The sequence below is a fragment of the Oncorhynchus keta genome, chromosome 6 (genome assembly GCF_023373465.1).
Source record: "Oncorhynchus keta strain PuntledgeMale-10-30-2019 chromosome 6, Oket_V2, whole genome shotgun sequence".
Lineage (NCBI taxonomy): Eukaryota > Metazoa > Chordata > Actinopteri > Salmoniformes > Salmonidae > Oncorhynchus > Oncorhynchus keta.
Window position 1 is genome coordinate 13111367 of NC_068426.1, and position 70634 is coordinate 13182000.

At 42.9% G+C, this 70634-nt stretch overlaps 4 protein-coding genes and 1 pseudogene across 12 annotated transcripts in view; 2 read left to right on the forward strand and 3 right to left on the reverse strand.

Moving 5' to 3' along the window:
- Positions 1-2793: 2793 nt before the first annotated feature.
- On the reverse strand, positions 2794-6100 carry LOC118385626 (four and a half LIM domains protein 1-like; annotated as a pseudogene).
- Positions 6101-11401: 5301 nt separating this feature from the next.
- Positions 11402-24376, reverse strand: LOC118384983 (sodium/hydrogen exchanger 6-like). Its single transcript, XM_035771729.2, has 16 exons — positions 24014-24376; positions 23572-23771; positions 23128-23205; positions 22940-23016; positions 22004-22116; positions 21008-21113; positions 17787-17928; positions 17430-17535; positions 16134-16222; positions 15877-15990; positions 15627-15738; positions 15354-15507; positions 15198-15228; positions 14190-14275; positions 13412-13517; positions 11402-13343 (listed from the first exon to the last, which is right to left on the reverse strand). Exons 1-16 carry the CDS (start codon positions 24282-24284, stop codon positions 12987-12989), a joined length of 2142 nt encoding a protein of 713 aa, XP_035627622.1. The 5' UTR covers positions 24285-24376; the 3' UTR covers positions 11402-12986.
- An 11908-nt stretch (positions 24377-36284) lies between these two features.
- Positions 36285-45101, forward strand: LOC118385627 (cytokine receptor common subunit gamma-like). Of its 6 annotated transcripts, none has more exons than XM_052520756.1 (10): positions 36285-36365; positions 40035-40128; positions 40368-40534; positions 40694-40830; positions 40949-41120; positions 41219-41318; positions 41477-41561; positions 41688-44476; positions 44592-44701; positions 44757-45101. In XM_052520756.1, exons 1-8 carry the CDS (start codon positions 36296-36298, stop codon positions 41907-41909), a joined length of 1047 nt encoding a protein of 348 aa, XP_052376716.1. In that variant the 5' UTR covers positions 36285-36295; the 3' UTR covers positions 41910-44476; positions 44592-44701; positions 44757-45101. The 6 variants fall into 6 exon arrangements, with proteins under 6 accessions (XP_052376716.1, XP_052376718.1, XP_052376715.1 ...); XM_052520758.1 differs by having other exon boundaries at positions 44592-44646; XM_052520755.1 differs by having other exon boundaries at positions 44592-45101.
- A 3396-nt stretch (positions 45102-48497) lies between these two features.
- Positions 48498-63953, forward strand: LOC118384985 (dipeptidyl peptidase 3-like). The gene is made up of 18 exons (XM_035771733.2): positions 48498-48621; positions 53951-54281; positions 54579-54668; positions 54769-54906; positions 55055-55129; positions 55385-55478; positions 55602-55732; positions 59086-59216; positions 59318-59376; positions 59486-59680; positions 60234-60346; positions 60570-60662; positions 60918-60980; positions 61894-62018; positions 62142-62262; positions 62490-62669; positions 62803-62965; positions 63152-63953. Exons 2-18 carry the CDS (start codon positions 54012-54014, stop codon positions 63292-63294), a joined length of 2184 nt encoding a protein of 727 aa, XP_035627626.1. The 5' UTR covers positions 48498-48621; positions 53951-54011; the 3' UTR covers positions 63295-63953.
- Positions 63954-64027: 74 nt separating this feature from the next.
- Positions 64028-70634, reverse strand: part of LOC118384984 (ras and Rab interactor 2-like) — a 7920-nt gene continuing 1313 nt past the window's right edge. For 3 of the 4 annotated variants that reach the window (XM_035771732.2, XM_035771731.2, XM_035771730.2), the window contains 9 exons: positions 69861-70055; positions 69514-69628; positions 69328-69400; positions 69146-69237; positions 67784-68836; positions 67348-67656; positions 67090-67221; positions 66828-66994; positions 64028-65275 (listed from right to left, as the gene is read on the reverse strand). In XM_035771732.2, the coding sequence (XP_035627625.1) occupies positions 64970-65275; positions 66828-66994; positions 67090-67221; positions 67348-67656; positions 67784-68836; positions 69146-69237; positions 69328-69400; positions 69514-69628; positions 69861-70055 (2442 nt within the window). In that variant the 3' untranslated portion in view covers positions 64028-64969. The remainder of the gene's footprint in view (positions 65276-66827; positions 66995-67089; positions 67222-67347; positions 67657-67783; positions 68837-69145; positions 69238-69327; positions 69401-69513; positions 69629-69860; positions 70056-70634) is intronic. The other variant, XM_052520761.1, reaches the window with a different exon arrangement.

Here is a 70634-nt window from a genome sequence, read left to right on the forward strand (position 1 = left end):
GGGCAAAATGTTCTTCTGTGTAAAGCCTATCATTGTACACGCTTTACATTTGGACAAACACTTTCCAAAGGACAGTTTTCTAAGCTACTATTAACCAGCACAATACAATATCTGAGAGAATATAGCAACTCTATTGCACTTTGTTATGTGTTCGCATATTGACTTTTGGTTATCATTGTTCCTACTGCCAAAGCCTTTAAGGTTGTTCCATATGATTTCAATCCCTTTCTGACTGCACCACTTTTCATTGGAAATAAACCTTCCATACATGTTCGCCCATGGTAGAAGTGGTCAGAAAGTGACAAAACATTCAGAGATGCTCAATGTTGACCCATTTTGCATAACCCACCCTACCATGGGACAACCATGTCTTCATCACTGGAAAATATCAATCATTTTAAAAAGCTTACAAACACTTGTCAAACTTAATTTATTTTACATTTTTTTCAAGAAATGTTCAAATAGTTTGACCACAATTCAAATGATATCAAACTCCATTTATATTTTTCAGTGATAAAGACATGGCTGTCTCATTGTAGGGTGGGAAATGCAAAATGGCTATGAGACATGGGACAACATATATGGAAGGATTTGTTCAAATCAAAAGGGAGGAAGTCAGAAAGGGATTGAAATCATATGAAATGACCCTTCATTGTCCAGTGTGTAACTCAACATGAGACTGGCCATATTTACAGTGATGAACATCTAGAATAATCTACAGCAGAATTAGACAACCATAAAATATTACAATTTATGACATGAATGAGAGATGACATTATGATTACAATGACATTGAGTTGGAAATGAATATACTAAACAGAGAACTGAGTTCGACATATATTTTATATCATATGAAGCATACACCCCCCAAAAAAATAGTGTAAGCCGCTGTCTTGGATTCAACTAACATTTTTGTTTAATCACAAATAAATGTACAAATACTGAAAAACTTGGTCAACATCATTAAAGTGAAGTTAAAGTATAATGTATAAATGGTCAATTGACTTACCAAATAATTAGGTGCCTGCAACAGGCAGATGATCCTTGTATATAGTCACTTAATGGATGGTGCTATTAACCATTGTATCTATTCCTAAATGCATGGGTGAGACCTGTAGTGTTCTGGTGTCAGTGAGACCTGTAGTGTTCTGGTGTCAGTGAGACCTGTAGTGTTCTGGTGTCAGTGAGACCTGTAGTGTTCTGGTGTCAGTGAGACCTGTAGTGTTCTGGTGTCAGTGAGACCTGTAGTGTTCTGGTGTCAGTGAGACCTGTAGTGTTCTGGTGTCAGTGAGACCTGTAGTGTTCTAGTGTCAGTGAGACCTGTAGTGTTCTGGTGTCAGTGAGACCTGTAGTGTTCTAGTGTCAGTGAGACCTGTAGTGTTCTGGTGTCAGTGAGACCTGTAGTGTTCTGGTGTCAGTGAGTGTTCTGGTGTCAGTGAGACCCTGTATTCTGGTGTTGAGACCTGGTGTCAGTGAGACCTGTAGTGTTCTGGTGTCAGTGAGACCTGTAGTGTTCTGGTGTCAGTGAGACCTGTAGTGTTCTGGTGTCAGTGAGACCTGTAGTATTCTGGTGTCAGTGAGACCTGTAGTGTTCTGGTGTCAGTGAGACCTGTAGTGTTCTGGTGTCAGTGAGACCTGTAGTGTTCTGGTGTCAGTGAGACCTGTAGTGTTCTGGTGTCAGTGAGACCTGTAGTGTTCTGGTGTCAGTGAGACCTGTAGTGTTCTGGTGTCAGTGAGACCTGTAGTGTTCTGGTGTCAGTGAGACCTGTAGTGTTCTGGTGTCAGTGAGACCTGTAGTATTCTGGTGTCAGTGAGACCTGTAGTGTTCTGGTGTCAGTGTAGTGTTCTGGTGTCAGTGAGACCTGTAGTGTTCTGGTGTCAGTGAGACCTGTAGTGTTCTGGTGTCAGTGTTCTGGTGTCAGACCTGTAGTGTTCTGGTGTCAGTGAGACCTGTAGTGTTCTGGTGTCAGTGAGACCTGTAGTGTTCTGGTGTCAGTGAGACCTGTAGTGTTCTGGTGTCAGTGAGACCTGTAGTGTTCTGGTGTCAGTGAGACCTGAATTCGTCTACACACACCTTGAAACCCCATATATGACTGTGGCTCCACCCCCTCACGTCTTACCTCTGTTTTCCATGGTGTGTCAGTGAATCCGCCTGTAGGCTGTATGTAAGATCTCTTCCCAGATTATTGCTCTTTCCAACCTTGAAATGAATGTATGTTTGTTACATTTTCAATCTCTTAGTTTTGATGTCATACACACTGTAAAGTGAAATGTCTGTTACTGGGTTGATTAGGCAGCTGTCCATGGTGCTGATAAGCATCTGAATCTCATGTTTTTTATTAAAATAAAATAGTATATACTGAGCCCAATATATGACAATGCAATTTAATTACAACTATCATGATGACAAAAGAAAAGCAGAGTCCTCCGCAATGTTTTGTGGAAATAATATATTATTTTATTCCTGATAACAAACCCACACAAATGCCATACCTGTCACGATAGCTATTATAAGTAATCGCTATGGGACATCGTCTTCCCCTTTAAGACCTTTGAATGAACAGTTACAGTTGTGATGTACCCCAGGGTTGAAATGTCTCCTATTGAATATGACCCCAATCTTAACAAAGATACTTGAATACCCCACTGAATCAACCGATTCTAACCCAGATATTTGTATCCTACACTATCGCTGTAAAATTAAATGTAAAAAAATTGCTTTCAGCGTTACAACCTGACACACTGGAATAGTAGGCCCATTGTGTCACGTTCGTCATAACTAGGAGACCAAGGTGCAGCGTGATAAGAATACAATCTTTATTTACACGAAGAACACTAAACAAACTAACAAAACAAGACACCGATAAACAGCTGCCTCTGATTGGGAACCAATCTAGGCAACCATAGACATATAAACCCCTAGACATACAAAAACCCCTAGACATCAAAAAAATTACACAAACCACCCTCGTCACACCCTGACCTAACCAAAATAATAAAGAAAACAAAGATAACTAAGGTCAGGACGTGACAGTACCTCCCCACCAAAGGTGCGGACTCCCGGCCGCAAACCTAAACCTTTATGGGAGGGTCTGGGTGGGCATCTAACCTCGTGGCTGCTCTGGTTCTGGACACCGCCCCCCCCCCCCATAGTCCCTGCTATAAGCCACGAGTGCTGACAGGCAACTACACATAGACAATAACCCACGAAATACCCAAGGAATATGGCTACCTAAATATGGTCCCCAATCAGAGTCAACGATAAACAGCTGCCTCTGATTGGGAACCAATCTAGGAAACCATAGACATATAAACACCTAGATATACAACAACCCCTAGACAATACAAAAACTACACAAACCACCCTCGTCACACCCTGACCTCACCAAAATGATAAAGAAAACAAAGATAACTAAGGTCAGGGCGTGACACACTGTTTCTGTTCCAAGTTCACCTCAGAGCTTCTTGGCACATTCTGAGCAGAAGAAGTCCCTTGAGTTGGCCACAATGCACTTGCTAGCCACGCTCAGGGAACACTTCTTGCAGTTGAAGCAGTACTCATGCCAGGAGCTGCCCTCGTAATTCACCACATTGGTGGCTTTGCCGAAACCTGAAGGACAGAGAATAAACAACAAACAATTACAAATGTGTACAATCGTTCAATAGTGGAATTTGTGTGTGTTTGTTTTGACCTGTAATGGGGTTCTGGCAGCCGTTGCCTTTCTTGGCTACAGTAGTCTTGTAGCAGTTCACACAGAAAGCCTTCTCCTCATGGGAGGTAAAGCAGGTCCCGGCCAGTGGCCTTTGACAGGAGCTGCAGAGAAAGCACTCCGAGTGCCATGGCTGCTCTTGGTAGTTCACTCCCCCTGTGGTGAGGGCCTAGATAGGGGGCAGGAGAGAGGCAAGTCAAATTTAGAGGGGAATCCTCATTGTGTTTTGCACAACCATTTGATATGCCTGGATTTTAACTTTTATTTACACTAAACAAAAATATAAACGCAACGTGTAAAGTGTTGGTCCCATGTTTCATGCACTGAAATAAAACATCCCAGAAATGTTCCACATCCACAAAAAGGCTGTTTCCTCCAGCATCTTCACAAGGTCCTTTTCTCTTTGTTCTTTGATTGATTTTCACTTTTCGCACCAAAGTATGTTCATCTCTTGGAGACAAAACACATCTCCTTCCTGAGCGTTATGACGGCTGCATGATCCCATGATGTTTATACTTGCCTACTATTGTTTGTACAGATGAACGTGGTACCTTCAGGCGTTTGGAAGTTGCTCCCAAGGATGAACCAGACTTGTGGAGGTCTACAATTTTTTTTCTGAGACCTTGGCTGATTTCTTTTGATTTTCTATGATCTCAAGCAAAGAGGCACTGCGTTTGAAGGTAGGCCTTGAAATACATCCACAGGTACACCTCCAATTGACTCAATGATGTCAATTAGCCTATCAGAAGCTTCTAAAGCCATGACATCATTTTCTGGGATTTTCCAAGCTGTTTAAAGGCACAGTCAAGTTAGTGTATGTAAACATCTGACCCACTGGAATTGTGATACAGTGAGTTAAAAGTAGAAATAATCTGTCAGTAAACAAAGGACCCCAAACTTTTGAATGGTAGTGTACATAAAATTATATTTGTGTTTGTAGATTAATGTACTTCTGCCAGATTACTTTTATGAAGTTTCTGCGCTGAAGACCATTGCGCTACGTTTTTTGCCCATTGAATAATATTCAAAAAGTCTAAAAAAGTTCAAAACTACAAGGCTACTTGCTGAGAAACAACGCATCACTTGCATACCGTAAACAGGATGTTATTTATAGGGCAGAACAACTGATTTCTAACCAACCACTTTGGTCCAATTAGCTTATTTAAAATGGACATCCATCAATTATATCAAAGGATTTTGATCCTGTTGAAAAAAGTCTAATCTTTACGTAACCTGATTACAGCTGACACAGATCCTGGCAAACTTCTTCTCGTGGCAGAGGTTACAGGAGATGTCGGTGCCTTTGGTCAGGAAGCTTTGAGAGTGGATGTTTTTTTTTTTACAGTGGAAACAGGTGAAGCAGTCCTCGTGCCACACGTCGCCTTTATACTCCACATTCTCGGAGCCTTTAGTGAAGAAAAATATTCACATTAGTCTCAAGGAAGGTTTAAAGGGGCAATCTGCAATTAGTACGTCCATTTTTGGACTTTTAAATTGATTATGTATATCCATTGATTCTTGAAGAATAGAACTTATAAATGCCTCATGCCTCAGTCATTCCCCATCAGAACCCAAAATATAAGCTTGTTTTACTTAATTGGTTGTAAACATTATAATTGTAAACAAACACTGTATACCCTCAAAACTTCAATTTTATGGATGGTCAATCCTTCCATCCTAAGTTATGTCTAATTTGAAAGTGGTTACATTTCTCCAGCTCCATCCATCAGCTATTTACCAACACAGTGGCAGGGTGCCTCTTTGTTATTGTTTGAACAGTAGATTGCCCCTTTAATGGAACTTAACTGTAATTTATTAAGAAAGTGTTTACTAATTACATCTAAGTTTCACTTGCTGAATTTCATGTTAACTCATATCAGTGACAGTGAGTCTTAGCCCATAGTGCCCCCTACCGGCTAGAATGGATTTGTAGCAGGTGTGACAACGAGGGGCATCCTCTCGGGAGCTACACTTCCCACATATGATGCCGTCCTCCTTAGCACTGAAAGACTCCTTGGCTAGCGACTTGTAGCAGCGAAAGCAGTCTGCGTGCCAATAGGAGCCCTTATGTTGCAGCTCCTAAAGGAAGGAAGGAAGGAAGGAAGGAAGGAAGGAAGGAAGGAAGGAAGGAAGGAAGGAAGGAAGGAGAGTAACTGTTTTCTTCCTCAGATGCTTGGTAGACAGTGTGCACTCATAAACACATCTCGACAGTCAGTCATGAAAACACACACCTTGGAGTCGATGCCAATAGGGTGGCGGTATGCAGTGCAGGTGTTGGCACAGAACCGGTCATGGCATCGGACACAGACAGGCTTCTCCTCCTGTTTAACGTACTTCTTCCCACTTAGGTCTTCCCGGCACTATTTGCAGTTCATACTGTCAGTCATGACAGCAGCAGCAGGTCAACAAACACCTGAAAAACACACAGGTGTATATATATATATTGAGCTGCTGCTCTGTTTATAACAAGTGGTATTTTTCAGGAACCATTGTCTGAATATAATGGTGTAGGTCGAAACGTTATGTCCTGCAGAGTACAACAATACAATTGAAAGCTATTGGATGTGGTGGTGTACTGTATGTGTTTAGAGAACACTTGCATTACTTGCATTACTTCTCATTGCCACAGAGGGGCAGTGTAATTCTAGGCTGCATCACATCCAGCTGTGATTGGGTGTCCCATATGGCAGCGCACAATTGGCCCAGTGTCATCCGGGTTTTGCCGGGGAAGGCCGTCATTATGAATATGAATTTGTTCTTAACTGATTTGCCTAGTTAAATAAAGGTTAAATCATATTTACAAAATCAAGTTCTAGCCCAAGCCACATACACTATATCCAGAGATGACCATGTTTTAGAACAGCTGCCATGTTAGCGCCTTCATTCTAAAAACATTTTGGTGATGTAACAATACTAGAGCGCTTCCGACAGTTCACTATGAAACGACCCACTGGAAACACGCAAAACAGAGCAGCGAATTTAAACAGACGTTTTTATTGATTAGCATTCGGGATCATGTGTATCCAAGTCGGTACTGTGTTGTGGTCTCAATAAATGGCATATTTGCTTTCACTGGACATCTTCATAGGTTTTGAAAACTATTAGAAATAAACAGCACAATGGGGAAGTGTCATCGATCCCTTAGCAACGGCTATGGAGGAGAAAGTGTCGCTCTCAGAACGTTCAGATAGAAACCGAATTGACCCAACTCTCTACATATACACTGTGTACAAAACAATAGGAACACTGTCCTAATATTGAGTTGCACCCCATTTGCCCTCAGAACAGTCTCAATTGGTCAGGCATGGACTCTACAAAGCGTCGAATTTCTGTTCCACAGGGATGCTGACCCATGTTGACTCCATTGCTTTCCACAGTTGTGTCAAATTGGCTGGATGTCCTTTGGGTGGTGGACCATTCTTGATACACAGGGGATGTAAAATGCAGAATAGTTTGTGACTGAGGGTTGAGAGGACATAAAAGAGTCAATCCCCATGCTCCCCGACACCATAGATCAGGTATGGGGTGGTACACACAAAGCCGTTAAAATGTGATTCACATTTAAAATATATGTTTACATGTATATGTAAAATATATATATATATTTTTTAATGTACCTTCACATTTTCAAACATTCCATTTATATTTTCTAACAGGGCTATACATTTGGGTGAGGTTTTTTTCTCGCCTGAGTAGCCTCGTTTCACTGCCAAAAATAAACTTAAACCATCTAGTGCTCAGCGAAATAACAACACAATGTCAAATACAGGTAGCCTAGTCAAATAGTTAACATTCAATCACATTAACAGTTACTCTCACGAGGGAATTGCACTAGCGGTCCGAACAGTCTGTGATTTGTGCAGTGGGGTGTATTCGTGAAGGAATGCCTGTTATAAGTGTGGCGAGATCTGGACTGTTGCCAGCTCTTTGACAGACCCAGTGAGCGGACTGTTTCCTCCCTTTGGACCTCCTCTGTGAAGTAGAAGAGGTACTGAGGATCCACTAGATTATTACCCATTACAATGTGTATGGTTATTCCATTGTTGCTGAGAGAAATCTACACTTTCAATATGACAAAATCCATATACTGTATACAAACACTTACAATAGGAGGACCCTTGGTGTCTGAAAAATGTACATTATTTCAAAGAGCTTGGTGTTGTAAGTGCAGTATAAAGCCATCAGAACCAAGGAATTGTCTGCCACTGCCTCAGACAAAAATAGCATGGCTCTTTTCACTGCACACACACACACACACACACACACACACACACACACACACACACACACACACACACACACACATTTGACTACTTCCTGAATGCACAAACCAAATTGGAGATCATTCATGTTACATGTTCTTTCTACCTTTGTTTCCCAACATATCCTTATCTCCTGTAGCAACCTGTGAAAGACTCAAACATTATGCACATGAGCAAACAAAACATTAGGGGCCGGGACCACAGAACGTTTCCAAAATCTCATTTATCTCCTCCAGAGTTTATTATATCTAATATATAATAATAATAATAATAATAATATAATATAATAATATCTAAGGCCACACCTCCTCTGTCTTTTCTATTCCCTTCATTTGTGTTTTTCTTCTAATCTACCATCGCAACCCCCCCCCCTCTCCCTCTCTCTCTCTCACTCGCTCTCTCGCACGCTCTCACTCACACGCTTTCTCTCTCGATCTCGATCTCTCTCACACGCTTTCTCGATCTCTCTCTCGATCTCTCTCACATGCTTTCTCTCTCTCGATCTCTCTCACACGCTTTCTCTCTCTCTTGATCTCTCTCTCCCTCTCTCTTACCCTCTGTTAGCCACATTTTCCCTTCCTCATATGTTGCTTTCATTTCCTAAAAGGGTAACGGGTATCTATGCTAAGCCACAACCAGAGAGAACATTGAAATTAATTGTATTTCATATTACTTGTATTTCATTGTTTTACCTCTGAGGTTTGGCCCTCAGATGTAAGTTGAGCTACTCACTGAACAATGGTCACCATTCATAGGACAGCCATCCTGCGCTCTGGGCTCAATGCTATTCTCTTAACCATGACTCTGATGATATCAGAGGAAAACAAACCTTGTTATCTGAATGTATCTGATCTCCATGAAAAGAAGAAGGGTTATTGGGAAATAGAGTGGCACAGTCTTGTTTCCCTGCCAGCATCTGCAGCCCAGTTGGGTGTATGTGGAGGGCTACAGCCAAGGTAAACAGAGCTGGAGCAGCCGTTATCTTTCTGGCCATGAAAAGGGGCTTGGTGCTTTACCTCACCCTAACCCAGTTATATTGAAACTTTTTCAGCAGGGGACCACATTCTTCTTTATCGCAAAAGTCTAATGAAAAAATACATCAACAAATAATATTAAATTCATGACATTTGGATTGTTCTTATTAAGAGAACCAATAAATATATTTACTTAACATAGTTGTGTTTTTTAAATGATCTTTCTCAAAAAAGTCTGTATTTTGTCCCATACAATAATCAGTGATTTATTTTTTTTATCTATCAGCAGCTGACTGACACAAACCAATACGGGCCTTTTAAAACGGGCTCTGTATGGCATCTGTGTCATAAGTTATGGTAACTTTCACAGAAACTTGTAAAAAGTTTCAAAGTACCCAAGAGGTCAAAACAGGCAATATGTCTTAGTGAGACTCAATTTATTAACTTTTTGAAACTTCAGCCAACGCCCCAGCCAACTCAACACATTAATGCATATAGGCTTACACTATTTAAGTCTATAATTGTTTCAAATGAAATATCATTTGGCATCTATTAAAGTAGGCATAGGCCTTTTCTGAACGTTGGTTTTATGTGAACTGAAGTCGGCAGAGTACAGTAGGTAGGCTATGGAAGGTTGAAGTCGGAAGTTTACATACACCTAGGTTGGACTCATTAAAATTCCTTTTTCAACCACTCCACAAATTTCTTGTTAACAAACTGTAGTTTTGGATAGTCGGTTAGGACATCTACTACAGTGGGGCAAAAAAGTATTTAGTCAGCCATCAATTGTGCAAGTTCTCCCACTTAAAAAGATGAGAGAGGCCTGTAATTTTCATCATAGGTACACTTCAACTATGACAGACAAAATGAGAAAACAAATCCAGAAAATCACATTGTATGATTTTTAATGAATTTATTTGCAAATTATGATGGAAAATAAGTATTTGGTCACCTACAAACAAGCAAGATTTCTGGCTCTCCCAGACCTGTAAATTCTTCTTTAAGAGGCTCCTCTGTCCTCCACTCGTTACCTGTATTAATGGCACCTGTTTGAACTTGTTATCAGTATAAAAGACACCTGTCCACAACTAAATGACTGACTAAATACTTTTTTGACCCACTGTATATCAATCCCAGAACAACAGCAAAGGACCATGTGAAGATGCTGGAGGAAACAGGTATAAAAGTATCTATATCCACAGTAAAACGAGTTCTATATCGACATAACCTGAAAGGCCGCTCAGCATGGAAGAAGCCACTGCTCCAAAACCGCCATAAAAAAGCTACGGTTGGCAACTGCACATGGGGACAAAGATCATACTTTTTGGAGAAATGTCCTCTGGTCTGATTAAAACAAAAATAGAACTGTTTGGCCATAAAGGGGGAGAGTTGCAAGCTAAAGAACACCACCCCAACCATGAAGCACGGGGTGGGAGCATCATGTTGTGGGGGTGCTTTGCTGCAGGAGGGACAGGTGCACTTCACAAAATAGATAATAGATGGCCTCATGAGGAAGAAAAAGTATGTGAATATATTGAAGCCACATCTCAAGATCAGTCAGGAAGTTAAAGCTTGGTCGCAAATGAGTCTTCTAAATGGACAATGACCCCAAGCATACTTCCAAATCTGTGGCAAAATGGCTTAAGGACAACAAAGTCAAGGTATTGGAGTGGCCATCACAAAGCCCTGACCTCAAACCTATAGAAAATGTGTGTGCAGAACTGAAAAAGTGTGTGTGAGCAAGGAGGCCTACAAACCTGACTCAGTTACACCAGCTCTGTCAGGAGGAATGGGCCAAAATTCACCCAATTTATTGTGGGAAGCTTGTGGAAGGCTACCGGAAACGTTTGACCCAAGTTAACCAATTTAAAGACAATGCTAACAAATACTAATTGAGTGTATGCAAACTTCTGACCCACTGGGAAAGTGATGAAAGAAATAAAAGCTGAAATAAATCCTTCTCTCTACTATTATTCTGACATTTCACATTCTTAAAATAAAGAGGTGATCCTAACTGACCAAAAACAGGGAATTTTTACTATGATTAAATGTCAGGAATTGTGAAAAACTGAGTTTAAATGTATTTGGCTAAGGTGCATGTAAACTTCCGATTTCAACTGTATTATATCGAATGACTTTACTGTACATTCGTGTTTACAATTTAGGATACTCGAAAAACATACCGCACCAATAGCTATACAAATTGTATCTAATGTCCTTGTATTAATTCATTCTGACACAAGATTCGGATCTGTCCATGCAACTTCAAAGTTCAAAGAAAGTTGTGGGACACGCGCACGCACTTCCTGATCTGCACAATCGCCACTTTTCTTCTGAACAGGATATAGCCTATTACAGTAAATGTAAAGGAAGTGTTTGTGAAAGACACGTTACACATATAACATACTTGTAAATAAATACAAAAGTTACATGGATTTGGTACTTGAAACAGGGAAAAAACAACATCCAAAATAATTTTGTAGCCTAATAGAATAATTTATTTTCATTCACATTAGATTCACATATTTAGTATTTAGGCTACTGTACATTGAGACTTTTCATAACTTTGTCTCTCCCCACATCCAAATTAACTGTATTTTGTAGAATTCACATTTCATTAACAAAAACAAACTATTCACAAAATATAGCTACATCAATATCATACATCCAAATACTATACTGTTGGAACAAGTAAAGGCTCACCTTTTCAGGTTGAATTTTCTGCTACTTTAACAACTGAGCTTTAAGTTACTATGCTAAATATCGGAGCTGAACTACAATCCCATTTACAGACTAGATTAGTTCCAGTTAGAGTTGACTATATGAACCATTGCCTCCATAACATGTGGTTACTCTAGCTACTGTCGGTGGTAGGGTTGCATTCTAGTCAGGTCTTTCAACATAAGCTCAAGTGGCTCAATCTAAATAAAGATCACAATGCAAACTAATTATATGTAATAAAGCGCAAAAATCTGTTCATAGTTGCTGCCCACCTGACTGAGAAAGAAAGGGTTCGGCAGGTATAATTCTTTGCAAACAAAAACTAATCCTGCATAGCAGGAGCTCAGAGAGTGACAGTTCCAGCTAGCTGTCTTAGAGCCCATACACACATTCAGCCTGGACTGGACTGAGTCCATAGCAAGCAGCTCTGTACAGTATTGTACCAAACCCTTCGCCACAGCTTTCTGCTCAGGTCTTTAGATTCAGTATCAAGGCATCTGCTTATAGTTAAGGGCCTTGTCGTTCACAGAGCAAGAGTGGAGGTGACAGGAATCTCCAGACATAGAAATCTGCTTATGAAAATGTCAATATTTCATTTAAAGTAATGACCATATCTTAATCATTTCCACCAGGCTTCATTTGCAAATGTATATCAATCAACTACAACTAATGAATATTACAATTTACGGAAAAAGGTTCATAGTACAATATTGCATTGTATTCCGTAGGGTCTTGGTATTACACTGAGCTGGGTTGCAAGTTAGAATAATCCAAATTATTTACTGTAAATTATTCATGAATATGTACAAATCTGCATAAATTGAAAAAAAATATATATAATTAGGCACTTGTTTAAAACAGTTCAGCATCCTGGAGCCCCCAATACAGATGCCTCTGACTTAAATAATGACCCTTACATCAGCCAGTAGCAGTCAGGTAGGAGAACTGAGTGAAACGTATTATTCACAACTTACTAGCAACTAAAGTACACCCTAAACTGCTCCCATGACATAAAAATCACCACTGAAATTCATATTTATGTTTCCATGTTTTGAAAAAGAAAGGAAGCATGGCTCTTGAAACCCCCGACGACTCCCTGTGGGGCAACAATGAAGACCTCGACATATAAATACAGAGGAAATAAATACAGAAATAAATATAGGATGTACTTTTTAAAATATACAAATACATGAATGGGCAGAGGAGAAAGAGGCAGGCATGGGTAAAGACCACCACATAACACAACCAATTTTGCTTTTCAAAGCAGGGGTTGTTCAAGACCAAGGGATGGCTAGACAGAAAAGGGGAGCCCTTGGCCTCTAGAGTCTGTTGCGTCTGGGATCGGAGAAGGGATCTGAAAAGGGATCAGAGAAGGGATCTGAGAAAGGTGGGGGGGAGGTGGGGGGAGGTGGCAGGGTCACAGTGGGTTCAGGGGGGTCGTCCATGGGCAGGACCAGACGTGTTCCCCTGATGACCAGTTCATGCTCCCCAAACGCCAGCTCCTGGTCCAGGGCCTCCTCAGAGGTTATGCCCATGGTGGAGGCAGACAGGTGTTTATGGTTGGTGGTGAGGGTGCCTGATGCGTCGGTGCTCACTGTGACATCACCATACATGGTTGCATTGCCGTCGTTCAGGACCAGTTCGTCAGAATCATCATTGTGCTGGTGCCCTTCATTCTAGAGAGAGAATGAATCATGAACCACTACGTACATACGTACGTGCGTGCATGCGTGCGTGTACTTACCTCATATGCCTGAGTGCTGGTGAGACAGCGAGCCAAGGGGCCACAGCAGGCAGGCAGGGTGGCAGTGAGGGGTGGGCCGCTGTGAGTCAACAGGGGTTTCAGGTAGCTGGAGAAGGCTGCAGTCAAGGGATCTAATCCTCAGGGGACTCTAAACGCTGTTACAAACTGGGTGGTTTGAGCCCTGAATGCTGATTGGCTGACAGACGTGGTATATCAGACCGTATATCACAGGTATAACAAAAAAATGTATTTTTACTGTTCTAATTACGTTGGTAACCAGTTTGTAATAGGAATAAGGCACCTCAGGGGTTTGTGATATTATGGCCAATATACCACGGCTAAGGGCTGTATTAAGGCACTCCGTGTTGCATCGTGCATTAGAACAGCCCTTAGCAGTGGTTTATTGGCCATATACCACACCCTCTCGGGCCTTATTGCTTATTTATAGTAGTCTGAACCCAATCACCATTAATGAAGGAATAACCTCTACAAAAGGCATTTAGTGCCTTGTCATATTTTCATTGAGGAATGTGTATCACATGAACTGACTTGCCTTCACTTTTCAAAGGAAATTCAAAGAGTGGCCTCTAGTGTAGAATTAAGCAATAAGGACCGAAGGGGTGTGGTATATGGCCAATATACCGCAGATAATCACCACTGAACAGTGTTTCCTCAATGGTTGGTTCAAGTTGAAGACTGGATTGTCATGGCTTCATCTAAATAACTCACAGCCATATTGTAAATGCTTTAGGTGTGACATGTAGCAGATAAAGGATACGTATTGTCGAAATTGTACCATATTCTGAAAGGCCAGGCGCTCTCGTGTTTGGTGTTCCTATGTTGCGTTCCATCCGAAACAGTCACCTGCTCAAAGACATAAAAGTGAGCATGTGACCATACCGGTACAACCACAATCTCCAATTGTGCTGTAAACAGACTTCTACTGTCCACACAACGCTACCCTGTAAGCAGACTTCTACTGTCCACACAACGCTACCCTGTAAGCAGACTTCTACTGTCCACACTACCCTGTAAACGCTACCCTGTAAGCAGAACTGCAGACCCTGTAAGCAGACTTCTACTGTCCACTACTGTCCACACAACGCTACCCTGTAAGCAGACTTCTACTGTCCACACAACGCTACCCTGTAAGCAGACTTCTACTGTCCATACAACGCTAAGCAGACCCTGTCCACACAAAGCAGACTTCTACTGTCCACACAACGCTACCCTGTAAGCAGACTTCTACGTCCACACAACGCCCCCTGTAAGCAGACTTCCTGTAAGCTACCCAGACTTCTACTGTCCACACAACGCTACCCTGTAAGCAGACCTGTAACGCTACCCAGACTTCTACTGTCCACACAACGCTACCCTGTAAGCAGACTTCTACTGTCCACACAACGCTACCCTGTAAGCAGAAGCAGACTTCTACTGTCCACACAACGCTACCCTGTAAGCAGACTGTTCTAAGCAGACTGTCCACACAACGCTACCCTGTAAGCAGACTTCTACTGTCCACACAACGCTACCCTGTAAGCAGACTTCTACTGTCCACACAACGCTACCCTGTAAGCAGACTTCTACTGTCCACACAACGCTACCCTGTAAGCAGACTTCTACTGTCCACACAACGCTACCCTGTAAGCAGACTTCTACTGTCCACACAACGCTACCCTGTAAGCAGACTTCTACTGTCCACACAACGCTACCCTGTAAGCAGACTTCTACTATCCTTTAGAAGCAGATCTCAGAATCATGGACAATCAGATCGTTGGTTACTTACTGAGCTGTCTTGGTCCGAGTCCACTCCCACACTAGCACAAACACAAGGATGAGAATGTGTAAGAAGAACATTCAGTAGAGGTATACATCCATCTATCTAATCGAGGCATAATGATCAAACTAGTGGTGAAAGTTGTGACATCTAGGTGAGACTCACCGTATACTCATGAAGGAGAGCATCGGGGTGGTGCCGCCTCCACACACCCACACAGTGAAGAAGACGATCAGGAGGGTGGTGGAGAACATCATCTGCCGGGCGTACGTGGCCGTGTCCCGGATGGAGAGGGCAAAGGTCATAGCCCCCCGCAGGCCTGATCAACAGATACCAGAGAAGACAGTGAAATGAGAGAAAACTACACCGCAAACATGATCTACAGACATCAATCATCCAAGTCCTTCTAGAACAGGACAACTACAGACAGACTCCTACCTGCAAACATCATAACATGTTGGAAGTTAGATCCAATTTTGTTTTTACGGCCCAAATTGAGCAAGAAAGAGAGGGGGTAGATGTTGGCTGCCCTGCCAAGGAATACTGCAATCTGGTAGGGGACAGAAGTTAAGGAAAGTGGCTTCTGGATGGGAAAAACTAAATGCAGTTATAATTAAAGATATTACATTGGCTGTATATATTTTTTGGTTTTGCCTCTCTCTCTCTCTGTGTGTGTTTTTTAGGATACAAATGCTCCAATGATGAACAAGGGGTTGAACACATGGGACTGGAAGGAGAACAGTGTCAGGCCCATATAGGAAAATATGAAATTCTCCGCCAGAAAGTTCAGGAGCTCAAATAGCTTTGGGACGAGAGACAAAAACAATATCAACCAAAATAAACAATTTAATAGCGTAAATGTAAATTCAAATGTTAGGCCAAGGCATAGTCTAATAAAAACCTACAACATGGTTTAAGGCAAATAGACCGGTATGGTTCCCGTACCTGTTTGGTCCTGTCCTGGGAGTCAGGAGAAAGGTTGTTGAACGTGTAGTGAGCCTGGGTCATCCCACAGAACAACACGGCCACCACACCTGCACGAGAAAGTTCACACAGATCAGCATGTGATGGGGACTCACCTATGTAAGCTTGAAACCGTGTGTGTGTGTGTACGTGTGTGTGTGTGTGTGTGTGTACGTGTGTGTGTGTGTGTGTACGTGTGTGTGTGTGTGTGTGTGTGTGTATGTGTGTGTGTGTGTGTGTGTACGTGTGTGTGTGTGTACGTGTACGTGTGTGTGTACGTGTGTGTACGTGTGTGTGTGTGTACGTGTGTGTGTGTACGTGTGTGTGTGTGTATGTGTGTGTGTGTGTGTGCGTGTGTGTGTACGTGTGTACGTGTGTGCGTGCACGTGTGTGTGTGTGTGTGTACGTGTGTGCGTGCGTGTGTACGTGTGTGTACGTGTGTGTGTGTACGTGTACGTGTGTGTGTGTGTACGTACGTGTGTGTGTACGTGTACGTGTGTGTGTGTGTATGTGTACGTGTACGTGTGTGTGTGTGTGTATGTGTGTGTGTGTACGTGTGTGCGTGCACGTGTGTGTACGTGCACGTGTGTGTGTGTGTACGTGTGTGCGTGCGTGTGTGTGTACGTGTGTGTGTATGTGTGTGTGTGTACGTGTGCGTGTGTGTGTACGTGTGTGTGTGTGTGTGTGTACGTGTGTGTGTACGTGTGTGTGTACGTGTGTGTATGTGTACGTGTGTACGTGTGTGTATGTGCACGTGTGTACGTGTGTGTATGTGTACGTGTGTACGTGTGTGCGTGCACGTGTGTACGTGTGCGTACGTGTGTACGTGTGTGCGTGCACGTGTGTGTGTGTGTACGTGTGTGCGTGTGTGTGTACGTGTGTGTACGTGTGTGTGTACGTGTGTGTGTACGTGTGTGTGTACGTGTGTGTGTGTGTACGTGTGCGTGTGTGTGTACGTGTGTGTGTGTGTGTGTGTGTACGTGTGTGTGTACGTGTGTGTGTACGTGTGTGTGTGTGTGTGTGTATGTGTGTGTGTGTGTGTGTGTGTGTGTGTACGTGTGTGTGTGTGTGTGTACGTGTGTGTGTACGTGTGTGTGTACGTGTGTGTGTGTGTGTGTACGTGTGTGTGTGCGTGTGTGTACGTGTGTGTGTGTGTGTGTGTGTGTGTGTGTGTGTGTGTGTGTGTGTGTGTGTGTGTGTGTGTGTGTGTGTGTGTGTGTGTGTGTGTGTGTGTGTGTGTGTGTGTGTGTGTGTGTGTGTAAACACTGCATTAGTTACCAGTCATTTCGCAGGCCTCGGCCAGCAGGAAAGTGCTCCAGGACATGAGGAAGAAGAGGGCCGTCTCCAGCAGGGGGAAATCACGCAGCTTAGTGAACTTGGTGACGTGACGAGCGACAGGTCAAGGAACAGATCGAGAACTTCAATCCATCACAGAAACATTGCAACATTCAAGGATGAGATAATACAATAACACAGCAAATGCGTTACTCCTGGAGAATAGAAGCTGTAATGCCTTTAAAAAACAGCAAATTGCCTTAGATAAAGCAGATTAGCAGACTTTCAATTATTTTAGTCTATAAAATTCACAGGCTTTTCTTTTGAATGAATGCCATCCTCTGGCACACGAAAGGATATCAGTGCAGTCATGACTCCGGTGGCCACACCAAGGGCAAGGGATCCACTGAAGACCCCAAGGAACACGCCAAAAGACTTGATCATGGCTGTTGCGTCGAACGTGTGGCTGTTGTCCCCGGCTGGCCGATAGGCACCTATGGAGCTGTAACCAGTGCAGACACATGGAGCCAAAGACAGGTGTAAGCGTTAGGAGGCTCTACTACTAACAACGCACATGTTCACAATGCAAAAGGGAAAATGAAAGAGAAAATGTGAAGACATCAGTAAGATACAGTATCTCTGCAACATCTGTACATGGGTCATTCCACAAAATAAGTCCCTTTTGTGTCCCTTTTATATTTTAAGTAGAAATTGTGCACCAATATTGAAGTCTGCATTTTATATTAAATGAAGTGCCCTTTAATATATGGAATTTCCAATAAATCTGAATAAAGACTTGCTAAAGTGCCAAAATTCTGCATTTGGACATGTCTCTCTGTGCCTCCTCTGACTAGGAAGATTTTAGCCCACTTAACCCAAATATTTCTCCAAGTTTCCACCATCATCGTAAAGCCCTAGTTATTTTGTTGCTTTGACAAAGTCATTTGATTAAATTATTTATTTAATGTGATAAGCTGGTCTCTCTTCCTGTCCATGTAGAAGCGCAAAACAAGCGCAAGACACAAGCAGTGGAATCACTGTTCCTTCATGGGGAAAAACAGTGGTAGGCACAAAAAGGGGTTTAGGTTGAAGTAACCTTGGATAATCCCAGGGCAAGGTACAGGCACGAGTGGTGAAACTGACAGAGCGTGCGGCTCACTCACCCACTTTGTGGATGTAATGACTAAGGAAATGTCCTCGCTTTACAGAGGCTCCCAAGGGTGACTGTAAAAGTACCTAAAGTACAACAGAAAGTTCCCAGGGTGGGACTAGCTGTTTGGGTACTGGGCGTAGGCGACGTGCACCCTTCATACAGCAGGCAGAGATGGCAGCCAAATACACCTGTATAGTGGAAAGAGCTTTTCCCTTGTCCTGTAGAAGCAGAGAGCCTCTGGAACAGAGCAAAGAAAGGGAATGATCCCCCCCAAAAAAGTAGCTGAATTCCTACGCTCGGCAGTGAATCCTCACGGGTTCGCCTATGAACAGTTTAGCAGGAAAGCAGTAGTCCAGTCGATGCTAAGGACAGTATGAATAAGTATTACGACCTCATAAGGAAGAACTGAAGTGAGATGAGGGAGCGACAGCGCCTTAAAGGTGCAGGGTCCCCCCTATTGGCTGTCGCTCCAGTCTGTCTATGACAGACGTTGTGTGATAGAAGTTCCTTAAAGATCACGCCCAATGAAGGCGTTACCCATACTGAGTGACTCAGCGATTATTTGAAATAGAACTCTCGTTTTGATGTGGTGAAACATTGAAATAATAGTCAAATCATAGTGTAAAAGCAGGTGAGCTGGTTATAATCTTTTTGGCCATTTTCAAGTGTTTTGTCGTGAAAAACTGAGTGAGTCGAGCATAACACGTCAACAGTGTTACCCATAGATACCGTAGTCAGTGTTACCCATAGATACCGTAGTCAGTGTTACCCATAGATACCGTAGTCAGTGTTACCCATAGATACCGTAGTCAGTGTTACCCATAGATACCGTAGTCAGTGTTACCCATAGATACCGTAGTCAGTGTTACCCATAGATACCGTAGTCAGTGTTACCCATAGATACCGTAGTCAGTGTTACCCATAGATACTGTAGTCAGTGTTACCCATAGATACCGTAGTCAGTGTTACCCATAGATACCGTAGTCAGTGTTACCCATAGATACCGTAGTCAGTGTTACCCATAGATACCGTAGTCAGTGTTACCCATAGATACCGTAGTCAGTGTTACCCATAGATACCGTAGTCAGTGTTACCCATAGATACCGTAGTCAGTGTTACCCATAGATACCGTAGTCAGTGTTACCCATAGATACCGTAGTCAGTGTTACCCATAGATACCGTAGTCAGTGTTACCCATAGATACCGTAGTCAGGTAAGATTTTTTTTTAGCAATGTAATTTTTTTTGTAAAGCTTACATTCCATTGCCTCTCCTGTAGCACACAACAAGCTTCCATTCCACTGTAACAAGGGGATTTATGGACAATGGAAGATGAAATCATCAACCCTGTTACTTTATTTGGCACTTACTAAAATGTTTATTTTCTCTCAACCAAGTCACACTACCCAAAAGGGACTCATTTCGTGGAACGACCCACAACTTTTGTATTTACAGCACAAAAGTCTGGGGAGGTGCTTACCATGTCTACATAGCTAGCAGCTATGCCTACAACACAGTTATAAGAGCCTCTCCTTCCAAAACTGAGGGGGAAATTATCATTTGTCAAACAAATCCCAACCTATAGGAACCCAACTCCACTCCACACAGGTCTCTTGATCTTTGAATGGTGTGAGAACAGATTGATTAAAAGGTCTGACTTGGCATGGGCTAATTAAATTGCTAATCTAGATGCTAATTAAGAAAGATGCTGATTGTAAACCCTACAGTGACTGCAGTTGGGTTCCACACACTCTTAATGACCACAACAGCGAATAACCTGCACAGCAAACAAGAGCAATATAGAGAAACTTAACAGAGAATTACACACTGAAAAAAGGTAATCAACCAACAAGTAGGCTATACCCGTTCTACCTGAACAGCAAATCACCAGCACATACTCCCTTTCAAGAGGAATGATGTTTTCCACAACGTCCACTTTTAAACCTGGTATTTACTATCAATAAGTACACAAGGTACCAAAAACAATGGCATCTGCGGTGCTGAGCAGGTCTTCAGTAGGGGTCACAACATAAGAACAGTCCGTTGTTGTAACCACTTAGGCCTTACTCAAGGACCTGTTTTCATTAGCTGGTCATTTGCTGAGCCTACAGTAACCTAAAGTAGCAGGGGGGGGTGGTATAGTAAAGCTGGGTGAGGCAGACTATAACCATAGCCCACCTAGGGGGGATCCCCTGTTCCTCTACCAATGCTGTGGTCTCTCCATGGCCATCCCGGGCCTGCCTGCTCTGCTTTTCGTAATGCAGAAGAACTCTGTATACAGGTGGCCAGTAAAATGTGAGGGGGTGCGGTTAGTGTCTGCACAAAGTCAACACATCTCCAAACACCAATGAAAGTGACAGGATTGGACAACATAGACAAGAAGATGAGGAGAGGTGCTCAATGTGATGTTGAAAAGGACGGAGACTTACGAAGATAGAACTATGGCCACAGCGTCGTTGAGTACACTCTCTCCAAACATCAGGGCGTACAGGTCCACATCCACCTTCAGCTCGTTGAATATGGCAAGTACTGTCACTGTGGGAGCAACAGCAGGAACGTCACATACATACTCATACTCCATATGATTGCAATGTAGGCTAATCCGAACACTTAAAAATCGCTAACACAAATGCTAAAGTAGTTAATAAGACTGTTCAATGGAGTTCACAGCTAAAGCATATTGTAGCACTGTGTACAGAATAGGCCCCTCAAACTCAACTGTAGACCTCGAAGCCAGTTCCACTGCTTTTTTCCCCATTGTTCCCCTCTAAAGGATTCAGCATGCTTCGGCTAGGCGAACATGTGCTCGCATACCCCTTTAAAAAGACATTCGCTTGAAAAATTTGAAAAAGTGGCATTAGTACTGTTTGTCCTTCTTGAGATGCCGTAGCCAGTATACACTTCCACAAGAGTCAGAATTCATCTAAAATAACTCAAGAAAGCTGCCATTCATTTTGGCGTTTGTGCCGAGGAGATCGTAGTCGCGCAATTTTACATATAACTGAGATGTCTGGTGCAGTAATTCTCAAGTGAAAAAATGTGCATGAAAATGAGTCTCTCATTGAATGACAACAAACACTTGAATAATTCCTACTGTTGACCAATCACAAACGAAGGGGCATAGACTTCGGCTACAAACTTCGGCTTGCCTCAAGAAAAAATGTTGTGCGCACGAACAGCTGGAAAAACCCTTGCCGAAGACCAAAAACTTCACAAAATGTCATCACAATATACGCACAAACTGTTCCGAACTGATTTGGATGGGAAGCATGCGGATGTCTTTAAAACCAGGCTTTAGACCTGGGACACCAGGTGGGCATCATTATTTATTCGGTAGAACAGAAAACCATCAGGCTCCGGACCTCGTAGGGTAAGAGTTGAATAGCCCTGGTATAGGCTATGCTAGTCAGGGTGAGGATGATTACCTGGGTCTGTGGCTGAGACAATGGCACCAAAAAAGAGGCAGTCAGTAAAGAAAAAGTCCCCTCCCAACTGCCCAACCGCCTTCATTAATGTCACACAGCCATACATAACCAGCCTGTAAGAGAAAAGAGAGTGATTAATCACCTAAACAGAACAAAACAAGACCACAATTAGGGGGAATTTCACCTAATGTAATCCATAGAAAGGTCCTTTGTAGAAAGGATTGTCGACATATATTTGAAATGTGTATCTAAAAGCATAATTAAGAAATTAATTATTTATCAAAGTTTACCAGGCCTCCTTTAAGACTCCATAATGTTTCACCCAAGACCGTTATTAGTTCATCATTTCAACAGGTTTGAATCTTTTAGTTGATGGAAAATCACCCACAAATGTGTGTCTACTTCCGTCTGCAACAACAGAGGTTCCCAAAATGCACGAGAGGGTACTTCAGGGGTATTCTGGTCAGAGCAAAATTCAGTTAGTGGTAAAGTAACCAAAAAAGGTTGGGAACCACTGTACTGGAACACAAAGCTGAAACCACTCCAAAATAACCTGTTTCCCCTATATTCATTTAGCAGTGGCAACAGAGTTAGAAAGGAAGCCTGTATTGTTGTAGTGACTGGGTGTATTGATACACCATCCAAAGTGTAATTAATTACTTCACCAGGCTCATAGGAATATTCAATGTCTGCTTTTTTCTTTTTTACCCATCTACCAATCGGTGCCCTTCTTTGCGAGGCATTGAAAACATCCCTGGTCTTTGTGGTTGAATCCGTGTTTGAAATTCACTGCTTAACTGAGGGACCTTACAGATAATTGGATGTGTGGGGTACAGAGATGAGGTAGTCATTCAAAAACCATGTTAAACACTATTATTGCACACAGAGTGAGCACATGCTCACACCATTTTGATCAATTTAAAGAAATGGGCTCACCCAATGACAAAAGATGATATGACTGTCCCCATGAAAGCATAGGCAAGGATGGACCCCAGATTCCTGAAGAAGTGTCGCTGAAACACAATGGAGGTATAGGGGAGACAACAAAATAGTATTCCAGTGAAGTACACAGAAGACTTTTCTATGGTGCCGGCACACAGTCTTCAAGCCATGAATTATCTTACCCGCTTCAAGCTGTAGCCAGCATGGAAGATGATTGGAGGCAGCAAAATGTTGAAAAATACTTCAGGGTCAAAGGTCACCTTGCAGAAAATAATGAAAAGTTAGAAAACTAATCAACCCATACTGTAACAATCTAAACACAATCTATACCGAATCGCTCCTCTGCAGGCAGCTCAAAGCTTATCAGACAACATCCAGCCCGTGTTAATGATTGTAGACTCTGTCACACAACTATTAAATAGCTCCCTTTCCTACTCCTCATTCATTACACCACTGATCTGGAAAAATGGAAATGGGAAAAAGCCATATGTTTTCAGCCATCAGTGGTCATGATTGGGAGACAGTGAAAGGAGACCACTTCAGAGTAGACTACCATCCAGGTCTAGGACCATCCAGTCTGCTGGTAATGTGTGTGTAAATTGACAGTGAGTGAAAGAGTACTGTACCTTCCTGAGCATCTCATCATCCTGCACGTCATGCCCCTTGACGGTGCTGACTTCACCCTTCAGTGTGTACTCATAAAAGCGCCCGCTGACGTTGACCAGAAGAGTTGCTGGGCTGGCATTCACACTGCAGTTCATAGTCACATTGTTCATATTTCGTGGCACATGAACCCCAAAACGAAGGATCACCCCCACCAGCAGACCTGAGGAGTGGACAGCGATAGAGTCCAGTCAGACATACAGATGAAAAGGGGTGTCAAATACATCTTATCAAGATATAGCAAGTACAAGTTAATATGGGCATAATGCATGTAAGCCAAGGCATGCTATTGCCATCTTGCAACGATGTGGCATGAACTGTAGGATGTAGCTCACTCAGTGTTGTCATTCTGCATTATACAGCTAACGTTAGCTAGCTAGCTACAGAGTTCACGAAGGTCCTCACCATAGATCATTGCCAGTCCTGTTTCGTGTAGAAACCTGAAGCGACGGTGTTTAAACAGCCAAATGGTTAAAATAGTGAGAGTTAAGAGCATTATGAAAATAAGAAGGTTGGCACTGTCTTGTCTATGGCTTTCCTCAGCCCTCCTCTCAGTAGCAACATTGTCCATAGCAGTATTCTCGCCTTGACTACCCACTAAAAGAAATGTAAACAGAGAAGGTAAAACAAACAATGTCTTCGACGCCTTTAGAGCAGAATTTGGTTTTAGTCCCATGATTAGACAGTGATGACTATCAGACACCAGATAGCTGAGTTGGTAGCGAGCTGGCTGGACTAGTAGTCGGACAGCAGAAAACAAAATATGACGTCACTGTCGTATGTTAATGATGAAACCTTCAAAATAAATGCCCACATTTCAAAATATTGAAATGTTTTTATTCAATGACCATTTTTATGGTGCCTATAAGCATATGCAAAAAGGAATTCATGAAAATAATTTAAAATATATACAGTATCTTCCCAGCTCTGCAGATTCTGCTGTGAGGAGGCAGAGTCATTAGATAATGTATTTTGGTATTGTCCATATGTAGCTCGTTTTTGGTCACAGGTCCAGGAATGGCTGAACAATTGCAACATTTGCCCAGAACTAACGCTGCAGACAGCAATACTCGGTGATTTGAAAAGCCATTGTCAATCAATCAATAATATAATAATTATTTTAGCAAAAATGTTTATTTTTAATTTACAATCTGTAGAAGCTACGAGACTAGAAAGGTTCAAGTCGTTTTTGTGAAGCATCACTGCACAGTTGAAAAATATATGGCAAATAGAAATTCAAAATGGATGATGTTGTGAGATAGATGGGAGAGGTTGAATGAAGCTGAAGGGTCTAATAGCAAGATAAAACATGTAGAACATACAGTGTCTGTAAAATGTATACATGTTCAGAACTTTTGTGAAATAGCACAGTTACAAATAGAAATCAAACTGGATGGACATCAGAAATAGAGGAAGGACTAAAAACAAACAAAATATAACTATTGTAAAATAGACTGTGTCTGTAAAATGTGTATTAAGATGTATAATTGAAGGTAAAAGCCGAAGTGTTTATTAGTTTACTCCAATTGGGGGATCGGTGGTAGGGTTTGCGGGAAATGATTATAAAGGTATATTCTTTAAAAAGGTATGTATGTCTATATAGGTATGTGTATGTATATATGTGTATAGGTATGCATGTGTTTATGGATATATATATTTACCCCAAAAATATATGGGGGATTGGAAATGATGCAGACAATTACATTGATGGAACATACTGTATATTCTTTCCGCAATATTTAGCTGATCCACCCCTTTAAAAAAAAATATATACATATATATACAGTACCAGTCAAATGTTTGGACACACCTACTCATTCAAGGGTTTTTATTTATTTTTACTATTTCCTACATTGTAGAATAATAGTGAAGAAATACATCAAAACTATGAAATAACACAAGTGGAATCATGTAGTAACTGAACAAGTGTTAAACAAATCAAAATATATTTTATAATTTAAATTCTTCAAAGTAGCCACCCTTTGCCTTGATGGCAGGGGCTCCTGAGTAGCGCAGCGATCTACGGCACACCATCTCGGTGCTTGAGGTCTCACTACAGACACCCTGGTTTGAATCCAGGCTGTATCACAACTGACCGTGATTGGGAGTCCCATAGGGCGGCATGCAGTTGGCCCAGCGTCATATGGGTTTGCCGGTGTAGGCCGTCATTGTAAATAAGAATTTGTTCTTAACTGACTTACCTAGTTAAATAAAGGTTACACATGGCAGCTTTGCACACTCTTTTCCAACAGTCTTGAAGGAGTTCCCACATATGCTGAGCACTTGTTGGCTGATTTGTGTTGAGATCAGGTGATTGTGGAGGCCAGGTCATCTGACGCAGCACTCCATCACGCTCCTTCTTGGTCAAATAGCCCTTACACAGCCTGGAGGTGTGTTGGGTCATTGTCCTGTTGAAAAACAAATGATAGTCCCATTAACCGCAAACCAGATGGGATAGCGTATCGCTGCAGAATGCTGTAAGTGTGCCTTGGATTCTAAATAAATCACAGACAGTGTCACCAGCAAAGCACCCCGGACCATCACACTTCCTCCTCCATGCTTCACACATGCGGAGATCATCCATTTACCTACTCTGTGTCTCACAAAGACACGGCGGGTGGAACCAAAAATCTCAAATTTAGACTCATCAGACCAAAGGACAGATTACCACCCGTCTAATGTCCATTGCTCGTGTTTCTTGTCCCAAGCAAGTCTCTTCTTCTTTTTGGTGTCCTTTAGTAGTGGTTTCTTTGCAGCAGTTCAACTATGATGGCCTGATTCACACAGTCTCTTCTGAACAGTTGATGTTGAGGTGTGTCTGTTTCTTGAACAATGTGAAGCATTTATTTGGGCTTCAATTTCTGAGGCTGGTAACTCTGGGTCTTCCTTTCCTGTGGCAGTCCTTATGAGAGCCAGTTTCATCATAGCGCTTGATAGGTTTTGCGACCGCACTTGAAGAAACTTTCAAAGTTCTTGAAATTTTCTCGGTTTGGCTGACCTTCATGTCTTAATGTAATGATGGACTGTCGTTTCTCTTTGCTTGTTTGAGCTGTTCTTTCCATAATATGGACGTGGTCTTTGACCAAATAGGGTTATCTTCTGTATACCACACCTACCTTGTCACAACACAACTGATTGGCTCAAATGCATTAAAAAGGAAAGAAATTCCACAAAACGTTTAACAAGGCACAGCTGTTAATTGAAATACATTCCAGGTGACTACCTCATGAAGCTGGTTGAGAGAATGCCAAGAGTGTGCAAAGCTGTCATCAAGGCAAAGCGTGGCTACTTTAAAGAATCTCAAATATAAAATAGATTTTGATATGTTTAACACTTTTTTGGTTACTACATGATTCCATATGTGTTATTTCATAGTGTATGTCTTCACAATTATTCTACAATGTAGAAAATAGTAAAACATTAAGAAAAACATTGGAATGAGTAGGTGTGTCCAAACCTTTGACTAGTACCGTATATATCTGTAGAATCTATTTATGGTATTATTTCATGGGGGACTGAGGTCGAAATACTGAGCAGCAGGATATTATGTTGGCAGCACAATCTAGGATTTGTATTCTTCACAGTAAATGTGCCCCTACAAAGACGCTAAGCTTGGGAATATCGATTGTTTAACACTCTAGTGCAGTAAAACTGTTTTTCACAGCATTGCAACCACCTAATTTGACGTATATACAGTGGGCAAAAAAGTATTTAGTCAGCCACCAATTGTGCAAGTTCTCCCACTTAAAAAAAGGAGAGAGGCATGTAATTTTCATCATGGGTACACTTAAACTATGACAGACAAAATGAGAAAAAAAATTCAGAAAATCACATTGTAGGATTTTTAATGAATTTATTTGAAAATTATGGTGGAAAATAAGTATTTGGTCACCTACAAACAAGCAAACAAGTTTGTCTCAATACTTTGTTATATACCCTTTGTTGGAAATGACAGAGGTCAAATGTTTTCTATAAGTCTTCACAAGGTTTTCACACACTGTTTGCTGGTATTTTGGCCCCTTCCTCCATGCAGATCTCCTCTAAAGCAGTGATGTTTTGGGGCTGTTGCTGGGCAACACAGACTTTCAACTCCCTCCAAAGATTTTCTATGGGGTTGAGATCTGGAGACTGGCTAGGCCACTCCGGGACCTTGAAATGCTTCTTACGAAGCCACTCCTTCATTGCCCGGGCGGTGTGTTTGGAATCATTGTCATGCTGAAAGACCCAGCCACGTTTCATCTTCAATGCCCTTGCTGATGGAAGGAGGTTTTCACTCAAAATCTCACGATACATGGCCCCATTCATTCTTTCCTTTACACGGATCAGTCGTCCTGGTCCCTTTGCAGAAAAACAGCCCCAAAGCATGATGTTTCCACCCCCATGCTTCACAGTAGGTATGGTGTTCTTTGGATGCAACTCAGCATTCTTTGTCCTCCAAACACAACGAGTTGAGTTTTTACCAAAACGTTCTATTTTGGTTTCATCTGACCATATGACATTCTCCCAATCTTCTTCTGGATCAGCCAAATGCTCTCTAGCAGACTTCAGACGGTCCTGGACATGTACTGGCTTAAGCAGGGGGACACGTCTGGCACTGCAGGATTTGAGTCCCTGGCAGCGTAGTGTGTTACTGATGGTAGGCTTTGTTACTCTGGTCCCAGCTCTCTGCAGGTCATTCACTAGGTCCCCCTGTGTGGTTCTGGGATTTTTGCTCACCGTTCTTGTGATCATTTTGACCCCACGGGTCTTGAGATCTTGCGTGGAGCCCCAGATCGAGGGAGATTATCAGTGGTCTTATATGTCTTCCATTTCCTAATAATTGCTCCCACAGTTGATTTCTTCAAACCAAGCTGCTTACCTATTGCAGATTCAGTCTTCCCAGCCTGGTGCAGGTCTACAATTTTGTTTCTGGTGTCCTTTGACAGCTCTTTAGTCTGGGCCATAGTGGAGTTTGGAGTGTGACTGTTTGAGATTGTGGACAGGTGTCTTTTATACTGATAACAAGTTCAAACAGGTGCCATTAATACAGGTGACGAGTGGAGGACAGAGGAGCCTCTTAAAGAATAAGTTACAGGTCTGTGAGAGCCAGAAATCTTTCTTCTTTGTATTGAATTATTGGGGTAGAAATTGCTGCTGGATATTAAGACAGTCTAAATACAGACCCTACTGAGTAATCCCAACCCCACTTTTAACCTTGGCACAAAATATTGTTTTCTCTATTAGCCAATATGTGATTTATAGGCCTCCAGTGTATTCCATTTGGACCAATAGAATGGGTGGAATATAAAGTGCTGCTGGGTATTATACACGTCACATAAAGTGGTTGCAATGCTGTGAAAAACAGTTGTACTGCACTAGAGTGCTAGAACAAATCGAGATTCCCCAAATGTAGCATGTCTTTGCAGGGTGACTCTTATTTTGAAGAATAGAAATTCTCAATCGTGCTGCCAGCATAATATCCTTCTACTAAAAGACCAGTAATCTTGTCCCCAGGCTTAGTACCTCTGCCTTCTCGGCTATTGCGCATTTAGGCGGAAGTGTAATGCCGTAGAGCTTGTTCGACATTGGAGCTGACAGTGCAAGCCACAGCCGGACTGATCTTCAAATCAAACCTTGCATCATAAATAACTAGTATTATTTTTTAAATCAGTCACTATTTACCCACAATGCATCATGTATTTGATGCTCTTGAACGTTCGTATTATACAAGAGTGTTTCGAACATGGCCACAGTGGTTTCACTGCCCTTTTCTCAGTAATTTGGATAAAATCGAGAAGTCTGTTCTCCGTGACCAGATAAGTGGTCGAAGAGAGTGTCAATTTGTTAGTAGGTAAACCGGAGAGTCCTCCCCTCCTCAATAGTCACCTTTCATCGAGGATAGTCATGTTTATCCTTCTGCCTGAGTCCTTCGCAGAATAGTTTTTTATATTTAAAAATATATTTGCCACACCCCCTTTGAAGTGGTTATTGTTTTCTCGACGGGGAAATGCAAGCAAACATTTAAAATGATATACTAATTATCATTGTATCTATAAAATGTCTTGCACAAGCTAAATGTCTTTTGTCACTTTACAAATGTATTTTGTGATTCCACTAAACTTTATTTGCCTGATAATGCGGGAGAGGAGAGAGGAGCCTCATTTCATAAAAGCGCATTTTCGTCCACATTCCTTCTCCTCACAATTTATTCTTGAAACCTTTGACATTTTTTCAAAAGGAGGCGAGAGAGGATGCAGGAGTTGAGCAAAGTTAATTGAGAGAAGGCCACTGTCTTTGGTAACGCTAGTTGGCTATTCGCTTGCAAGTCTGTGTCTTTCTGCCAGTAAAACAAACTTGATAACAGAATCTTTGAATTCTTCTAAATAAAAGTTCCATGATGTGCCCATCTAATTATTGAACGCAAAAATGTGTTTTGCTCGTCATAAATACAATTTAAAAAAATAATAAATTACTTAAAGGACTATGAAAATAGCCTAGCATGTTTCACGATCTCTCTCTCTCTCCCAAGGGCGTTTTATTGGCATGGGAAACATGTGTTAGGTAGATAATAAACAAAAGTGAAATAAACTATAAAAATTGCACTCACAGAAGTTCCAAAAGAATAAATACATTTCAAATGTCATATTATGTATATATCCAGTATACAGTGTTGTAACGATGGTTAAAGTACAAAAGGGAAATTAAATCAACATAAATATGGGTTGTAGTTACAATGGTATTTGTTCTTCACTGGTTGCCCCTTTCTTGTAGCAACAGGTCACAAATCTTGCTGCTGTGATGGCACACTGGTATTTCACCCAGTAGATATGGGAGTTTGGTTTTGAATTATTTGTGGATATGTGTAATCCCTTGGGAAATATGTGTCTCTAATATGGTCATACATTTGGCCGGAGGTTAGGAAGTGCAGCTCAATTTCCACCTCATTTTGTGGGCAGTGTGCACATACAGTGGGGCAAAAAAGTATTTAGTCAGCCACCAATTGTGCAACCACACGGGGGGACCTAGTGAATGACCTGCAGAGAGCTGGGACCAAAGTAACAAAGCCTACCATCAGCAAGGGCATTGAAGATGAAACGTGGCTGGGTGTTTCAGCATGACAATGATCCCAAACACACCGCCCGGGCAATGAAGGAGTGGGTTCGTAAGAAGCATTTCAAGGTCCTGGAGTGGCCTAGCCAGTCTCCAGATCTCAACCCCATAGAAAATCTTTGGAGGGAGTTGTCGCCCAGCAACAGCCCCAAAACATCACTGCTCTAGAGGAGATCTGCATGGAGGAATGGGCCAAAATACCAGCAACAGTGTGTGAAATCCTTGTGAAGACTTACAGAAAACGTTTGACCTCTGTCATTGCCAACAAAGGGTATATAACAAATTATTGAGATAAACTTTTGTTACTGACCAAATACTTATTTTCCACCATAATTTACAAATAAATTCATTAAAAATCCTACAATGTGATTTTTCTGGATTTTTTTTCTCATTTTGTCTGTCATTGTTGGAGTGTACCTATGATGAAAATTACAGGCCTCTCATCTTTTTAAGTGGGAGAACTTGCACAATTGGTGGCTGACTAAATACTTTTTTGCCCCACTGTAGCCTGTCTTCTTGAGAGCCAGGTCTGCCTACGGCGGCCTTTCTCAATAGCTCACTGAGTCTGTACATAGTCAAAGCTTTCCTTAAATTTGGGTCAGTCACAGTGGTCAGGTATTCTGCCACTGTGTACTCTCTGTATAGGGCTAAATAGCATTCTAGTTTGCTCTGTTTTTTTGTGAATTCTTTCCAATGTGTCAAGGAATTCTCTTTTTGTTTTCTCCTGATTTGGTTGGGTCTAATTGCGGGGCTCTGTGGGGTCTCTTTGTGAACAGAGCCCCAGGACCAGCTTGCTTAGGGGACTCTTCTCCAGGTTCATCTCTCTGTAGGTGGTGGGTTTGTTATGGAGGGTTTGGGAGACGCTTACTTTTAGGTGGTTGTAGAATTTAACGTCTCTTTCTGGATTTTGATAATTAGTGGGTATCAGCCTAATTCTGCTCACTGAGTCTGTACATAGTCAAAGCTTTCCTTAATTTTGGGTCAGTCACAGTGGTCAGGTATTCTGCCGCTGTGTACTCTCTGTGTAGGGCCAAATAGCATTCTAGTTTGCTCTGTTTTTTTGTTAATTCTTTCCAATGTGTTAAGTAATTATCTTTTTGCTTTCTCATGATTTGGTTGGGTCTAATTGTGCTGTTGTCCTGGGGCTCTGTAGGGTGTGTTTGTGTTTGTGAACAGAGCCCCAGGACCAGCTTGCTTAGGGGACTCTTCTCCAGGTTCATCTCTCTGTAGGTGATGACTTTGTTATGGAAGGTTTGGGAATTGCTTCCTTTTAGGTGGTTGTAGAATTTAACAGCTCTTTTCTGGATTTTGATAATTAGTGGGTATCGGCCTAATTCTGCTCTGCATGCATTATTTGGTGTTCTACGTTGTACACAGAGGATATTTTTTGCAGAATTCTGCATGCAGAGTTTCAATTTGGTGTTTGTCCCATTTTGTGAATTTTTGGTTGGTGAGTGGACTCCAGACCTCACAACCATAAAGGGCAATGGGTTTTATAACTGATTCAAGTATTTTTAACCAGATCCTAATTGGTATGTCGAATTTTATGTTCCTTTTGATGGCATAGAAGGCCCTTCTTGTCTTGTCTCTAAGATCGTTTACAGCTTTGTGGAAGTTAAATGCGGCACTGATGTTTAGGCCAAGGTATGTATAGTTTTTTGTGTGCTCTAGGGCAACAGTGTCTAGATGGAATTTGCATTTATGTTCCTAACGACTGGCCCTTTTTTGGAACACCATTATTTTGGTCTTACTGATATTTAGTGTCAGGGCCCAGGTCTGGCAGAATCTGTGCAGAATATCTAGGTTCTGCTGTAGGCCCTCCTTGGTTGGTGACAGAAGCACTAGATCATCAGCAAACAGTAGACATTTGACTTCAGATTCTATCAGGGTGAGGCTGGGTGCTGCAGACTGTGCCCTCGCCAATTCGTTGATAGAGTTGAAGTCGGAAGTTTACATACACCTCAGCCAACTACATTTAAACTCAGTTTTTCACAATTCCTGACATTTAATCCTAATAAAAATTCCCTGTCTTTAGGATCACCGCTATATTTTAAGAATGTGAAATGTCAGAATAATAGTAGAGTGATTTATTTCAGCTTTTATTTCTTTCATCACATTCCCAGTGGGTCAGAAGTTTACATACACTCAATTAATATTTGGTAGCATTGCCTTTAAATTGTTTAACTTGGGTCAAACATTTTGGGTAGCCTTCCACATTCTTCCGCAATAAGTTGGGTGAATATTGTCCCATTCCTCCTGACAAAGCTGGTGTAACTGAGTCAGTTTTGTAGGCCTCCTTGTGTAATGGATGTGAAACGATGCTTCGAGGGTGACTGTTGTCGTTGTGCGCAGAAGGTCCCTGGTTCGCGCCCGGGTATGGGCGAGGGGACGGTTTAAAAGTATACTGTTACATTGATGCTGTTGACCCGGATTACTGGTTGCTGCGGAAAAAGGAGGAAGGTCAAAAGGGGGGTGAGTGTAACGGATGTGAAACGGCTAGCTTAGTTAGCGGTGTGCGCTAAATAGCGTTTCAATCGGTTACGTCACTTGCTCTGAGACCTTGAAGTAGTATTTCCCCTTGCTCTGCAAGGGCCGTGGCTTTTGTGGAGCGATGGATAACGATGCTTCGAGGGTGACTGTTGTCGTTGTGCGCAGAAGGTCCCTGGTTCGCGCCCGGGTATGGGCGAGGGGACGGTTTAAAAGTATACTGTTACACTTGCACACACACGCCTTTTCAGTTCTGCCCACAAATTTTCTATAGGATTGAGGTCAGGGCTGTGTGATGGCCACTCCAATACATTTACTTTGTTGTCCTTAAGCCATTTTGCCACAACTTTGGAAGTACGCTTGGGGTCATTGTCCATTTGGAAGACCCATTTGCGACCAAGCTTTAACTTCCTGACTGATGTCTTGAGATGTTTCTTCAATATATCCACATCATTTTCCTTCCTGATGATACCATCTATTTTGTGAAGTGCACCAGTCTCTCCTTCCGCAAAGCACCCCCACAACATGATGCTGCCACCCCCGTTGGTTCGGGTGGTGTTCTTCTGCTTGCAAGCATCCCCCTTTTTCCTCCAAACATAACGATGGTCATTATGGCCAAACAGTTATATTTTTGTTTCGTCAGACCAGAGGACATTTCTCCAAAAAGTACAATCTTTGACTCTATGTGCAGTTGCAATCCGTAGTCTGGCTATTTTTATGCCGGTTTTGGAGCAGTGGCTTCTTCCTTGCTGAGCGGCCTTTCAGGTTATGTCGATATAGGACTCATTTTACTGTGGATATAGATACTTTTGTACCTGCTTCCTCCAGCATCTTCACAAGGTCCTTTGCTGTTGTTCTGGGATTGATTTGCACTTTTCGCACCAAAGTACGTTAATCTCTAGGAGACAGAACGCGTCTCCTTCCTGAGTGGTATGATGGCTGCGTGGTCCCATGGCGTTTATACTTGCGTACTATTGTTTGTACAGATGAATGTGGTACCTTCAGGCGTTTGGAAATTGCTCCCAAGGATGAACCAGACTTGTGGAGGTCTACAAAAAAAAATCCTGAGGTCTTGGCTGATTTCTTTTGATCTTCCCATGATGTCAAGCAAAGAGGCACTGAGTTTGAAGGTAGGCCTTGAAATACATCCACAGGTACACCTCCAATTGACTCAATGATGTCAATTAGCCTGTCAGAAGCTTCTAAAGCCATGACATCATTTTCTGGAATTTTCCAAGCTGTTTAAAGGCACAGTCAACTTAGTGTATGTAAACTTCTGACCCACTGGAATTGTGATACAGTGAGTTATATGTAAAATAATCTGTCTCTAAACAATTGTTGGAAAAATTACTTGTGTCATGCACAAAGTAGATGTCCTAACCGACTTGCCAAAACTATAGTTTGTTAACAAGAAATTTGTGGAGTTGTTGAAAAATGAGTTTTAATGACTCCAAATCCCTTGGTGTAGGCCTACTCTCATTGTGAGTTGTTGGTTTCATGCTCTCAGTTGACAACTATTTGTTGTTATTGTATTTGTAATTTTTTTGTCATGTTTTTGGTTCAACTTGATATTTATTTAGTTTATGTAACGGCGTTCGTTCGTCGAAAGAGAGTCGGGCCGAAATGCAGCGTGGTGGTTACTCATGTCTTTAATGAAACAAATGACGATACATGAAATAACTTAATAAATACAAAAACAACAAACGGAACGTGAAAACCTAATACAGCCTGTCTGGTGAACACTACACAGAGACAGGAACAATCACCCACGAAATACACAGTGAAACCCTGGCTACCTAAATATGGTTCCCAATCAGAGACAACGAGAATCACCCGACTCTGATTGAGAACCGCCTCAGGCAGCCAACCTAAGCTACACCCCTACTCAGCCGCAATTCCAATGCCTACAAAACCCCAATACGAAACACAACATATAAACCCATGTCACACCCTGGCCTGACCAAATATATAACGAAACACAAAATACTATGACCAAGGCGTGACAGTTTATTAATGACTCCAACCTATGTGTATGTAAACTTCTGACCTCAACTGTATACATGTTGAAGGGGGTGGGGCTTAAGCCCCCCCAACTCCACTTTCCATCAATTTGTGGAGCAGATCCTCATGCCAAATTGAGTGAAAAGGCTTTTTTTTAAATCAACAAAGCAGGAGAAGACTTTGCCTTTGTTTTGGTTTGTTTGTTTGTCAATTAGGGTGTGCAGGGTGAATGTGGTCTGTCATACGATACTTTGGAAAAAGCCCATTTGACATTTGCTCAGTACATTGTTTTCACTGCGGAAATGTTCAAGTCTGCTGTTAATGATAATGCAGAGGATTTTCCCAAGGTTGCTGTTGACGCATATCCCATTGTAGTTATTGTGGTCAAATTTGTCTCCACTTTTGCAGATTGGAGTGATCAGTCCTTGGTTTCAAATATTGGGGAAGATGCCAGAGCTAAGGATGATATTAAATAGTTTAAGTATAGTCAATTGAAATGTGTTATCTGTATATTTGATCATTTCATTGAGGATACCTTCAACTCCTTTGTTATAGAGCCAAAAAGATTGGAGAAGTGATTTAACCATACATCTCCATTTTGGATAGATAACTCTTTGTGTTGTTGCTTGTTTAGGTTTTTGCATTCTTCATCAAACCATTTGTAATTGTTGTTAATTTTCTTTGGTTTTCTGGGGTTTTTTTTGATCGGGAAGCTAAAAGTGAAATACTCTCTCTCTTTCTTTCTCTCTCTCAATATCCACAATGGATGTCATACATTGCTTTATGGATTAATGTATACCCTATCCAGAATGCAAGGTGTTCCACTCATTCTTTAAAACTGTCAGAAACAATTATGGGTAACCCTTTAAAGCACTTTAATTGAAGGATCAGATTATACATGTTTATATATCACTTTGTAGATAGTTAATATATGTGTTATAACATTGTTTGCTTGTTATTTAGCTGCTTTGATTGTCAGACTTTTCCTGTATTTTTTATAGAGTAGATGATGTGGCCACTGCCACAGGAAATGTAGCACACATGTAGGCCTACCGTAGCTGTATAAAAGAGAGGAAGTAAAGGGGAGTGAAGAGGAAGACACATTTTGACATGAAGATGGTTGGAAGCTGGCTGTTTCTCCTCGTCTCTCTCCAAGGATATGAGGCTCCCTCCACCCCCAGTAAGATTGTCCTGTTGGATGCTACACCTGTGATATTAAATATTTATGAATAATGTTAGTTTATTAAACATGTTTAAGACCTGGTGCAATGAAAACACATCTGGCCAATGTGCCCTCAACTTTCGATACTGTTTTTGACCTAGTCATAGGAGGATTTATTATAATTTATTGTGTTAATCAGGGAATGAGTTGTCGTTTGTCCCTTGATTTGGTGTAGGCCTACTCTCATTGTGAGTTGGTGGTTTCATGCTCTCAGTTGACAATGATTTGTTGTTATTGTATTTGTAATTTTCTGTCATGTTTTTGGTTCAACTTTATATTTATTTAGTTTATTACTATTTACCTACTATTATCTTCTGAATTACATAGTAAAATGGCAACATATATAAGTTATATTAATTATAGGCCTACTCTTTTATAGGCCAATGCCATTTCATACCAGGTACTCTATTAATTAATGTGATCAAACTATTACATAACCTACATATGGAAACATAGGTTTTTTTCCAATGATGGCCTCTTCTTGGAAAGACAAAATACTAAGAAACGGGAACTAAAGACTGTTTCATGTGCCATTTCTATTGCTGCTTGTGACACCAAAAGTCCCCTGCTAGTCTGAGATTGACGTCAACTACTTTGTGGTTTCCCTAACCCCAACCCTAACCCTAACCCTAACCCTAACCCTAACCCAGGGTTGACATGGCCATCCATCTTGTCTCATACATTCACATACTGATAAAATTATTAATTTAACTCAATGTGATAGTGGAAAAGTACTCTGCAATCTTAGAAAAAGGTTGTTTGGCTGTCCACATAGGAGAACCCTTTTTGGTTCCAGGTAGAACACATTTGGGTTCCATGTTGAACCCTATGTGTAAAGGGTTCTACCTGGAACCAAAAGGGGTCTCCTATGGGGACAGCCAAAAAAAACCTTTAGGTTCTAGATAGCATCTTGTTTTTCTAAGAGTGTAGTCGTGGTCCTTCTGTAGCTCAGTTGGTAGAGCATGGCGCTTGTAACGCCAGGGTAGTGGGTTCGATTCCCGGGACCACCCATACGTAGAATGTATGCACACATGACTGTAAGTCGCTTTGGATAAAAGCGTCTGCTAAATGGCATATATTATTATTATATTATACATGAATGTATAGACCCCTTAATATGTTATCTGATTTGTCTCTTAAAAATCTGGTAACATCAAATGTAATTATGCAACTCATCTTGATATACCACAGCTCCCCTTTATAGGATCCAATAGGTTTTCAATAGGCAGGTTTCCATTGACCCAGGTTTATTTGACTAAAGCAATGTAATGAAAATGGCAGATATCATCGGAGAAACTATCGAAAGATGAACATTTTAATCTGTTCAACAGGGGTGGATTTTGAGACATAGGATATACCTGAGACATGAAACAGATATGTGGGAGGGCACATAGGCTTTCACCAGTTTAATAATGCACAATTTAACTAAATGGGACATGGAAACACTTCAACCACTTCAATTTCATTAGAAACGACCTATGTTTCCATCCAATTTGCAACAGATCTTCATGTGAATATTCTAAAAATCTGCATGAAAAAAGATGTGCATTTTCCCACCAGAGATGTGTTTCCAACTGAATTTTTGCAGATTAAAGTCTGTGCGTGTGACCTAATGCATATAAAAATGAAGTTTGCCTTTAAATGCACATGTACCGAATGAAAAATACAAGTTAAATGGGTTTCCATCAGATTGTCAACTCTACTGATGGTTTTGTCACAAAAACGGTTGCATTACATAGCAAATGTGTCCACTCTGGTCTTGGCACATGCGGTTTAGCCAACTGCTGGTAGATACATGAGATCATTATGGATAAGAACAATATTTATATTTGTCAAACGGCAGCCAAGCATCGATCATCATGTCACCAGAATAATACCCTATATATTTATAGGAAAGGAGTATCAAGCTCATCACCTTGCACATTCACCACCTTGTGAAGTTTATCATAATTTAATTCATCTGTATCCTTATAAATTGCATGCTTTCCCATGCTTTCCCATGCTTTCCCGAGCCGTAGTGGGAGGATCACAGAACATATAATCTTGTGACTCCCAATTTTACTTGGATATGATGGTTATTATGTCAATATTTGCGCATAAACGCGTCTCCACAGCCGTTTCTCACATAATTCATTTTCCAGACGCACAAAGATTCTACCATGTGTATCTGACAAATTGTCTGTCTGCATTTTAAAATTGTACTGGTATTTCATGTTTCCATCAGCTCCTTCGTGGCTTTTTATGCGTCAGGTAATTAATCCGCATGAAATGGTTAGATGGAAACGTGGTTACTGAAGCGTGATTTTTGCAAGAGAAAAACAAAACTTTTAGTTTGTGACCTTTTTACGCCCAGCTGTTTTTATGAGAAGGGTGCAACTGTGGCATGTAATTCGAGGCGTTCATGCATGTGAGCATTCCTGCAGGTGCAGGTGCAGGAACCCTTCTTTATTCATCTGTTGGTCCATTTTTAAGTTAGGACAGGCGGGAGGTGGGGGCGCTCCAGTACAGTAGGTGGCGTCAATGCACAGTAATGTTGGATGCCAGCCGCCGATAAACCCCACAGAAGGGGCAAGGGCGACAACTGTGGCTCGCTAGCCGTACAACGGTCGACAGTGTCCTTCACCCCTGCCTGTCGGGCACTGTTTTCCCACAGTTCTGTTAACAACGCTGAGGGTAGGTGGCCGCGAAGGATGTTCTCTACCCGTGTCGCTCCAGCTAGCTAGCAAGGAGGACTCCAGTAGGCAGGGGCGAAAAAAACTCAGATAATAATTATTTGGGGGCTTACTGCTATTAGCCCACACAAACACATTGAATAACAGATTCCCTACATGGAACAACAGTCCCTTAACAACAACAAAATCTAAAGGAAATGTGTTCTGAAGTGTCTGTCCTATATCTGAGAGATACACATGTATTTAACCTCTTATTTTTGGCACTAAACAGTCTCCATATGTATACTTCGATAAATGTTTTTGACTGGTACCGGGGGACCTTCAGACAAGTCTTGTGAGACCTGTGGGCATCCTGGAAACATTACACAGAGGGGTCATACACATTACACAAACATTTACACAGAGGGGTCATACACATTACACAAACATTTACACAGAGGGGTCATATTAATAGAAGTTGGCATATCGGCTGGACCAACTTCAGGCGAGTCCCAAGACGCTTGTGGGAGTCATCCTTCCATAGAGTCATCATAATAGTTGGTAAGCCAAACCGTTCAGACCCTACAGACGATTTTATGATAAGATCGATTTTTCACCTCAGATGGGATGTCTCCAGGTCTGACAAACACCACTCTAGCTCTGTCACCTTTCACCTCAGATGGGATGTCTCCAGGTCTGACAAACACCACTCTAGCTCTGTCACCTTTCACCTCAGATGGGATGTCTCCAGGTCTGACAAACACCACTCTAGCTCTGTCACCTTTCACCTCAGATGCGGAAGTGTTACATAGGCGCGGTGGATTTGAATGCATCCAATGAAAAGAAAACAGATATCTCTAGCTTAAAGTGAGATATATTTATATTGAGGATGTTTGTATTACGCTAATTAGATGTCCACGCGGGTGTAGAAATCGACCTTAGGACGTTTTAATGTATATTTCTGATGCTTTTGCAGATGTGAACTGCCTGATCATTAACCTGGATTATGTCAACTGCACCTGGAGTGAACAGGGGAGTCCAGAGGTCAACTACACCTTCTTCCACAAAAGGTTAGTGCAATGGCAGTACCCTGTCTTACTTTCAACATATGTGTTGGGCGATGGGTGTTGAGCTCTTTGGTACAAAATGCTTGCCGTGCATCAATGTGATGGATGCTACACATTGTTTGTGGTTGAAGTGAGTGAGTTTCCTCCTTGAAAGGGATTTCGAGACCTAGAGAGATGTGATAGTGACTGTCAAATCTTTGTTACTAATTCTCATCCATCATTTTCACATGGTATGTGTTTAGGTTCATCAAAGGTAAGATGGAGGAGTGCACAACATATCTCCAGGAGGAGAGTTATGCTGTGGGATGTAGACTGTCCTATGACAAGTCTGACAGGTTTAGAACACTGACAACCAAACTGGTCCATCAGAACAACAGTTATGTGCAGGACCATAACCTGAAAAGCATGGGTACGTTATTTTTCTCAATCAAATCAGAACCTTACATACAGAACAGCATGTAACATGAAGAGCAATAGTCATCTTTAGGCTTTTTAACTGGTGTTTTTCCAATTTCAATCTTCATTTGATGTGTCGTTAACATTTGACCCTCCTTAACGCTTTTTCTAGTGAAGCTTTACCCTCCTGTCAACCTGTCAGTTGAGATGAACAAAGACCCAGAGCTGAATCTGTACTGGAACAACAGCAAGAACACCTTATGCATTGAGAGTGAAGTTCGCTACAGAATAAACGGTGACAAGTGGAAGGTGGGCATGGATCAGGACTCAGGAGTTGGACCACTGTTTGGACACAAGCCTACTGGTCATTTTTCAACAAAATGCTGGACAAATCTTTGAAAAAAACTCTCTTTGTTCCTTTCTTCAGACATCTACTCCAAGCAAGGAACAGAAGTATGCTGTGGCTTTCCCGTTAAAGAGCAGTCGGTATGAGTTTCAAGTGAGAGCACGAGTCAACGACATGTGTGGCGAGTCCAAGTTCTGGAGTGAATGGAGTCAGCCTATTCAATGGGATTCCAGGAAGGGAAATAACATCACAGGTAAATACATACAACATCTCTGCTTTGCTTTATGGTTATAAAGTAGTGCTCAGACTTCTGTCAGGACTTTGTCATGTCAACCTTTCTCTTTGGCCTAGAAATATCTGGCAGCTCAATGTCTGTGTGGAAGCCAGTATTGTCATTAGTGGGTACCATGACACTCTTCATATTGGCCTGCATGCTGGTCTACAGGGAAAGGTGGGTTTGCCAACAGAAGTTAACGCCACACTTAGGCCCCAAATAAAGACTAAAATCAAGGGGTATAGTTTACATGAGAAAAAAATCAAAGTCTCCTCCATTCTTCCTCTGAAAAAAAGTGATACTCTGATTCTGAACTGACCCTGATCTCTTTGTAGAGAACGACTGAGATTCATCCTCATTCCCATTGTGCCTAATCCAGGAAAGAACCTGAAGGACCTTCTTGACAAGGACACTGTAGAGGTACTATTTATCACTGATTGCTCTTTACCATTCACTGCACTTCATTATAATCTTTGTATCTTACAGGTGGTACTGTTATCTACAGTGTAAATCAAATCTCTTATTACATAACCTCTACCTTTGAAGGACTGGCTTCACATCTCCGAAGGTGTTTGCTTCCAGTCTAACTTCACTGAGCTTGCCTGTCCTGTTCGTGAGTACAGTCTGGTTCCCCAAACTGGCAGCGTCAGTGAAACTGAGAGCAACTTCTCCATCCTAACAGACCAGTCAGATCTCCTGTCCACGTGCTCCTCCTCAGCTTCCACTTTTCCTGTCACAAGTGAAAATGAACAAGCTGGTATTGAATGATAGTTCCAAAGGTCTAATAATGCTTCATAATTTGTTTTACAATACAAAACATCCACATATAAACTACAACATACAGACACACACAAATATCCACAACATCACCCCTGCCCAGACAACACCTGTTCACACCCCCACCTCCAGCATCACTCTCTGCCACATGGCCTCAAACTGCACCATTTTGTTTCTCTCCATCACCCAGGCACTTTCAACATTCAGTTAAAGAATTGGACCTTTCCATTGTGTAAACGATGGAGGATTAGTTCATTTCCAGTTTAAGCACAGGTTTTTTGAAGATGATTGACAAGAAAAGTATTGTCCAGCCCATCTGGTATCTCATTGCACTCTCATACGCCATGTCTGGAAATATGCAGAGGGATTAAAAGTACATTTACATTGTCACACTTCTGACAGCCAACATTCTAACTCTGCACATAATTTTTGTGCTGCAGATTATATACATTAGTTTATACTGGATTAAGCATACATTTATCTTAACAGTAATTTCATTAGTTTGTTCCAACATTCCCTCCATCTTGTGCCAATGTCAGTTATTTTTAAGTCTTGGTTCCAATAGTTTCTATTTTTTGTTGTTGCTCTATAGCGCATGTCAAACTCATTCAACGGAGGGCTGAGTGTCTGCGGGTTTTTGCTCCTCCCTTGGTCACTGATTAGTAAGGAACTCCCCTCCCCTGGTTGTCTAGGTCTTAATTGAAAAAAAACTAGCCATCACAAGGCCCTCAGTGGAATGAGTTTGACACCCCTGCTCTACAGCCTATACATTATTATCTACATTATTTTAGCTGCTTTAGTGATGGGCACAGGGTGAAAATGACAATCTCTTGTAATGTTTAAATTATAGGCTATTGTATCTTGTGGAATTGAGTGGAACAGCTGACTCTTTGAATATTATCATGCTTGTAATAGTATCTTTTTGCATTTTTGTTAACAAGCAAGTGGCTACTGCTTTAGGCCAGGGTTTCCCAACCTCGGGTCTGCATGTTTTGTTTTTTGGCCCTAGCACTACACAGCTGATTCAAACAGCCAACTCATCATCAAGATTTGATTATTTAAACCAGCTGTATAGTTCAAGGACAAAAAACAACACATGCAGCCAGGGGGGGGCTGGGACCGAGTTTGGAAACCCTGCAGTAGGCAACCCTGTTCCTGGAATGCCACAGGTACTACAGGATTTTGTTCCACTACACCATCATTAAGTTTGCCGACGACACAACGATGAGACAGCCTATTGGGAGGGGGTCAGAGACCTGGCAGTGTGGTGCTACGACAACAACCTCTCCCTCAACGTCAGGAAAATAAAGGAGCTGAGCATGCACCCATTTACACCGACAGGGCTGTAGTGGAGGGGATCGACAGCTTCAAGTTCCTCTGTGTCCACATCACTAAGGACCTTTCATGGTCCCAATACACCAACACAGTCGTTAAGAGGACATGTCTTCCCTCTCAGGAGGCTCTAAAAAGGTTTGGCATGGGCCTCAGATCCTCAAAGTTATACAACTGCACCAACGAGAGCATCTTGACTGGCTGCATCACCACTTGGTATAGCTACTGCTTGGCATCTGACCGTAAGACACTACAGAGCGTATTGCATACGGCCAGTACATCACTGGTGCAGAGCTCCCTGCCATCCAGGACCTCTATACCAGGCGGTGTCAGAGGAAGGCCCAGCCACCCAAGTCATAGACTATTCTCTCTGCTACCTCACGGCAAGTGGTACCGGAGTGCCAAGTCTGGGACAAAAATGTTCCTGCACAGCTTCTACCCCCAAGCCATAAGACCTCTGTTTATTATATATCATGATTACCTAGTCACTTTTACCCCTAACCTACATGTATATATTACCTCAATTACTTCAACTACCTCGTACCAACTAACTCTGCATTGTTGGGAAAGGGCTCGTAAGTCTGCATTTCACGGTAAGGTCTACTATACCTGTTGTAATTCAGCACATTGTGACAAATAACATGCGATTTGATTTAGACCCTCTTGAATATCAACAGGGACAACTCCGGTATAATTTTTTTGTTCTCAAAGTTGCCAGAATGTCATGTGCATCACACTTAGATCAGTACACTCGTAACAACCTAAGGCATTACAAAACTTCTATTATATAAAATAAACCTCACATATCAAAATAGCAGTGCATGGAGGTGAGGAGCTGTCATTCTGAAGTTTAGGGGCGATGAGTCCGATAAGGTTGACGGCTGTGATAAAAGAGTTGATGGGGAAGTTGTCAATGCTAAAGTGTTAAGAGATGGGAGCTTGTTGGTGTTCATGTTGGCGCAGAGGGAAAAAGCTCAGAGTTAAGCAAATAGGGAAGTGTAAAGTGGTGTGGAGCAGCTGGACTGATCAAGCAGTGGATTAAAGGGATGATAACAGGAGAGGTGTGGAGCAGCTGGACTGATCAAGCAGTGGATTAAAGGGGTGATAACAGGAGAGGTGTGGAGCAGCTGGACTGATCAAGCAGTGGATTAAAGGGGTGATAACAGGAGAGGTGTGGAGCAGCTGGACTGATCAAGCAGTGGATTAAAGGGGTGATAACAGGAGAGGTGTGGAGCATCTGGACTGATCAAGCAGTGTATTAAAGGGGTGATAACAGGAGAGGTGTGGAGCAGCTGGACTGATCAAGCAGAGCAGTGGATTAAAGGGGTGATAACAGGAGAGGTGTGGAGCAGCTGGACTGATCAAGCAGTGGATTAAAGGGGTGATAACAGGAGAGGTGTGGAGCAGCTGGACTGATCAAGCAGTGGATTAAAGGGGTGATAACAGGAGAGGTGTGGAGCAGCTGGACTGATCAAGCAGTGTATTAAAGGGGTGATAACAGGAGAGGTGTGGAGCAGCTGGACTGATCAAGCAGTGGATTAAAGGGGTGATAACAGGAGAGGTGTGGAGCAGCTGGACTGATCAAGCAGTGGATTAAAGGGGTGATAACAGGAGAGGTGTGGAGCAGCTGGACTGATCAAGCAGTGGATTAAAGGGGTGATAACAGGAGAGGTGTGGAGCAGCTGGACTGATCAAGCAGGGAAGCAGTGGATTAAATGGGTGATAACAGGAGGGCATGTCGGTGTTGTCACTGAAGAGGAGAGCAACAACTTGAGAGGAGGAGTTCTAGTGAATGTTCAAAGATTTCCAGCAACTAGGGATGGGGATAGGGGTGGAGTTAGGGGTGGAGTTAGGGTAGATAACCTGTCTATTCTGTTACACTTCAAGGATAGGGTACTGCCAAATAAAGAAACCCTTAGGATATATGAGACATTATGTGAGGGTGTGTGTCCCGAAGCCTTTAAGATGTTATAACTGACAGAGGGCATGTTGCAACAGCCTGTAAAGAGAACATGAGGTGTGCCAGGTATGGAGGGGAGCATGAGTATGGGAAGTGTGGGGATGGGGGGGTGTAACAGATGAATGAAAATGGCAAAGTGATGGAAAATCAGATAGAAATTAAATCTCTGGTAAGCCTGAACGACAGCCAAGGGACCAGGAATGATGTAGCCACAGGGAAAGAGTCTGCCTTGAACCTCACTCTCGTATCTAGTGCAATGGCAGGAATCTGAGTGGTAGTTAAGGGAGGAGTCGACAGCAGGGAGTGATTATTACCCCATAGTATGCACAGTAGGCCAGAGGGAGGAGGAGGTGTCAGTGGATGGAGTAGGCAGGTGGTTGTTTGTTAGGGCAAAGTGGGATGAGTTTCAGCAGCTCAGTGAGCAGAGAGGAGCACCCTGGAGCGAACAAGAGAGGAGCACCCTGGAGTGCTGGATAGGAGAGAGGATGTAAATGATGTGTTGAATGCACCATTTGCCATGGAAGAGATGAACAGGGCAATAGGTAAGGCTGGGTTAACTTCACGTGGGAAAGATGAGATGTTATGCTGACCCATCTTAGTGATGAGGCACTGGATAAGGTATTGGTTTTGTACAACAGAGTGTGGGAGGAGGAGAAACTACCAGACAGCTGGAGGAGGCAGTAGTGGTACCAATCTGGACGCAAGGGAAGGACCCAACTAGGCCAACAAGCTATCGGCCAGTAACTTTAACATCACATGTATGTAAGATTATGGAACGTACAGTATGATTACGGAGAGGCTAACTTACTTCCTGGAGAGCAGGGGGCTAGTATCATTAGAGTGGGTTTAGGAAGGGGAGTGTGACTATGGACCCAGTGCTCTGCTTAGAAGCAGAGGTCAGGAAGGCTCAGATGAACAAGGAGACTGTTGTAGCTGTCTTTGATGTGAAGAAGGCATATGATATGTTAATCAAGCTTGAAATTATGGGGGTAAGAGGAAGAACGTACAACTGGATAAAGGATTTCCTGTTTGGAAGGTCTATCCAGGTGAGGGTGGGGAAGCTACCTGGTGGATAACGGTACACCACAGGGGAGCGTGATTCGTCCACTGTTGTTCTCAATCATGATCAATGATGTTTACTCTCAGGTACAGACGGATATTGGGAGGTTGTTATTTGCAGATGATGGGGCCTTATGGGAGAGGGGAAGAAATGTGCCATACATAGTCAGGAAGGGACAGGAAGCAATTGATGAGGTAGAGCGGTGGGGATTCAGGTTCTCTGTAGAGAAAACACAGTGTTCTTTTCCAGGAGGAAGGTGGGAGATGAGGTATGCTTGAGGTTATATGGGAGAAACTTGGAGAGGGTGGGGAAATTCAGGTTCCTTGGGGTGTAGTTTGATACTAGACTGACTTGGGCAGAACACATTGAGAGAGTGGTGGGAAAGTGTAAGAAGGTGCTAAATGTGATGCTCTGTCTGACAGGGAAGGAGTGGGGGGCTGGGCGTTCCTCATTGAGGACCATGTATGTTGCATTGATCCAATCTGTAATAGACTATGGCAGTATACAGTATGGTTTAGCAGCCCAGACCTCATTGTCATATAGGGGCAGGGACTCAGAATATATAAGGGCACAAGGCGAGACTCAAATGCAGACACAGGAGGCAGAGCTCCAATATTTATTATAACAAAGGGAGTCGGTCAGGGACAGGCGAGAGTTCATAAACCAGGTCAGAGTCCAAACAGTATCAGACGATAGGTTGTTTCAAGGTCAGGCCAGGCAGGGGTCAGAAACCAAATCTGAGTCCAAAAACAGTACAAGGGGATAGGCAGGATGATAGTCAGAACAGGCAGGTGGATTCGGAGTCACGACAGGCAAGGGTCGAAACCAGGAGGACTAGAAACAAACAGAGACTGGTAAAAATAGCAACAAGAAAAACTGCTGGTTGACTTGGCAAAACAAGACGACCTGGCACAGAGAGACAGGAAACACAGGGATATATACACCGGGGATAATAAGCGACACCTGGAGGCGGTGGAGACAGTCATAAGAACAGGTGAACCAGATCAGGGTGTGACAAAATATGTAGTGGGGCGTTTCGAACGTCCCCAGTGGCTGCACTACAGGTGGAGATGGGGGATATGCCTTTGCAGATTAGGAGACAACAGCTGGCAATGAATTATTGGGTATACCTACAGGGACATGGGGTGTCTCATCCTGCGAAAGTGATTTTACAGGCATGCTGGGATGATGAGTAAGGACAGGACGTACTGGGTCATTATTTGTAGTGCAGGAATGTGTGGTGGCAGTCAGGAAACGTATTACAGATCACCTGGCTGTATATGCGGTGGAGCTAATGGCCATACTGTTGGCCTTGTAGTGGGTGGAGGACGTCAAGCCAGACAGAGTAGTTATTTGCTCTGATTCATGTGCAGTGTTGATGAGTCTGCAGTCCTTTAGCTCACGTAGCAGACAAGACCTGCTTTGTGATGTACTACAAACCCATGGCAGGATTAGACAGATGGGTAAACAGATAAAGGGGAACGTGGGTTAGAGAGGAACGAGGCAGTTGATGTACTTTTTAAACAAGCACTTAGTAGTGGGGATGTTGTTGTAGTTTCAATGAGAAAGGCAGAGGCAATACGCCTGATATGGACAGTGATGGTGCAGAGATGGCAGGAGCAGTGGAATAGAGATACTAAGAGCAGGCATTTATTTCAAGTACAGAGGAAAGTTGGGGAGGACGGCAGGAAGGAACAGAAGAGAGGCTATTTTTACAAGAAGGTGAGACAAGCTGGTTGAATAAGACTTTAAATGTGATAGGAAAGCATCCAACAGGAAATGGTGATTAATGTCAGGAAATAGAGACTGTGGAGCATGTATTGCTACAGTGTGGGCAGTATCAGAGGGGAAAAGATAGGCTGAGATCTAGTATGAGGGAGAAGAGGATACAATAAATTAGTTTAGAGTATATTGAATAGATATAGTCTCAAAAATGTTGTTTTTCTTTTTTAAGAGCAACTGGGCTGGCAGGTAGGATTTGGTTTGGGAGACTGAGGGGGCAGTGGTTTAAGACACTGTATTACAGTGCTAGAGGTGTCACTACTGACCTGGGTTCAATCCCGGGCTGTATCACAACCGGCCATGATCGGGAGTCCCGATCTGTGCACAATTGGCCCAGGGTAGAATGTCATTGTAAATAAGAATTTGTTCTTAACTGATTTGCCTAGTTAAATAAAAACTGTTGATCAATGTCCCTAGTCCGACACTCCAGTACAGCAGGTGGCGGTAATGCACCATAACCCCCTCCCACCGAAGAAGAAGACAGGCGGGCTTGGCATTGAACGAACATAGGAAGTGAATTTGAGAGTGAGATTGCAATTTGACGTTCAGACGTGTCCACAAATAATCAGGTAGTGTAGCCTAATACAAACTTGATTTAACGGCAACAAAAATACACCATAATCACTGCTGGATGTTTCTTTGTAACCTGATTAAAGGCTTGCGTATTGTGAATGTACAGTAGAGAGCGACAGAGGATTTACTCACTCAATGTTAGCTAGCCGGCTGACTAGCTAGCTACGGTTAGCTGTTAGCCAGGGGTGTATTCATTACGGAAACCGTTTACTGTTTAAGAACCAAACCGAGAAAATGGAACGAAACAGAGGGACCTTAACTCTCGTTTGCATTCACAAAACGTTTTGTTAATAGACGAAACTTTCGCAACAGAATCGGCGTAATGATTACACCCCAATACATAGCGGTAACTGGATAACTAGCTACCGGCTGCTACCATGTTCCACTATTACTATAACGTTATATAAGTTAAAACGTGTATGTTTTCGAATGAACACCAGCGTTACGAATGCTCTTTTCGTGGCAATCTATATTGCAAAATCTGGAGTTTATCCTAGTTAGCTAGAGTACCTTAATGTTTTATTGAACCAACCCATTCGCTCCCACTGGCTAACTTAGCTAGATGGCTAGTAGCCAGCAGGTCCGACCCGCTTTATTACAGTTGCACAGAGAGACTTTATATTTAGGTTGAAGGCCACAGCATGCTCCCCATCCGAAACAGTTTGTGCATACATTATGCTTACATTTTGTGACTCGTGGACCTTTTGTAGGCCAAAATAAAAAAAAGTATTTATACACTGAACAAAAAAATATAAATGTAACATGCAACAATTGCAAAGATTTGACTGAGTTACAGTTCATAAAGAAATAATTCAATTTAAATACATTTATTAGGCCCTAATCTAGGGATTTCAAATGACTGGAAATACAGATATGCATATGTTGGTCACAGATACCTTTAAAAAATATATATGTTTTTAAAGGATCAGAAAATCAGTTAGTATCTGTATCTGGACCACCATTTGCCTGATGCAGCGCGATACATCTCCTTTGCATAGAGTTGATCAGGCTGTTGATTGTGGCCCACACAAAGCCATACATGTGGTCTGCGGTTGTGAGGTCAGTTGGAAATACTGCCAAATTCTCAAAAATGATGTTGGGGGTGGCTCATGGTAGAGAAATTAACATTAAATTCTCTAGCAACAGCTCTGGTGGACATTCCTGCAGTCAGCATGCCAATTGCAGGCTCCCTCAACTTGAGTAATCTGTGGCATTGTGTTGTTTTAGTGTTTTATTGTCCCCAGCACAAGGTGCACCTGTGTAATGATCATGCTGTTTAATCAGCTTCTTGATATGCCACAACTATGAGGTGGATGGATTATCTTGGCAAAGGAGAAATGCTTGCATGGGACCAACACTTTAATGTTTATATTTTTGTTCAGTGTATATAAACTCGGGAAGAAAAAGAAACGTCCTCTCACTGTCAACTGCGTTTATTTTCAGCAAACTTAACGTGTAAATATTTGTATGAACATGACAAGATACAACAACTGAGACATACACTGAGCAAGTGCCACAGACATGTGACTAACAGAAATGGAATAATATGTCCCTGAACAAAGGGGGGGTCAAAATCAAAAGTAACAGTCAGTATCTGGTGTGGCCACCAGCTGCATTAAGTACTGCAGTGCATCTCCTCATGGAATGCACCAGATTTGCCAGTTCTTGCTGTGAGATGTTACACCACTCTTCCACCAAGGCACCTGCAAGTTACTGGACATTTCTGTGAGGAATGGCCCTAGACCTCACCCTCCGATCCAACAGGTCCCAGACGTGCTCAATGAGATTGAGATCCGGGCTCTTCGCTGGCCATGGCAGAACACTGACATTCCAGTCTGGCAGGAACGCGTAGAACGAGCAGTATGGCTGGTGGCATTGTCATGCTGGAGGGTCATGTCAGGATGAGCCTGCAGGAAGGGTACCACATGAGGGAGGAGGATGTCTTCCCTGTAACGCACAGCGTTGAGATTGCCTGCAATGACAACAAGCTCAGTCCGATGATGCTGTGACACACCACCCCAGACCATGACGAACCCTCCACCTCCAAATCGATCCCGCTCCAGAGTACAGGCCTCGGTGTAACGCTCATTCCTTCGATGATAAACGCGAATTCGACCATCACCCCTGGTGAGACAAAACCACAACTCGTCAGTGAAGAGCACTTTTTGCCAGTCCTGTCTGGTCCAGCGACGGTGGGTTTGTACCCATAGGCAACGTTTGTTACAGGTGATGTCTGGTGAGGACCTGCCTTACAACAGGCCTAAAAGTCCTCAGTCCAGGCTCTCTCAGCCTATTGCAGACAGTCTGAGCACTGATGGAGGGATTGTGCGTTCCTGGTGTAACTAGGGCAATTGTTGTTGCCATCCTGTACATGTCCCGCAGATGTGATGTTCGGGTGTACCGATCCTGTGCAGGTGTTGTTACATATGGTCTGCCACTGCGAGGACATTCAGCTGTCCGTCCTGTCTCCCTGAAGCGCGGTCTTAAGCGTCTCACAGTACGGACATTGCAATTTATTGCCCTGGCCACATCTGCAGTCCTCATGCCTCCTTGCAGCATGCCTAAGGCACATTCATGCAGATGAGCAGGGACCCTGGGCATCTTTCTTTTGGTGTTTTTCAGAGTCAGTAGAAAGGCCTCTTTTAGTATCCTAAGTTTTTATAACTGTGACCTTAATTGCCTACAGCTTACACTGTTAGTGTCTTAATGACCGTTCCACAGGTGCATGTTCATTAATTGTTTGGTTCATTGAACAAGCATGGGAAACAGGATCTAAACCCTTTACAATGAAGATCTGTGAAGTTATTTGGATTTTTACAAATTATCTTTGAAAGACAGGATCCTGAAAAAGGGACGTTTCTTTTCTTACTGAGTGTGTGTGTGTGTATATAATATATATATATGTTATTATTATTTTGGGGAACTCAGTCTGGGTCTCAATTTTTGAGAGTTAAAATAATAGAATACACAGGGTGCAATTTAGAAATTTGGTTGTTCATCAGCAGTTACTCAATACCATTGTCAGCAAAAAAATATTTGATTGCTAAGTTAGTCTAGGGGCCAGCTATCTAAACTTGTATTAAGCATGGTTGAATTATAGACCTGGGTGGGGCCCATTGATAATCCGTTATATTTAAAACGGCGAACATTTTCGTCAACCCTTTTGCAAAATGTGTAGAATTGCCGGAAATTAGCTGAAAAACTGCGCATTTTTCTCTATTCCATGGCAAAATGACTAGAATTGCATGAAATTCGTTAGAAAAATTCAAATCTTCTCTCTCCGCCCCATTGCAAAATGTGTACATTTGCAGGAAATTAACTTTAAAAAAGGTTTTAATCTTCGCTGTCACGAGGGGAGCTTTCAAAATGTTTTAATCTTCGCTGTCACGAGGGGAGCTTTCAAAATGTTTTAATCTTCGCTGTCACGAGGGGAGCTTTCAAAATGTTTTAATCTTCGCTGTCACGAGGGGAGCTTTCAAAATGTTTTAATCTTCGCTGTCACGAGGGGAGCTTTCAAAATGTTTTAATCTTCGCTGTCACGAGGGGAGCTTTCAAAATGTTTTAATCTTCGCTGTCACGAGGGGAGCTTTCAAAATGTTTTAATCTTCGAGGGGAGCTGTCACGAGGGGAGCTTTCAAAATGTTTTAATCTTCGCTGTCACGAGGGAGCTTTCAAAATGTTTTAATCTTCGCTGTCACGAGGGGAGCTTTCAAAATGTTTTAATCTTCGCTGTCACGAGGGGAGCTTTCAAAATGTTTTAATCTTCGCTGTCACGAGGGGAGCTTTCAAAATGTTTTAATCTTCGCTGTCACGAGGGGAGCTTTCAAAATGTTTTAATCTTCGCTGTCACGAGGGGAGCTTTCAAAATGTTTTTCTCGGAAAGTGGGGGTTCCATTTTTTTGTGGCTCCCACCTCCATCAAAGTTACCCATCCCCGATCCAAACCCGCTGTGAAATATATTTTCCATAACCAAAAATATTGTATTTTCAGCTGTGTGAAGCTTGTGTACAAAACTGAAAGTAAAAGCTAAACTTAAAAACAGGAAGCATAGAAATAGCCCCCATAGAACAGATCTACCACTTTTTAGACTTTCTTTCAATGAGAATGACAGATTTATAACTCACATTTCTATGTGAATTTGGTCACGACACCCAAAAAGTTACATATTTTAGTTTTATGCGTGTGTCTACACTTGACACTTACATGTGACTTTCACAATTAGAGTCAAAGATTGGGTCTAGTCGCATTGTGGTTGGATCAGAGTGGCAGGTAGCCTAGTGGTTAGAGCGTTGCGCCAGTAACCGAAATGTTGCTGGATCGAATCCCCAAGCTGACAAGGTAAAAATCTATCGTTCTGCCCCTGAACAAGGCAAGAATTTGTTCTTAACTGACTTGCCTAGTTAAATGTAAAAAGAAATATAAAAAAATTGTTCAGATCTGGTTGACAACTTCAGGTAGTGGTCAGGGACACATTGTGTCCAGCTTTCCTATCAGTCTGGACGCAATCAGGCTATTGAAAGCACATACAGTGGGCGACGTCAGCAGTGCTCTGCACACAAGTCTCCATAAAATGTGGTTTTGGGAGCAAGAGGCACCTTTTTTCATTAAATGTTGGATGAAATACGTTCCTAGTGTGTGAGGAACGTGTTTGCTGGCTTCATAGAATAAATTATATCAAAAATATATATTTTTGTTTGGCTAAAGTAGTTGCCATTAAGTTGTGTTATCAGATTTAGCATGTTCCACCATTTGCAGAATGCATACAGGCATTGGAAAAAGGAATCAGGACATAATGTGGACATGGTGCACATTTAAATGCAGCTGACGGATGACGTGTTCGGAATTTCACGATCACAACTCGCATGATTAGAATCAAAAGCTGCATGATCTGTCAAGTGTAGACATGGCCTGAGTTACCCTGGAACCGCTGCGAGATATGGTTTGGAAAATGTACCTCAGTCCAGGGATTAGAAATGCATTGTACTCCTAATTGTCCCATTTTTCCCAACTGTTACACTTCTGTTACAAGACTGCTAGTCTTTCTGTAAAACTGTCCTTTTCGTCCTCCTGCTAAGTAGCAGAAGCCACAGCAGCCATGGAATGGCAATGTCAGCCAATCTGCTCCTTCGTTGTTAAACGTGATGTAGCTGTCTAGCTAGTATTGATTGCTTTATCATGCAATGTATTTAGTTAAAGTTACAGCTAGGAAGGATTCTCAGAACTTCTCACCTGATGACTTGAGACATAATGTTAGTGTGGAAATGTAACCATATATGTAGAAACATTTCTTGCAGCTAATAATATGCATTTCGTTTACATCTACAGATTCTCAACAGTGAGTGTTGTGTTGAAGAGGCAGCTGCAAGCGTCCAGATTGTTGTTCACCATGGTGGACTCTCAGTACTTCCTCCCCAATGACATTGGGATCTCTGCGCTGGACTGTACTGAAGCCTTTCGCCTGCTGTCCCCTAGAGAAAAGCTGTATGCGCACTACCTCTCCCGGTCTGCCTGGTACGGAGGACTGGCTGTGCTGCTGCAGACCTCGCCTGAGTCTGCCTCCATCTTCGTACTCTTACAGAGGCTGTTCCGCAAGCAGCCAGCAGCACAGCTGGAGAGCATGGCCACTGCAGCTGGACTTAGTCCTGAAGAGTACCAGGTCAAGTAATGCACCTGCCTACAGAGCCTTGAGAGAAAAACTGAGTCAAACAATGTTTTCACCATAGAATTTGAATTTGTGTATACACACACACACACACACACACACAGTGATGGTAGAGGCTTAGAGTTCCATTAGAATATAGGCTTTAGAGTACAAACTACACAGTGTGGTGAATATGTCACACATCCACTCCACTTGCTCATACTCCCAGCCACTCAGCCTGTTGTAATAAACATGTCTTCTGTAACTCCGCCTGACTAGACAATAATAGCTATTTTTCTTCCGTATTTACAGGCCTTTCTTGTTTATGCTGCTGGTCTCTATGCCAACATGGGAAACTACAAGTCATTTGGAGACACCAAGTTCATTCCCAACCTCCCCAAGGTAGATCATCCTCACTTTTATAAGTGAATGTATTATATAAAAAAAAAAGCCTTGACATAATCACGACGGTGGCCTTTAATAACCACTCATTGCGGTTTAGGAGAAGCTGAAGGCCCTTGTGTGGCAGAGCCAGGCCTTCCAGGACAGCCCCAGTGAGATGGAGGCCCTGTGGGACAGCTGCTCCACCCTCCTCTTCTCCCTGGAGGACCAACAGAAACAGCTGGGCTTGGGGGACAAAGTGAGAGACTTCATGATGCCAAGCTCTTATCTCACTCATGCCTTATGTGGTGATGGGTTCTCTTATTGGCAGCCTTAGTTGTTTGAATAAATCCTGTATACTGTAGCCTAGGTGTTGATAATGATGTTACTTTATTTCTTGTTCTCAGGGAGTCACCACATACTTCTCAGGGAACTGTTGCTTGGAGGATGCAGAGTTGGCCCAGAAATTCCTGGATTCAAAGGTGTGTATTCAAGTTTGTCTTATGTCTGTGTTATTAGTATTTTAGGATTTAGGCGGCAGGTAGCCTAGCGGTTAAGAACGTTGGGCGTAACAGAAAGGTCGCTGGTTCGAATCCCCAAGCCAACTAGGTTAATAATCATCTGTTGATGTGCCCTTGAGCAAGGCACTTCACCCTAATTGCTCCTGTAAGTCACTCTGGATGAGAGCGTCTGCTAAATGACTAAAATGTACATTTATATAAGTGTCTCCGTTACAGAACCTGAGTGCCTACAACACACGACTGTTCAAGAACAAATCAGAAGAAGGGAAGGCCAGCTATGAGGTGCGCCTGGCGTCAGCTGTGCAGAAGGGTGAGAGTGCCAGGTCCTTTTTAAAAAGCTATGCTAATTAAGGAAACACTAGTTATTTTTCTGTTAATGTCAGTAATGCATTCTCTTTATTAATTAAATCCCCTGTATCTGTCTTTGCTGTAGACTGTGCAGTGGATGGGGAGGGAGAAAGCAGGTGTGGCAGATATGACTTTGAGGACTGCGTCTTCGTGGTGTCCAGGGGAGACTATGCTTACCTTATGAAGAAAGTGAGTGAAAATCTGGAGAAAGCAAAGGTGAGTTCAAAGACAATATTCTAATTCAAATGTACAGTGCATTCGGAAACTATTCAGACCCCTTGAATTTTTCCACATTTTGTTACGTTTACAGCCTTATTCAACATTGGATCAAATAGTTTTTCCCCCTCAATCTACACACTACCCAATAATGACAAAGCAAAAACAGGTTTTTAGACATTCTTGCAAATAAAATAAATGTATACAAGTATTCAGACCCTTTACTCAGTACTTTGTGAAGCACCTTTGGCAGCGATTACAGCCTCAAGTGTTCTTGGGTATGAAGCTTGGCACACTTGTATTTGGGGAGTTTCTCCCATTCTTCTCTGCACATCCTCTCAAGCTCTGTCAGGTTGGATGTGGACCGTTGCGGTTTCATCAGACCAGAGATTCTTGTTTCTCATGGTCTGAGTGTCCTTTAGGTGCCTTTTGGCAAACTCCAAGCAGGCTATCATGTGCCTTTTACTGAGGAGTGGCTTCTGTCTGGCCACTCTACCATAAAGGCCTGATTAGTGCAGTGCTGCAGAGATGCTTGTCCTTCTGGAATGTTCTCCCATCTCTACAGATGAACTCTACAGCTCTGTCAAAGTGACCATCAGGTTCTTGGTCACCTCCCCTCCCTGACCAAGGCCCTTCACCCTCAGTTGCTCAGTTTGGCCGGGCGGCCAGCTCAAGGAGAAGTCTTGGTGGTTCCAAACTTCTTCCATTTTTAAGAATGATAGAGGCTATTCTTGGGTACCTTAAATTAGAGGTCGACCGATTATGATTTTTTTTCAACGCCGATACCGATTATTGGATGGCAAAAAAGCCGATACCGATTGATCGGCCGATTTAAAATTTAAAAATGTGTATATATATATATATATATATACACACACACACATTTTTGTAATAATGACAATTGCAACAATACTGAATGAACAATGAACACTTTTATTTTAACTTAATATAATACATATTATGGGCTTTTGGATGCGTGTTCTTAAGGTGATGCCACAGGTTGGTGGTATTTTTTGATTTAGCCGTTGCTGACCCCATGCTTACCTCTTTATCACAAATAAGACACCTTGCTTTCCCTGGTGCCAATTCCATGTAATAGTCCCACACTGGTGCTCTGCTTTTCTCTGCCATCTGTAAAACACACACACAGCTCTGAAGTGACAATGACACTGAAGAGTCTGCTTAGGAGACAAATACTCTCAACTGTTTGAATAAAAATAGAGTTTAAGTTGGCTGTGATGAATGTTGAAAACAAAAACTGTAATTTCTATATGCAGGAAATCCTATTTTAATAATGGACATGGTAAGAATTGACTACCAAAGTGCGAGTCATAATTCCCATGACACCTTCTAGCAAAATCTGAAAAGCGGTTCCTTCATTCATTTATTCCATAGGATATTTTTAGATTCACTTAAAATAAGGTCTGTGTTTCGTGTAGGCTTACACCACCGTGCCAATGTTATAACTGTGTAGATATCCATAGGACAAGGTAACTGATCAATATTGGCTAAATATAAGCGAAGATCATTTTTTTGTAGAGTGGATTTATGAAAATATTTTGACAAACGTTACCTTATCCCAGTGAGATTTACACGGGTATCAAAACGCCGAGGTGGTTTAAGTACAAAACACAGACCTTATTTGAAGTAGAACAAGACATTCTGTATGGAAGACATGAACAGAGGCGGTTTAAGCACGAAACACAGACCTTATTTGAAGTAGCTCAAGACATTCTCTATGGAAGACATGAACAGAGGCGGTTTAAGCACGAAACACAGACCTTATTTGAAGTAGCTCAAGACATTCTCTATGGAAGACATGAACAGAGGCGGTTTAAGCACGAAACACAGACCTTATTTGAAGTAGATCAAGACATTCTCTATGGAAGACATGAACGGTAAAATAACGAAGGAACCCCTTTCATGTTCAGCCACAAGTTATTACAGGAATTCCAGCGCGTCAACTATTTCTCTCTAAACCATATACCTTTGACTATTACGAGCCTGCTGCTGCCTACCACCCCTCAGTCAGACTGTTCTATCAAATATCAAATCATAGACTTCACTATAATAAACACACAGAAATACGAGCCTTAGGTCAAATCCGTAAACTATCACCTCGAAAACAAAACGTCTAAATATTCCTGTTACATTGCACAACCTTCAATGTTATGTCATAATTACGTACAATTCTAACAAATTAGTTTGCAAAGAGCCAGGCGGCACAAACTGTTGCATATACCCTGACTCTGTGTGCAATGAACGCAAGAGAAGTGACACAATTTCACCTGGTTAATATTGCCTGCTAACCTGGATTTCTTTGAGCTAAATATGCAGGTTTAAAAAAATATACTTGTGTATTGATTTTAAGAAAGGCATTGATGTTTATGGTTAAGTACACATTGGAGCAACGACAGTCGTTGATTGTTTTTTTTATAAGATAAGTTTAATGCTAGTTTACAACTTACCTTGGCTTACTGCATTCGCGTAACAGGCAGGCTCCTCCTCGTGAGGCAGGTGGTTAGAGCGTTGGACTAGTTAACTGTAAGTTTGCAAGATTGGATCCCCCGAGCTGACAAGGTAAAAATCTCTTGTTCTGCCTCGTTCCTAGGCCGTCATTGAAAATAAGAATGTGTTCTTAACTGACTTGCCTAGTTAAATAAAGATTAAATAAAGGTGTAAAAAAAAAAATCTGAGCCCAAAAATACCGATTTCCGATTGTTATGAAAACTTGAAATCGGGCCCAATTAATCGGCCGACCTCTACCTTCAATGCTGCAGACATTTTTTTGTTACCCTTCTTCAGATCTGTGCCTCGACACAGTCCTGTCTCGGAGCTCTACGGACAATTCCTTCGAACTCATGGCTTGGTTTTTGCTCTGACATGCACTGTTAACTGTGGGACCTTTTTATGTAGACAGGTGTGTGCCTTTCCAAATCATGTCCAATCAATAACATTTACCACAGGTGGACTCCAATCAAGTTATAGAAACATCTCAAGGATGATCAATGGAAACAGGATGCACCTGAGTTCAATTTCAAGTCTCATAACAAGGGGTCTGAATACTTATGTAAATAAGGTAATTCTGTTTTTAATACATTTGCAAAAGTTTCTAAAAACATATTCTCGCTTTGTTATTATGGGTATTGTGTGTAGATTGATGGGGGGGGAAGAAATCTATTTTAGAATAAGGTTGTAATGTAACAAAAATGTCGACAAAGTCAAAGGGTCTGAATACTTTCTGAATGCACTGTTTTTTTGTCCCTTTATCAATTAAAAAGTGTTTCAAAACTACTAGTGCATCTTAGAAATGTGTGTTTGGTCTCGTGTCAACGTCTTGTCCTCGATGACAGGACCATGCTGCCAATGAGAACCAGAAGCGAATGCTGGAGGAATATGCACAGAGTTTCACCTTTGGGTCCATAGAGGCGCACAAGGAGGGCTCTCGTTTCTGGATCAAAGACAAGGGACCCATCGTTGAGAGGTGAGAGAGCACTGCCTTCCACATTTGACCTTCCACTCAGGATGAAATAAAAGTAGCAATTCCTTAATTTTCTGTTCTTCTTTTTCCCATTTCTCTCCTAGTTATATTGGCTTTATCGAGAGCTACAGGGATCCCTTTGGTTCCAGGGGAGAGTTTGAAGGTACAAATGAAGAGGCAAAGCATGTGTTATCAATATCACCCCTTTTATCATGACATGTTTTGGAAGACTCATTGGTGATCTTATTGGGTTTTGTCTTTGCTTCCCTCAGGCTTTGTGGCTGTGGTGAACAAGGCCATGAGTGAACGCTTTGCTAAGCTGGTGAGCTCAGCCGAGGTGCTGCTGCCAGAGCTGCCATGGCCAAAAGACTTTGAGAAGGACCGTTTCCTCCTGCCAGACTTCACCTCCCTGGACGTACTGACGTTCGCTGGCAGTGGCATTCCAGCTGGCATTAACATTCCCAACTGTGAGTCCCACTTCCAACGGACTCTTTATCTCTTTAATATTGACATGACTGATCCACAGTTTCTTATGGTCTTGGAAGGATCTCTTAATCATCAAATCAAATGTATTTTATATAGCCCTTTTTACATCAGCTGATATCTCAAAGTGCTGTACAGAAACCCAGCCTAAAACCCCAAACAACAAGCAATGCAGGTGTAGAAGCACGGTAAAAACTCCCTAGAAAGGCCAAAACCTAGGAAGAAACCTAGAGAGGAACCAGGCTATGAGGGGTGGCCAGTCCTCTTCTGGCTGTGCCGGGTGGAGATAACAGAACATGGCCAAGATGTTCAAATGTTCATAAATGACCATCATGGTCAAATAATAATAATCACAGTAGTTGTCGAGGGTGCAGCAAGTCAGCACCTCAGGAGTAAATGTCAGTTGGCTTTTCATAGCCGATCATTCAGAGTATCTCTACCACTCCGGCTGTCTCTAGAGAGTTGAAAACGGCAGGTCTGGGACAGGTAGCACGACTTCAGCTAAACGTTAACTCTGTGTGTCTGATCTGTGTCCAGATGATGACATCAGACAGTCGGAAGGCTTTAAGAATGTCTCATTGGGCAATGTGCTTGCTGTGGCCTACGCTACCCAGAAGGACAAGCTCACCTTCCTGGATGAGGAAGACAAGGTAAACGACAAGCTCACTATGACCAAAACTGAAAGCAATTGTCTTGGAATGGTTCTGGACTATCTGACATGAAAAAAAGCTAGATACATTTGTGGAAAAACATTAAATTAATGTTAAAATCCAGTGACATTATTGCACAGAACACAGGGCCCTATCAAAGATACAATTTATGTCTCAGTCGGATCTTTTTCAGTTCCTTCAATGGTCGCTCTCTGTCTTTCAGGATATGTACATTAAGTGGAAAGGGCCCTCCTTTGAGGTGCAGGTTGGCCTCCATGAGCTGCTGGGCCATGGCAGTGGGAAGCTCTTTGTCCAGGTGAGCGAGAGCGAGTCCTCTCCATCCATGCTCATGTCATGCATGGTCAGTCTTTGCATCCATAGCCTAGTTTATGCATTTGAGTGCTTACATTTCTCCAGCTCACCCCCCACGCTGTTTACCATAACAGTGGCCAGGTGACCGCTTTGCTATTGATTGAACTGCACACTGCTCCTTTAATATCTAAATGTATGGTTTTCAGTTACAGCCATTGCGAATGATTAAGTGTATCATTATGTGCTGTCACGTGTACAGGATGAGAAGGGGAATTTCAACTTCGAGCAGGATAATGTTCGAAATCCGGAGACTGGAGAACAGGTGAGTCTATACATCAGTCATTTGGTATCGTAAGTTTTCTTAATTATTTGCTTTGGACTGATTCTGAGACAGCATCATTTATTGTCGGGGTAAAGCACATGACCAGAAAAATGTGGACACCTGCTCGTCAAACATCTCATTCCAGTATCATGGGCATTAATATGGAGTTGCCCCCCGCTCCCCCAGTTGAGCCATGACCAGCCCTCCCCCCCTCCCCCCTTTCTACTATAACAGCCTCCACTCTTCTGGGAAGGTTTCCACTAGATGTTGGAACATCGCTACGGGGACTTGCTCCCATTCAGCCACAAGAGCATTAGTGAGGTTGGCACTGATGTTGGGCGATTAGGCCTGGCTCGCATTCAGTGTTCCAATTCATCCCGAAGATGTTCGATGGGGTTGAGGTCAGGGCTCTGTGCAGGCCAGTCAAGTTCTTCTACATGGATCGCGACTAACCATTTCTGTATGCACCTCGCTTTGTGCACACCGGCATTGTCTTGCTGAAACAGGAAAGGGCCTTCCCTCAACTGTTGCCACAAAGTTGGAAGCACAGAATCGTCTAGAATATAATTGAATGCTGTAGCATTGATTTTCCTTCACTGGAACTAAGGGGCCTAGCCCAAACCATAAAAAACAGCCCCAGACCATTATCCCTCCTCCACCAAACTTTACAGTTGGCACTATGCATTCGGGCAGGTAGCATTCTCCTGGCCTCCGCCAAACCCAGATTCATCCATCAGACTGCCGGATGGTGAAGCATGGTTCATCACTCCAGAGAATGCGTTTCCACTGCTCCAGAGTCCAATGGCGGCGAGCTTTACACCATTCCAACGCTTGGCATTGCGCATAGTGATCTTAGGCTTGTGTGCAGCTGCTTGGTTTAAGTATTGTCTAAAGTATGGTTTATGTGCTTCAGATCACCACCTGGTACAAAGGCAATGAAACATGGGACAGCAAATTTTCCACTATTTCTTGCTCCTATGAAGAGTGCAGGGCCGAGTGTGTGGGGCTTTACCTCTGCCTCAACAAACACGTGCTCAGGTATCTTTACGCAAGTGCACACACACATACTCTGGTACTCACTGAAGCTACATGAATATATAAACAGTGATCTTATATGGGTCAGGATGCTCTAACGAGGATGATGTCCCTGTGGGTTTGCAGTATCTTTGGCCATGAGGACGAGGATGCAAAGGAGGTGGTGTACATCAACTGGCTCAACATGGTGCGAGCTGGCCTACTGGGCCTGGAGTTCTTTACCCCCGAGAGCAAGAGCTGGAGACAGGTCAGCGGAGTTCAGTCCTTTGTATAGTACAGCCTATCATGCTGTCTTTCTTACTCTAAAGCTCTTTTGAATTGCTTTCCCACTGACTGAGTGCTAGTCCCGTGAGCCAGCATGATCTTGCGTGTTTACATGAATGGTTCGCTGCAGTGTTAATCAGTCTGGTAGTATGAGGCTATATGTGACCCCTTGTATCTGTTTGACTGAACCTCCTGTTGTCTCTGTCTCAGGCCCACATGCAGGCTCGCTTTGTGATCCTACGGGTGCTCCTGGAGGCTGGCGAGGGGCTGGTGAACCTGAAGGAGAGCACAGGAAAGGATGGGCGCCCAGATGCCCTCATAACACTGGACCGCAGCAAGGTCCACACTGTGGGCAAAGCTGCCATCGAGAGGTTCCTATGCAAACTACAGGTACAGTCGTAGAAGCCTAGAAAATGTCTTGGTCATGGCTGGGATTACAGGGGTAAATTACCTGCCATTGATATTCAATTTAAAAATCTAATCAAGTCTCCTATTTGACCCATTATAATCCATGTCCCTGCAGGTCATCAAGTCCACAGCTGATGTGGAGGGAGGCAGAGCTCTGTATGAGGGCTACTCAGCTGTGTCAGACACTGGTTCTCACAACTTCCTGCGCCTGCGGGAGACTGTTCTCCTGCGCAAAGAGGCTCGCAAGATGTTTGTTCAGGCCAACACAAGGGTCAAAGGTCAGTCTTTTTCCCCCTGTCCTAATGCCAAGACACACGTCTACATTTTAAATGGCCCTTTATATATCTTCCTACTAAGTGGTCTACTTTCTTGATAATAAGACTTTTTTTTATCACCCAGCCTAAACCATTCTACTGGCACATACGCCATTGTTGTTCTAAGACTTGATCTATTGTGTGATGCAGGTGAAAGTGTGGAGCTGGTGGAATACGAGGGTAGTGCAGCCGGACTGATCCGCTCCTTCACAGAACGGTTTGCAGATGACGCCGAGGAGGTGGAGGCCCACCTACTAGAGCTGAACAAGAGGGATGCCCCCTGCTGGTGCTGAGTGAACAGTGCAGATACAGTCAAAGCACTGCTAAGACCCAGACATGCTACTGCCCTGCCCATGCCTGCTTCTGACTGAAACATCCCTGGTCTGTGTGGACTTGTCATAAGAAAGGATCTTTCACTGTCAAATGCCTAAATCAGTCAAGGGTAGAATGCACATGTGGTTATGGCTGTAATTGGGAGACATTCAACCCCGAGGCACAGTTTCAAACTACGTTATTTCCCCCTTCCAATATCAGGAAGGATGGGAAGGGTGTAAACAATCTGGCGTTGAAAGGACCTAGTGGTAGGAGCTTGAAGTCAGTTTGAAACAAGGCCAGAGTATTAAAAAAAGCTAAGTGACTCAAGGGGACTATACACGGTTCACCAACTGTGTCAATCAAATCCCAACCACAGTCTTATTAAGCTTTTGTTGACACATTTCAATTGCTCTTTGTCTTGACAATGTTCTTTTTATAGAACTCCTTCCAAATAATATTCATCATATGATAAGCTTTTTGTCCCTTGTGTCCAGGGCACTTGAAGCCACCACTGTGACATGGTCAAAGGCAAAGCATTGTCAAAGGGTCCACAGTACTGTAAGTCTCTCTCTTGGTTTGGTTGTTGAGAAACAACCTATACAAAAATACATTTGATTAAAACAATAAGAGAGATGTCTGTTTTTTGTTATGAAAAATATCTCAGATAACTTGTGTAATCAGCTGCATACTAAACTGGTACACATTGGAATATAATTTACACAGACCTTTGTATTTATTTCTCATTACCTTGCCATCTCAGACCTGCCAACATGCACGCATTTTGCGTACCAACTACGCCATTTTCTGTCCATGTACGAGATCCGAATTGAAAGTACGTAGAAATGAATAGGGCCTGATTTTTTGTTACATTTTAATGTAAAATAAATCCACTGAGTAAATCTAACATCCCGATTCTCGAGCTGCAACACAGACATATACGGAGTTTGTGTCAACGGACATGGAGATGAATACATCATTATTCGACGTAGCTATCCCGTGTCTGCCCTTTCTGTTTGTTGACATGCTGAGTTTGCCGACTGTCAGTTTAAACTTAAACATGGACAAATCCCTTTTCTACTCCGTGTGTTGTGGAAAGGTAAACACGAATTGTTTCAAGCTAACGTTGGCGGACATTCAGTGGGCTCGAACGTGCCAGCAGTTCACTCGCATTTGTTAGTGAATAGAAATGCAAATACGAAAAATGACAGGTCGCATTTGTTCGAGTGTTATATACATTTAATTCTGCATCCCATTTTCCACGTAACATTACGAGGTTCACGCAACATGAGACTAACTAATTATGATCTACGTCACAAAAAGCATTACAAAAGTATAATCACAAATAAATATAAACATCTTGGCATTAAATGGAGTCGGGAGTTTAGAAGACTACGCGATGAAGAATGAATGAGTGTCCGGTATTAGCTATAGAGGCAATGTTTCTAAAATGCCTTCGCACTAGATTTGCGAGATGAGTCTCCAATGGGCCGTGCGTCTGGTAATCCGAAAAATTGGACTGGGTTGGCAGGTCTGCCATCTCCATTCAGAAAAAAATGAATTTAAATAGTTTAATAAAGTACAAAGCAATTATTTCCAGCAGTTGAGTGGTTTAAGAACATCAGTCAATAATGTGTGGATACCACAGTGGACCTCTCAAGGTAATCCCATAAGGTCCACCGTCTCCTGTTTGCGAGTCTTGAGTTGATCCTGGTTGGCTTGCTGGTATATGAGGGGTGTCCCACTGCTGCCTTGGCCCTGTAGGTCCTGGATCTGGGCCTGTGTTGGGAGGTCTTTGATCTCCCCCTCACTCCGCCAGTACAGTTTGTACAGTTCTGGGTTGTCCACCCCAAATTTAGCAGCACAGAGCTGGGTCAGGGCCCCCCCACTAACTCCTGCCCTCCACTGCAGGGTTTTCATCCAGCTGTTCTCTCCATCTTGAAACAGAACCCTGACACACCTCTGCAACACAGAATAAAAAGGGATGTACCCAGGAGAACAGTATCAAGCATTTCTTATGGTTGCTTTGGGGTACAGAGATATTCTACTGTGGCATATTATTCCACATCTGTTATGATGAGTATGTGTTAATTTCTGTTCAGTATTACTGCTAGATGTGGGATTCTTTACAGTGGGTTTCGGAAACAGGCAGAAATTAGCCTGCAAGGGGGGAAAGGGGATATTTCAGTTTTTTGGTTTAAAAAAAGGACAGTAAAGTCAAAAGGAATTAAGCTAAAAATGAGTTTGTATTTGAAAATATCCCAAATTAATCTCTTTTTGGGCTTAGTTGTGGTCAATTTGCAGTGTACAAATTATAACTGTTCCGCTGACTAAAATCATCCCGTGGCTGAATCTACACTGAAAAAAATATAAACGCACAATGTAAAGTGTTGGTTTCATGAGCTGAATTAAAAGATCCCAGAAATGTTCCATACGCACAAAAAGCTTATTTCTCTCAAATATTGTGCACAAATTTGTTTACATCCCTTTTAGTGAGCATTTCTCCTTTGCCAATATAATGCTCTACCTGACAAGTGTGGAATATCAAGAAGCTGATTTAAACAGAATGATCATTAGGCAGGTGCACCTTGGGTTGGGACAATAAAAGGCCCCTCTAAAATGTGCAATTTTGTTGCCAGGGATGACTCAAGTTTTGAGGGAGCTTGCAATTGGAATGCTGACTACAGGAATGTCCCATAAACTGCCTCCAACATTGTTGCATGTTGCAGTACGTAGACCCAACCTCACAACTGCAGACCATGTGTATAGCATCGTGTGGGCGAGCAGTTTTGCTGATGTCAACGTTGTGGATAGAATGACCCATGGTGGTGGTGGGGTTATGGTATGGTGCAGGCATAATTGCATTTTATCGATGAAAATTTGAATGCACAGAGATACCGTGACGAGATCCTAAGGCCCAGTGTCATGCCATTCATCTGCTGTCATCACCTCGTGTTTCAGCACGGCCCCTTGTCGCAAGGATCTGTACACAGTTCCTGCAAGCTGAAAATGTCCCAGTTCTTCCATGGCCTGCATACTTACCAGACATGTTACCCATTGAGCATGTTTGGGATGCTATGCTACGGTATTACAGCGTGTTCCAGTTCCTGCCAACATCCAGCAACTTTGCACAGCCATTGAAGAGGAGTGGGACAAAATTCCACAGGCCACAATCAACAGCCTGATCAACTCTATGCAAAGGACATGTGATGCGTTGCGCTGCATGAGGCAAATGGTGATCACACCAGATACTGACTGGTTTTCTGATCCACGCCTCTACCTTTTTTTTTTAAGGTATCTGTGATCAACAGATCAACATCTGTATTCCCTGGCATGTGAAATCCATAGATTAGGGCCTAATAAATGTATTTAAATTGACTGATTTCTTTATATGAACTGTAACTCAGTAAAATCTTTGAATTTGTTGCATGTTGCGTTTATATTTTTGTTCAGTATAGTTTCCTACCCCTGCTATACAGTATTGGTGCTAATAAATCAATGAATTGAGCTGTACCAGTTGCTGTCGTAAGTTTTTCTGGCTTTGCGCCTGGAGGCTCCGGCGCCGGCTCCAGTCTTTCAAAGAGTCTCTGGCCTCGCGGGTCAGCCCACTGGAGGGTACTACTTCAGGTTTGCTCTGGATCAGGCACAGGCTGGCATACACACTGGTCAGGTAGTACCCACCTGGTACAAGCATTACAAAATGGCTATTTGGCATCGCATACTATTCAAAATATTTTCACATTTAAAGTATAAATACTTCACGTTTAAAGCCTTACCCTCCCCTTTGAGCCATGATGACTCCAGCAGTTCCATCATGTACTCCACCTCCACAGACAGCTCAGGCATGTTACACTGTACGAGGACATAGGACAAGGCTGGCAGGAAGTCATCTGCACCAAACTCCTGGTCTGCTCATGAAGACAAAGCAACCATGTTGACACAAGACATGATAAGACCAACGATGGTAGGGATAGAAGCTGTTGGTTCTGTAATGTTTATTTCTCTATCATATTCACTCAAAGAAAAGCCCTCACCTGAATTGTCCTTCATGGCTTTATAGATGAGCTTGCAGACCTGCAGGAGCAGCACAACCTTGTCAATGGGAGAGTAAGCCCGCCTCATGAGAGCTAACTTCTGCAGCACCTTCTCCACATCGGCAGCATCCGGCACTCCCACCCGCACTCCAAAACACTCCAACAGGGTCTTTCCCCTGGCCTTAGCCAGGCTCTCTGCCATGCTTTGGGTGGAGCGGTCTCGCTCATGCAAAGTTTGCAGTGTCCCATCTATCTGTCCTTTCAAAGGTTTCAGCACACAGCGGAACATGGCTTTCTCCAGCACCAGGTCTGCACACAAACAAGCACATTCATAAAATGTCACATGTCATCATCACTAGGGAAACATGCTAGTACTGGTTGTATTTAAAGTGACTGAGCATATTTTGACAGTTCATTTGACTAATGTCTGCTGTACCTTTCTCATCGTCATGCACCATGGTCTCAATGGGGGGCTGTAGGTCTCCACAGTCCAGCAGGAAGGTCTTGGCCTGGGAGAGGAAGAGACGGATGTCCTGCAGTAGCTCTGTGCCAGATCTCTGGCACTGAGGCTTGATCACCTCGCGCTGCTGCCTGAGGAAGTCCTGCACCAGGACACCAAACGCAGTCCTCTTGTCACGGGACAGGTCCTCCACCAGCCTCGCCACACGCTTTTCAGGCACAAAGAAGGACACAAAAGCTGCACTAAGCTTGCACAAGCCTGAGACGGGCTGATGAGCGGGAGAGGTGCATGGGGGTGAGGGGTTACTTGTTCCCCTGGTGAGGGGAGGTCGCTCTGAGTTCTCCTCTGTCTCCTCCAAGCTGCTGAGGGAACTGCTGCTGTCCAGCTCACTCAGGGAGGGAGCATATCTCTGCTCCAGCAAGAGATCCACCTCCTCCCCCTCACCTCCTTTCTCTTGGCCAAGTCCCTGCAGAAGACCTATGGGCACATGGTAGTCATCCTCCTCTGCAGTGGGAGACAGTGTGGGTGTGACCCTGGTCTTTTTCGGAAGAACTGGAAGAACCAAGCATGGCTGCAAGTAGTCTGAGTCCTCCTGGACAGGTGCTGTCCCTCCCTCACCCTCCACTCTGGCCTCCACTGCTCTACTGGCCTGATGGACCTTCTTGCTCTTTTTTTTGGCCAGCAGAGGTGGGGGAGGGGGAGGAGCAAATGGTGGGGACAAGGGGCTAGAGTTCTCAGTGGAGACACGCACCTTCAGGCTGCGTTTGAACTGGTGGTGGCGTCTGTGCAGTGCAGTCTGGAACTGCAGGAAGAGTGGGTTGATGAAACAGAGAGCCCCTTGGCCTGCTGCCCCACAGTTCAGCTCCCGGGGGCTGCGTGTTTGGATGGAGCAGAACTCTTGAAACAGGGTGGGGCTCTCCTCGGGTGTGGCACAATCCTCAGGGGTGGGGCTAAGGGGCAGCGGTGCCTCCTCCACTGGTGGGGGCCCATTGCGTGGGCCTCTGAAGTTCAGCGGGGAGCTCCAGAACTCTGAATGAAAAAGAAGCAAAACTATGTCAGCATTATTCTTCAAGGCTATCCTTGATCAATCAATCGAATGTCCCTTTTCCATCAGCAGTTTTCACAGATAGATACCCAACCTAAAACCCCAAGGAGCAAGGAACGCAGAGGCAGAAGCACAGTGGCTATGAAAAACTCAATAGAAGGCAGAAACCAAGGAAGAAACCTCGAGATGAGTTGTTGAGAAATTGTGTACAGCACACAATGGCAGCTAGCATTTCAACAATCGCCAAGACCTTGGTGGATCATCAGACCTCTGAGCCACTCTGTGGTACCTACCCACTCCCATGTGGGAGATGGACTCCAGCTGTTTGTGGGATGAAGCCTTGACTATGGCCTCAGGGAGCTCCAGGGGGAAGGGCAACACATCCCTGAAATATACAGCACATACAGTAGGTTTTATAGACAGGTCTGATTGGTCTAAAGGTCCTGAACCTATTCTACTGTGATGTAGAACATACCGGCTAACACAGTAGAAGGCGATGAGCCGGCAGAGGTCAGGGAAACTGATAGCAGCTCTCTCCAAGGAGAAAGCTGTGAATGGAAGGGAAATGGGGATGCAAGGATAAGATCATTAGTAAGACCATCATCGTTCACTGCAACGGGCTGTAGATGGAACATCTCTGGCTTTCTCTTTCAACACTCACTGGAGTCCAATTCCTGGATGACAAATTGTTTGAAAAAGGAGGGGAGGCAGTCATCTGCAAGCCTGACACACAGCACTTTCTTCTGCGAGGTGTTGGACCTGCGCACTAGAAAGGTCTGCAGAGAGACAGATATATGCAAACTTAGGCTGTGGTTTGTGTGCGGTTTTGTGTCTCACCCACAGGAGGTTGGTGGCACCTTAATTGGGGAGGACAGGCTCGTGGTAATGGCTGGAGTGGAATAGGTGGAATGGTATCAAATACATCAAACAAAATTATGCCATTCCATTTGCTCCATTCTAGCCATTACTATGAGCCATCCTCCCCTCAGCAGCCTCCACTGGTCTCACCCCAGGCGGCTCCCTCTGTAGGATGTGCAGAGCGGTAGCAGAGTTGATGGACAGCTGCAGCCAGACGGGGTGTGTGAGAAGCAGACGGTCCAGCACACTGATGCTCTTCAGGGAGCTACGCTGAAGACAAGCCCGCCTCTCTCCTATCGGATTCCCTACCGGCTCAGGGAAATCATACACCGGGTCCTCCTGCATCTGGGGAACAGAGACATACAGTATATAGCACGGGTACTATATGGTATCTGTACACCATGTGGTTATGCTTTATGTTGCCACAATGATGCTTCCCATTGAAGGTAAAACACCAGCAAGAGAATACACATTCTTTGAGGTTCTGCTCTTCCGCAGACTAATGCTTCATAATCAGTACCCTTTCTGTTCCGTTCTGGTAACACCAGCATGCATCATGTCATGTGTTCTTGTGTTCCGTGCTGACCACTACTTCTCTGTCCTTTTGGGACACTCCCAAACCGTATTCCTTCCTCTGAGTAATCTGGAGGGTGTATGTCATCAACTGAGTACGACTCACCACACGTGAGGGTGTTTAGTGTGTGTGGTTCTAGTGTGTGCACATATCCTAAGGATCCGACCCTCAACAGTGAACTTGCTGGGACTGAAGTATAATTTTGCCTTAGCTTTTTAAACCCTTTGAATATGAGAAGGTGTGGCTAGATTTGACAGAGGTAGTTATGTGCACAGGCTGTTATCACCTCCAACTTCCTTCCAGGGATGGGCTGCTGCTGTATATATGCCCCTGAGCCTAAAACACCATTC

Bases quoted from the DNA above. Each gene is read 5' to 3' on its own strand.
- LOC118384985 (XM_035771733.2), top strand. From the start codon at position 54,012: ATGGTGGACTCTCAGTACTTCCTCCCCAATGACATTGGGATCTCTGCG. The intron at 54,669-54,768 runs GTAGATCATCCT...ATTGCGGTTTAG, and splicing joins TCATTCCCAACCTCCCCAAG to GAGAAGCTGAAGGCCCTTGT. The intron at 59,681-60,233 runs GTGAGTCCCACT...ATCTGTGTCCAG, and splicing joins TGGCATTAACATTCCCAACT to ATGATGACATCAGACAGTCG.
- LOC118385627 (XM_052520755.1), top strand. From the start codon at position 36,296: ATGAAGATGGTTGGAAGCTGGCTGTTTCTCCTCGTCTCTCTCCAAGGA. The intron at 36,366-40,034 runs GTAAGATTGTCC...ATGCTTTTGCAG, and splicing joins TGAGGCTCCCTCCACCCCCA to ATGTGAACTGCCTGATCATT. The intron at 40,535-40,693 runs GTACGTTATTTT...CGCTTTTTCTAG, and splicing joins CCATAACCTGAAAAGCATGG to TGAAGCTTTACCCTCCTGTC.
- LOC118384983 (XM_035771729.2), bottom strand. From the start codon at position 24,284: ATGGGACTAAAACCAAATTCTGCTCTAAAGGCGTCGAAGACATTGTTT. The intron at 21,114-22,003 runs GTAATCATCCTC...TTGCTCCCACAG, and splicing joins TGTCTCAGCCACAGACCCAG to TGACAGTACTTGCCATATTC. The intron at 15,739-15,876 runs GTATCCTAAAAA...GTCCCCTACCAG, and splicing joins TGTTCATCATTGGAGCATTT to ATTGCAGTATTCCTTGGCAG.